The sequence below is a fragment of the Oryza glaberrima genome, chromosome 12, assembly GCF_000147395.1.
Source record: "Oryza glaberrima chromosome 12, OglaRS2, whole genome shotgun sequence".
Lineage (NCBI taxonomy): Eukaryota > Viridiplantae > Streptophyta > Magnoliopsida > Poales > Poaceae > Oryza > Oryza glaberrima.
Genome location: NC_068337.1, coordinates 7243250 through 7315338, shown reverse-complemented (window position 1 = coordinate 7315338; position 72089 = coordinate 7243250). Strand labels below are relative to the sequence as shown.

Sequence of the window (72089 nt, the reverse complement as noted above, 5' to 3'; positions counted from 1 at the left end):
CCAACTCGTTGAATCTGAGTTAATTGGTTGATAACTCCAAACTCCCGAACATGTAGATTAAATCGTGAACTTAATTCTTGAGAATCTTGGAGTAGATTGTGGCAACATCCAGATGCCAAAATTGTCGGTGAAATAATTCGAGTTGCTAAAGTAGAACGTCTGCTCCGAAGCAAATACGAAGATAATGACTCATTTGCTGGTTAATTGATTGCTTCAGCTCGTTGAATTTTGAGTCTTGTATTTATGTAGCCCCCAACTCTTTGGTTAGTTGGGAAACAACTGAACATAGAGTCGAGAACTGTAGCTTATTGTCGTCGAGTAGTCATTGCTTGAGTAAAGATACATGTTGAAGATGTCTGGGTAAAAATCTTGAGTATTGGAACACCACTTGCTGTAGTAAAATAGCACGGCGTCAAATCTAGAAGTGCATGCCGAGATGTTGAGGCTCTTGGAGACGTCGTGGTTGGTGAAGTAGCAAAGCTTGCGAAGTTGAGGCTATAGAGTTTGCCGGTGCCGAAGACAATGAAGTCGCTCCATCATGGTGACAAAGTTGCATAGCCGTGATGAAGTGAACACGTATCGGTGGCAACAGAGGCAAACCAGTAGCGAAGATCGTAGTCATGAAGATAGAAACACCAGTCGGCGGCGGAAGAAGTAGAATGATGACTAAAACAAAAACATCCTTTAACAGTGGCAAAATAGACCAACCATGAAAGCGAAGACACCATGGACGGCGGCGAAGGAAAATCGATGATGACGATGACGCCAGTCAATGATGACGAAGGCGCGCAGCCGTGGAGGTGAACAAGCCAGTCGGCGTCAGACAAAGCGGCCAGCAATGAAAACGATGACGTCCATCAATAGAGGTAGCAGTATAAACCAGCCGTAGAGGCGAGGGCACAGTCGGCAGCAGACGTAGACAGCTTGCGTTGAAGGTGATGACGCCTATTTGCGGTGGCTGCGACATGGCCAGCTGTGAAGACGATTGCACCAGTTGGCGTCATACGAGGTGGCCGGTCGGAGAAGATGTAGACGTCCTACAATGGCGGCATAATAAACCAGTCGTGCTGGCGGAGACACCAGTCGGCGGCGACGAAGGCGAGCCGGCGGTGAAGACGTAGACGCCCAATAACGGCGGCATAATAGGCCAGCCATGCAGGCGGAGACACCAGTCGGCGGCGGCGAAGGCGAGCCGGCGGTGAAGACGTAGACGCCCAACAAACGGCGGCATAATAGGCCAACCGTGCAGGCGGAGACACCAGTCGGCGGCGGCGAAGGCAAGCTGGTCGGTGAAGACGTAGACGCCCAACAAACGGCGGCATAATAGGCCAGCCGTGCAGGCGGAGACACCAGTCGGCGGCGGCGAAGGCGAGCCGGTCGGTGAAGACGTAGACGCCCAACAATGGCGGCATAATATGCCAACCATTTAGGCGAGACACCAGTCGGCGGCGGTGAAGGCAAGCCGGCGGCGAAGACGTAGACGGCCAACAACGGTGGTGTGACCAACCAACCGTATAGGCGAAAACAACAGTCGACGGCGGACGAGGCGGCCGGTCGGTGAAGAAAACAACGCCCAACAACGGCGGTGTGACCACCCAACCGTATAGGTGAGGACACCAGTCGGCGGCGACGATGGCAAGCCGGTGGTGATGTTCTGACTGATCCATTCCTGTAACATAGGAGATAAGCTTAAAGCCATGAATCCCTTCGATGCATATCTGGATCTGGATCCTGCAGAACAAACATATAGGATGAGTAGTATCTGATGTAAATACAGTAGTTGAGAAAGATTCAAGTATTAAAAGTGTTTATAAATATGTATTTCTCCTCTCGTCAATTTTGATTACCCGAGCAGATGACTCATTACATTTAAACACTCTGCCCGACTAGTCATAGCCATCAAGTACTAGAAGTCGGCCTAGGCACTTCCCAAACATGCATATGAGTGACATGAGTTCTTCATTAATGGAACAAAGTTTCACGGATCAGAATTTACTACTCGGATACTTTTGCAATTATTAAAAGCAAAAAATAAATTATCTTATCTCTATGCTTTTGACTTTTTCCATGTAATACTTAGCACCTTGCGTTACTCGGTCTATCCAACGAGCCCCCGGGTGTTAGGAATCGGCCCAAAGGCAACTATCCATTGACATACCAAACGGAAAGTATAGGAAGATAGAACTCTATAACTCGATAGGCACTTTTGTATTCAGATTATATCGCAAGCAATCAAGATAAATATTATGAAAATTGTTGAAAATATGATATAACATCTGTATTCCCCGACTCACTCGTCAACGGCGAACCAGTTGATGTAGTGAGGCAGAGGAAAAGGAAAATATCATATAAAGAAAATTAATGATGACTTAGCTTTTTCATATTCCCTCGGTGACAGCAGAAGTAGCCGATGTGGGAATGAAGTAGTTCATCAACGGTGATGAAAACACCAACCGTGTAAGCAGCGGCGGTGAAAATGTGAATGCCATAAACGGTGGTGTGACCAACCAACCGTATAGACGAGGACACCAGTCGGCGGCGACAGAGGCAGGCCGGCGGTGAAGTCGTGGACGCCCAACAACGGCGGCATAATAGGCCAGCCGTGCAGGCGGAAACACCAGTCGGCGGCAGCGAAGGCCAGCCGGTCGGTGAAGACGTAGACGCCCATGTACGGTGGTGTGACCAACCAACCGTATAGGCGAGGACACCAGTCGGCGGACGCCCAACAACGGCAGCATATAATAGGTCAGCCGTGCAGGCGGAAACACCAGTCGGCGGCGGCGAAGGTCAGCCGGTCGGTGAAGACGTAGACGCCCATGAACGGTGGTGTGACCAACCAACCGTATAGGCGAGGACACCAGTCGACGGCGACGGAGGCAGGCCGGCGGTGAAGTCGTGGACGCCCAACAACGGCGGCATAATAGGCCAGCCGTGCAGGCGGAAACACCAGTCGGCGGCGGCGAAGGCCAGTCGGTCGGTGAAGATGTGGACGCCCATGAACGGTGGTGTGACCAACCAACCGTATAGGCGAGGACACCAGTCGGCGGCGATAGAGGCAAGCTGGCGACGATGAGGTATGGATGATGATACATGCAAAAGCAAGAGATTGCACATCAACCTGTGGTTAGATATTTGCAAAAAGAAAATAACTGATATAATAATCAATAGATCCAAACACATGGTTTGATTTGTGCTTGACGAAGAGGCTTGCATGACCATAAACATTAAAGCATCTGCTTGGTTGCAATTAGCAAGGCGGCGCAAGCTAATCATGAGGACGAAGAGACCAGTCGATGGCGATAGCGTCGTCCGACGTGGCCTATAGAGACCATGGCCAATTCGGCGGTAGCTCCTACAGTACATGCAAAGAGACAAAAACAATCTCTAATTAGCATCAAGAAGATTAATCTTGTGGATGTGCATTTGCAAATATCATTGCATATACGAAGCATGCATATATTATTTGGTTGGCCGATTGATCTCCTGTAGCATGAACATTAGACCGATCCGCCATGCGTGCATATAGAGACCGTAGGTCCGAGTCCGGATCAAATCAGAGAAAATCAGACTCGGGTAACCAGGGTAGATGCAAAATAGTAAACCATAGGAGAAACTCATCAAGCCCCGCAGATGCTGGCGTAGATCAACAGAGCGCCTCGCCTTGCAGTCTTGCACGGTGATGAATTGTCAGATGTGGCGTCTCGAGCCATCGGCAAAAAACGAAAGCACCATTAATCTGTGATTAGAAATCTAATAGTCAAGATTAGTATCTGAAATTAATTCTATAGATGCATGGTGCGTGCTTGTGCATATTGATCGGTCAGATCAACTCAAACACGCCATCTCTCCGGCAGGCCGAGGGCGACTGTTCCCATGTGTGACCAGTGGTGGCCATAGGCCATAGCACGCCCGTGGCTCTGCTCCGTTGTTTGGATCGCGTGAAGAAAATCTCGACGCCGGCGACAGTTTCGTCTTGATCTCCGACCAACACACAAACACCGAAAGATACCAGGAGGTTAATCTAGAATTAGAAATCAATCGAATAGCAATAACAGATTGAGGCAACAAACCCGAACGGCATTGAAAATTTGTTCCATCGCACTTGTCGATGGGAAACTCGACGCCACCCCTACCTGGCGCGTCAACTGTCGAAACATAAATTCAGCAATAATAAAAGGGGTAGCGGACGAGACCTAAAAGTGGATGGATGCGGAGACAAAGGATTTAGACAGGTTCAGGCCCTCTCATTCAGCAATAATAAAAGGGGTAGCGGACGAGACCTAAAAGTGGATGGATGTGGAGACAAAGGATTTAGACAGGTTCAGGCCCTCTCGATGAGAGGTAATACCCTACTCATGTTTGGGAATTTGAATCCGCAGAGTGTATTATAGATCTGACGATCTAGTTATCTCATGCCCCCTAGAAGACCTCCTGCTAGTTGTCTCATGCCCCCTAGAAGACCTCCTACCCACCTTATACAAAATGGAGGTAGGATTACAAGATAGAAACCTTAACCAATACAGTATTGGTTTCCTAAATCTACTTTACAATATTATCAAACCAGGACTCTAGGCCGTTCCATAATATACAAGGAAACGTAATACCCAAATCATGATCTGTTACATATTTCATAGATATAAGTTATCCCCTATAACTAGTCGGATAACCATACTGTGTGGGTATGGGCTACCCATAATTTCCACACTAATCACTGTCATAGCAATGGCAGTTTTTAACTAGCAGTGCTAGGTTTTGCATTGAGTCATGGAGATAACACAACTAGTGCCTCATATCGTGAAGGTCTGAACAGGTGGTATACAAAATCTATTATACAACGATTTCAAGGGAACTACCTGTTACGAACCTCCATCATGGTCTCAGTTAACACAATGCTTTGGCAAATCCACACTGGATACAAGTGCTACAGATACAATACAGAGAAATGGAATTAGGGATTGCGAAGATGAAAGAGGATCAGGCAGAAGAGGCAGGGTTTGAGGCAAGGGCAGCAGGAGGAAGAAGAGAGCCAAGGCAGCCTGATCTATTCTATGCCTTCTCCAGTTCACCAAACCTCCTTTTGTAGCGGCCGAAATTGCTGTCCCGATGCAGCCGATTGGCTAGGACGCCACAGCCCAAACAGAACTTCAGGCCCAGCCCAGTACATAACATCCCAACACCTCACCTGCCCCGTTGTGCAGAGAAGCAACAAATTTGCTTACCGTCCCTCATCTTTACGTCGAGTTCAATTGACGTCCCTAAACCGTAAAACCAAAAATCTGCATCTCTCTTCTTGGTAAATCCATCCAAGTTAGGTCTTAGTAGTACGAACCTTTAGTTTCACTGATGTGGCATCCTAGTCAGTAAAAAGAAAATAAAAAATACGTGGGAGGCACATCTAAGTGAGCAAAAAATGTGGGGTCCACATGTCAGCACCCACTTCTTCCTCTTCTGATTTTGCCACCATGCACGCCATGCCTTGCGCCACCCATTGCAGCACCATCTAAGCTCAAGCTCCCCAAGATTCCATGCAAGGGAGGTGCCCGATGAGCCCCTCCGAGCTCGAGCTCGCCGGCATTCGTGCAAGGAAGCAGGAGACAGGAGAGGGATAGGGAGGCAGTCGGAGAGCCCCTTTGAGCTCGAGCTTGCCCGACACCAATGCGAGGAAAGCAGATGCGAGAGAGTGAGGGAGTGGTTGATGATGAGCCCCTCCGAGCTCGAGCTCGCCCGACCTTCATGCGGGGGAGGCAGAGACAATCGGAGAGGATGGGGCCACGACTGTATGTGAGCGGCGCCAGATCCCTCATCTGAGGTGGAAGCTGGAGAAGCAGGTGGTGATGCGCCGGCTCCACGGGAGCTTCTCATGCAACGACTCATGATTGCTAGCTTCAGCGATGGTCGCCTTCCACCAGCACGAGCTCCCCATCCACGCATAGATGCAGTAACTACCTTACCACCAGCAAGGTGGGCCTAGGACATGGTAGCGTGAACGCGGTGGCCTACCCACCGCAAGTGAATTGGTTAGACTCTTGTCACGGCCAGTGGAGCAACAAGGCAAGGAGATGCCACCGCCCATCCCTTGCCGACGCTGGCCACCGCCCCTCCCCCAGCGATGCCGGCCCTCCGCTGCCCTGGACAAAATGGAGAAAGAAGGGAGAGGTGGAGAGAGATTGGAATAATAAAGAGAGGGCATGGGAGGTAGAAGAAAGCCCCTGATATGTGGGCCTTATTTTTTTTCCTAACTAGGGTGCCACATCAGCTGAAACAGGCATCCATACCACTGATGGACCTGACTTAAACAGTTTTGCTACGAATGGTGTGGGGATAAAGATTTCTAGTATTGTGGTATATAAGGATGTTAATTAGACTCGACGTAAAGATAAGGGATGCTTAGTGAACTTATTCCTGCAGATAATGGCAACCCTAACAGGCAGATGACAACATTGTAATGTTGGTAGGATTGTTGCATCACAAGCACACCCTCCATTTCGGACATAACAATCCCAGGATCACAAGCTATGGCAAGTGTAGGGTATTGAAGCCACTCGCACCTCCACCTCTCCAAAAGGATAATGAAGCAATTGAATCTCAAGTGTTGGGTCTCCGGGATTGCACAGTTCGTTTCTAGGGAGTGTTGGCCTATCTTGCTAGAATTTGGCAAGCTAGAAAATCCTATAATCCCATCGATTATAGTAACCAAATTGAAAATATCAGTATCACAAGATCTTATTCTTGTCATCTCAAGAATCTTGACATAGACAAACATCATTGCCAATTGCACAGTCCCAACTTCTAAGAAATGCATCAGGGCAAAAGCCGATATATAGTAGCCCTATCCTCCCAATTGCTACACCATGGATCCACTTGCTTAGCATCACAGGAGTCTATGTAACATTGTACAGTACATCTTTAGAAACACTGCAGAATACAATGCTGATTTGATGATAGTATAGAATCGTCTTATCAACGCCATCAATTTGCTGCTTTATCATTCCTTGAAAATGAAATCCTTTGTCAGCTGGAGCATGCACTATACCAGCTCATAGCTTGTTGAATCAGAGTATTTTGATTCTTATATTGAGCTGGCCTCTAGCTGGTAACTATCTGTCCCAATTACTCACGCTTTAGTTCCTCTCGCTGTACCACTCGTTCATCCAACAATTGCAGCCTTGGGGACTGAACTTAAATGTTACCATAATCTGAATGACCAGTTCTCTATAGATGGCAAGGTACTTTATGACTTTATGTTGAGAATATTTCAGGAACTTTGTATCACTGATTTTATGCTTTTTGTAATTTTACATAGACTATATACATTATCATCTCAATGATAACATTTGCTCAGGTGCACTGGTTTTATTGTTTAACTTTTGGCTTACGTTTTTCAGGGTGTGTTACGTGATGGTCTCGAGGTTGCCATCAGGAAACAAGCAAACGCACGTCCTAATCGATATGACGAGATGCCTGAAATGCGTCGTTTGATTCATCTCTGCTCAATGCTTGAACACAAAAATATAGTTAAGCTACTGGGATATTGCCATGAAAACAGGGGATTTGATACGTCCAATGAATTTCTGTTGCTGGTAGAAGAATATATGGCCAATGGAAACTTAAGCAACTTTATCTATGGCACGTAGTTTCACCTATAAATGCTGATTATACGTCAATTCTCAACAAACTCTCTTCATAACATTCTTGCCTCTAATGGTTTTTAATTTTCTGTTCAAATTGTATCGTTATTGCAGGGGAGCAGCTTGATTGCTCCTCCCGGTTCCGAATAATTCAAGGGATAACTCAGGGAATTATTTACCTTCACACACACTCTGGGAAACCTACTATAGTCCATCTGGACCTGAAACCAGACAACATCCTCCTGGATTCAGACATGAACCCTAAAATTGGTGATTTTGGACTAGCTAAAGTATTAAAAGATGATGAGGTCAATGCAAGCGTTCGTGGAACATTGTAAGATACAGGGCATTCCAATAATTCCATGTGAATTTATTTTCTTTCTGTTTTCTCTACTGAATTTTCTGAGTATTTAAATTTGTATCGGGTTATATTTAGGGGCTATATGCCACCAGAATATATTGTTGAAGGTGTTATCTCAGTAAAGAATGATGTCTACGGTTTTGGCGTAACACTGCTTGAGACCATTAGTGGAATGAGCGATTCTGGAAGAGATGCTCGTCATCAAGCTTCCATTGAGTGGGTAAGTAAATAGGCATTTCTTCAGAATTTTTCTTTTACTGTCGAATATATTCTCATACAGTAAATTGTTACGACTTAAAATCTAACTAAACTTCATCAGATGATAGTAATTCGGAATACGAAAATATCTGGTGCAATTTGTTAACAGCAAAGATACATGTTGCTCGTATAAATTTTGCTTACTAATATTCTTTCACGCCCTAATTAATTCCTAGTATCAATGCACAAAGGATGGTTTATGAATGAAAACCAGGTGACAATTTCTGTAACTAAACTTGTAATGTCGATGTGGTTTTTTGTCTCTCTCCAGGCATGGAACGTACGTCTATCTGGAGGTATACACAAGCTATTCTATCCATCACTGTGTGACGAGTCTCAACTGAAGGAGATCAAAAGATGCATGGAGATTGGACTGCTCTGTACCCAGAACAAACCGTCAGACAGGCCAACAATGCCTGATGTTCTTGAAATGCTACACGGCAAGAAGAAGGTACCGACCCCCAAGCAACCAGGCTACATCAAAAGAGTACGGGCTGCAGGACGTCACAAACAAGTGTAGGCAGAAACCGTCATGGCGTCTCCAATCACCATGTACTCAATGCTTGGTTTTTGTTTTTAATTTTCAACAATGGAAAACTGTTTTACATCTTGCAAATTAATCTGGATCTGCTTGATTTTGTTACAACATCAAACACTTGGAACTGTGATTTTTGTGAGCTCGGTTATATATATATGGGCATGATATATAACTGCCTTGGTGCAAACGTACAGTATTATGTTGAAACAAGATCTGCTTCAGTATGGTTAGTTTTCTTCTTCGCAAACCATGACCGCAGCACTTGAGTTTCGCGTTCTTGGATGTTTTTCAGTCATCGCAGCGTAACTGGACTGAAAACTCTGAACCAACATATCGAGGTTGCGTAGCCTTCTGAAAAGAAGAGAAAAGAAAGGCTCCGGTATTCTGCAGATCACTACGCTAAGAAGCAGGGACGCATCTGTGTTACTATCATTCCGATATTCACTAGCTCAGAGCCATATATGGAAGCCAAACTGAGATCCTCCTATCCTATCAAGTTGGCTGGCCTTCGTACCTCTGGAGTTGCAGTGGTGTATTCAAGATATGGCACCCTCCATCCCCTGATGCAGCTCGTTCCTAATGAGAAGGTGTCATGCACGCAGCTATTTAATGTCTTGGAATACCCATCAGCTTAGACATCTGGACTGAAATTGTTGGTGTACGCAACTCATTATGGTACTAGAGCCAGAGGTATTGAGTTTAAATTTCAGCTGACATGCAATTACATAAAAGATGTGTTTCCATGCTTTTAAAAGAAAAAACTGCACGTATATTAAAGAAAATGAGAGACCCAAATTAAAAAGTTAGTTAATAGCCTAAACTTCATTTGTAAAGGGTAATTTCGTCCACGAGGGAGTTAATTAATCTGTGATCCTATCGGTCCGGTTCTCACATCAAAGTCCGCCGGCAAATGTTCCTGCTCGCCACCATCACAATGATGAACGTGTGGCGTCTGGCCGTGGCATTTGCATCGCGCTAAAAATCTTGGCCGTTTTGCACTTCGTTTTTACAAACAAACAAAAAACGAAAGGTGCATACCAAACCTCAAATTTACAATCATTCTCGTGTACAATCATTCAGCTATTTATTGTTGGCACTGCACCATGATCTTTTTGTTTTGCCAAACCGAGCTAAGTTCTGGATGTCGAAATGTTACATTTTATAGTTCTTACACCATAGTTATATTGTAATTCTTAAATGGGTTAGATTTTGCCATTTCTGTGTTTGGCTTCTTTATTTTGTATTTCTGGCAACATAGTTGTGCTGTTATTCTTGAGGTCCCAAGAATAAAAAAGAAGCAGCTCAATGTAGAACTGCTCCCATCAACTATGAGATTAGATAGATACTGGTACTAAAATAATGAACCACTGCCACAGAACTTAAAATAGAATAGGTGCCGGAGTAGGTAAAACTGATACCTACAGCACCTTTCCCACCCACGCGCCCACCCACGCGTCCGTCCACGCGCCAAAATCCAAAATCCAAAGAATCGGCACCTTTATCCTTAAATAGAGCACCAATTATTGGTCTCAAAGAAATATGCCGGTTTTTATTAAAAATCCAGCACCTTTTAGGACCCGTCCCATCGGAGTAGTTGGCGCGGGGCCCACCCAAGAACAAGCTTCTTTGTGGTAAAAGGAATAGGTGCCATTTTTTTTTAAAAAAAACATACCTATAATATATTATAGGTGCCGGGTTTTTAGAAAACCGACGCACTGTAAAACCGAGCCAAGCCGCACGGGGGAGGGAGATATTTTCAAGCCGTTCTTATCCATCTGGCCCCGACCGCACCCACCTCTCTCTCTCTCCATCCTCCTCTTCTCCTCCTCCTTCATCTCTCGCGCACCCTCCCATGGCTCTCTTGCGTACCCAGCGTCAACGGCGGCCCGGTGGTGGACGCGGCGGTGGCGCCTTCCCTCCGCCAGATCCGCCCGATAAGGGAGGCATCAGTCCAGAGCGAGGTGTGGTGGCGGAGGCGCCCTCCGCCATATCCCGCCGGGAGGGGAGGTGTCGGCCTAGTGCGAGGTGCGGCGGTGCCCTCCGCCAGATCCGGTCGGGAGGAGTCCGCGACGGCCCGGCAGCGCCCTCCCCTATGCTAGATTCGGCGGGAGTGGGGGTAGCGGCGGCAGTGTCTCCCCTCCGCCAGATCTGGTTGGGAGGGGAGGCGGTAGTGCGGTGCAAGGTGCGGCGGCAACCCGGTGGGAGTTGTGTTCTTGCTGTTCATATTGTTCTTCCTGTTCATGTATGTTCTTGCATGTCTATAAATTAAATTGTTGTATGCAATATGCTTGGGGTGAAGGGGATTTGCTCGATACATTGGCTCAAATTCTTATAATTTTTTTTCATGTTCTTGGATAGTTTTCAATCTCGGGGTTTGACGAATATGTTCTTAGATGGGGGTTGCTAATGTGGATTTGTTGAATGTGTTTTTGGATGGGGGAGCTGCTGATGTGGGAATACGCTCGATTCGAGCCGATGCATCAAGCCTTTTTTTTTTTTGCTCGCGTAGGCCTCAAAGGTGTCGGTTTTGAAATCAGCACCAATCACCCGGAGTCATCAGTCCCACCTCTGTGGTGCCGGTTAGGAAATCTGGCACCTAAGGGTGTTTCCCTACCGGCACCAATAGCCCTTTCTGTAGTAGTGAACACAATAATCATGAACAAAAATCATCAAAAACAAACGTCGTCCTGCCGGATCCACCGAGGGAATGGCGGCCGATGCCGGGTTCACCGTGGGAACGGCCGCCGATGCCGTCTCGTCTACCGCCAACGCCACCGATGCCGTCTCGCACGGAGAGGGGAGCAGAAGGGAAGGGTTGGAACAGGGGAGAGAAAAAAGACGGGCGAGAGGGGGCGAAGCGAGTGGATAAGCTCCATCTCGCCCCCCTTTGTGCTAAAAAAAAGGAAAACCCATCTACTGACTTGGCTCGATTTTGAAAGGTGTTGCGTTTTTTTTTAGAAAACCAGCATCTAAAATATATTATAGGTGTTGATTTTAATTAACTGACACCTATAATATATTAAAAGTTATATTTTTATTAAAAATCGTTATCTATAGTGTACGCGTCGGTTTTTCTTTAAAGCCCGCACCTACATTTGGTGTCAGTTTTTTTTATGTTTTCATCCTGCGGAGGTGAGAAAATATCTATAGATGCCGCTTTAGCACTTTCGGCACTACGTGTCTATTCGTAGTAGTAGGGTTACGAGTTACACGACGGCACGTGGTATATGCAATAGTTCAAAATTTGGCTGAGAACCAAATTAAAAAAAGCAGGATTACACATAAAAACAGTCCGATAAATTAAATACGTGTATAACACGGTGTACAGTAGCGGGAGTACTTTCCCAATGACCGAGACTGTTAAGAATTAATCCATGGCCAAAATTAGTACCAAAACACAAAACCAACGACGTGTAATGTTGGCGAACGCGCGATCGAGTCGCCGCAATCGTCTAATAAATTAAGCGTCTCCCCTCTCGTTTAAATAAGCTAGGTTTTATAAACAAATTCTAATCGATCTCCTGCTATGGCATCCATCACGTCCAAGCTCCTGCGCTTCGCCCGCGAGGCCGCCGCCTCCTGCCGCGCGGCGTGGACCGGCCGCCGGCGACCATCCTCCGCCGCCGCGGCGGCGGCAAAGAAGAAGACGAAAACCTAGCAGGACGGCAGAGGGTATTTGGAAACGCACAACTGTCGACGAAACAGATCGACCTCTCTCTGCGACGATGTGACGGATGTACACTGGCGTATTTGGAAACACACAACTGTCGTCGACGAGGTAGGGATCTGCATACAATCTGCATGGCTTCTTCCTTAACCCTATTTGGGGCGAAGCCAGAATTTATGGTTAGGGGGTGTGGGTAGAGCGAACAAGTCATAAGTCAGAGTAAACAATACCGATGATAAAACAAGACATCATGCGTTCTGCCATAAAAAAGCTTGAATTTAGCTCTTTAGTTGTATCATTGGATGTTTGACAGTTTGAGACTTGAGACACCATGCTCGACAATGAGACACAATGGGAGGACGGAGAGACATATGAAACCGAATCAATGAAGACGAGTAGTTGATTTGCATTGTCTCTTTCTTATTGATTAATTTTCTATATCATGTTTATTGATAATGGACTAATTAATATGCTAATACGCTAGTTAGTACAGTAGGGAGGGGGTCGGATAGGTTGGCCCCCTCTGGCACCCCCTATAGCTGCGCCCCTGACCCTATATATGCCCTCTCTGTCTTATATAGAATAATTTTATGATCCTACTGAGATGTGCTATTTGTTAATTTATTATATTAGTACATCAATTCCGCAAAATTGATACATATCCTAGGGCCAAATATGCATGATTACATACCAAACATGTATAAACAGTGAAGTTCATCAAAAAGATGTTAGTACCTTTTATGATGGATTAATAAAAAAAAGCGTACCCTAGATTAGGCCAGTAATGTATTTTCAGTTAGTATCGTATCTTAGCTATTAGGAGTAAACTTTCGTTGCGATGGGATGTAATATCCCAATATTAATATTTTTTATATTCCAAATAGTAAAATTTAAAATGCTATTTTTTTATTGAGATAATCTCTTCGTGTTGTCTATCTGAAAGTGAAGCATTAATTAATCACATAAAAGGAGGAAGTGCCCAAAATAGGAGTTTTGTTGCAGTGTTCTTTTGTGGAATTATGAGGTTTTTACAATTGAAGTTTTCGACCCAAGTTCTCATGCATTTCTTTCAATTGTAAAAACCTCATCACCCCTTACTGAACAATCATTTTCATAATATTTTAACATATATCTTTATTATTTTTATAATACTTAACATATAGTTATGAATATATTCCGCATCAAAGCGCGCATATCATTTGTTTCCTTCATGATTAGTACTGATAAAACCTGAAATTTCATTATTGTTTTCCTTTTTACAAAAGTTACTTAGTAATTTCCGCAGCAAAGTGTGGAGAATCACCTAGTTGGAATGATGGTTATACTCCTTAAAAGACTTTTTCCCCTCCCTGTGTAAATAGCACACAGCAATCCTTCCCCATCCTGGGAGATGAAATGTGAAGTTTGTATCACAGATTTCTAATTAATCACTTAAAAAAATATATATGGGGTCGGCTATTAGAGGCATCTGGATTTGTTCGGCAGTTAAGAAGTAAACATAAGTGTCAAAAACATAGACTCTGTTGGTACTTAGAGATGCTTAAACATTGGTGTTGGCAGATGGAACCAACTTCGTGTACATCCTTAATTTCTCTAACTGGGTTAATTTGTCATCTTTTTTGTTGATGAAACTGATAGTTGCCTTGTACTGTCTTCGTACGAAATAACTTTACTACTTATATGCTATATTTCGACAAACCTATCTTGTGTATATATAACATGTGCATTAAGGGGATTACATGGTTTTGCTAAGTATCAGTTACTAACATTGAATCAGCAGATGTTGGAGGGGGTGGTGGCTACTTTGGTTCAAGCTCAGCTGGTGATGGATGGGGTGGGGGTGACTCCGGTGGAAGCTCATGCGGCGGTGGATGTGGTGGTGGCGGATGTGGTGGTGGTGGTGATTGATAGGTGGTTAAGGTTGTGTTTGGTCATGTGTTTTTTTGGTTTTTAGGGTCTGGCAGCATCAAGTTGGTTGTATTTGGTACAGTCATGCCGTGGTCATTGTACCAGCTATTTTGGCCTTATTCTTAAATGCAGCTCTCCTGCGTATTCGAGAAAAATATTGCTAGCAACACACATGCCTCATCAATATTGATCACATAGCATATCAGCATCACATGAGACTGATGAGAGATAATAAACAGTGAGGAACATGAGTTTCTTATAAATCCATGTCCCCCAAGGGTCATAAGCTAGGAAGTTATATGTTAGTATTTTTGTTTACCAAGCGATCGCTTGGCGACTTAAGTCAGCTTGTAAAGGCATGCTACATTGGGTAATATTGAAATTTCTTGTATGCGCATACGTAGCTGGCACATGCACAGGCCCACGCCATCCCCAGTGCCGTGCAGGAGCAGACACGTGTACGTTGCCGTCGCTGTATCGAAAAAATCATGATTAGTGTAACTAACGTAGTTATTAGATAATGACGATAATTATGACAAGCTTTTTTTCGAAGGTTGTTTTATATTTTACTAAAATTTTGAAAAATCCATACGTAATATTTGAAACATTCAAATTAAATATGAAACTCTCTATTAAAAATTAAAATTCATACCCCAAATTTAAAACTTTCAACTCAAAATTTGAACTTTTCAAGTCGAATCAAAACTTTCAAATCGAAATACGAACTTTCAAGTCTAAATTTGAAAACTTTCAACTCAAAATTTAAAAACTTTCAACTCAAATTTGTAAAACTTTTAACTCAATATTTGATACTAGAACTTAAATTTTCAAACTTTCAACTCGAAGTTTGAACTTTCAAGTCAAAACTTGAAAACTTTTAACTCAGATTTAAACACTTTCAAGTAAAGATTTATTCAAGTTTAATATGAAAGATACAATATATTTGCAAATACTTGATATTGCTGAAATATTTTATATCATATATCAAATATTAAGTTGCAACTTTAAAAATATTATAAAACACTAGCTGAAACATGCAACATTCACAAAATAATTAGTGAAACATGCTATAAATACTTGAAACATTTAAATAAAACTAGGTGCAACATTTAAAAACATCCATTCAAAAGCTAAATTTTTTCTTTCATTGTAATATAACCATGTGTGTCTCGTACTAAAGATTTAACTACAACCATTTAATGGTGCAATCGAATTGTAAATTAGATAAGTAATTTAAGAGAAAAATAGCTTAAAATTGCTAAAGAGGACTTGAACCAACCTAACAAACTATGCTTTGTTTTTATAATAGATGCATGTATGCATGTAGATTTGTTTTTAGTTGTGTCTGATGTGTGCACCCGCGCACCTGCACCTACGAATGCTGGTGCGACGCCTGATTTTTAGCTAAAGAATGGGGCCTCCGGTCCATAGTAGCATCAGGGTGGTTTAGCACCACCTAAGAATTTTAGGTGGTTTGAGAACATAAACTTATTCTATATATATACAACGTATCCATCGACTGAACTTGTGGTGAGCTACCAGGACGTCAGCATTATGGAGGTGTTACCTCTTTGTAAGTTGTAATAACTCAATAAAAGGTGTAGCACATAGCATGATCTATTAAATCATGCTTCTATTGGAGGTGTAATATTAAAACCCTCTACTTCTAACAGGCAATACCTTGTAAAAATAGAAGGAAATTATGATATCTTATATGTTTATGTACTTACATGATGTGAAAAAACAAATGTAAAACATCAAATTGAAACATGGCACTCATATGTTTTTTAATACAACTTAACATTGCAAGTAGCTATATAGCTAAAATGGAGCTCTGTGCGGCAAAATTAATTTGAAGTAAAATTTGTGGCTTTATTTTATTGTGAAGTAATCATAGCTATGGAATTAACATTGGGTTTATATATGAATCCTCGTAATTATTTCATCATGGTTCATATTACATTTCAGTTGCTAGATACTACCACATTTTCATATAGTTTGTCCTACTTGATACATCTTGCTTGATCGTTTCTCTTGATTGTTTACAATTGATTCTGATTGCATGGAACATCCCTTACCATAAGAAAGGGATATGATATAGAGATTTGCTGGGTATTTTGCTTTTGCTAGCCCACTAAAGAACAAGGATAAAATTTCTTATCCTGTTACCACCCATTCCAACAGGGAAGAGTAATGCAAGCAAATTCGGGAGATTCATGAGGATAACAACTTACTACATATCTAGTGGAAGATGTGGATACCATTGTAATCCCTACAGGAAACTTGTGTTTTATCATACAAATATGAACTATATATAGATTGGAAGAAAAATATGGGACAAGTTAAATGTCCAGAGGAGCGGAAGTGAATAACTTATAAAGTGACATAAATAATGCTTACCGTATGAAGAAAAGGATGCACCCATGCATTAGTGAATGCTCATAAGATGCAATCAATGTGTAGCACTGTAAACTGAATGGGTAGGAGAATTGCCAATTATATTTGTATATAAATAGTAGTATAATAAACCCATGCATGCAGGTCACATGGAAAGAAAATTAACAACTCAACGAGGAGAGCCTCGCCAAACTTGCGGCCGAGTAGAGCAACGCATTTGCAAAGCACATGAACCAACACCCCACACCAGCCCACCAAACAAATAACAATGACAGAGTCCACACGCGGGGCAACGTTGCCGAGTTCCCCACCTAAGCAACACAATACCTCCAACATCTCAAAAAAGTATGATCGTTGATAAGGGCTTGCCACCAACAGCAACATAGCAGCTCTGGCTTCACAACAAAAGGGCATCATTGTCAAGCCCATCGCAAAGGATCAAGTAACTTCAACTTCCCACGACGAACAATAACCAAAGCCACAGAGATGCCAATTCATGCACACGGCTAGCAACATGCCATTATTGCCTAGCATCATTGCACCCTAACAACAAAGCAACTCCAACTCCACCTAGGCACCTACAAGAGTCCAACGGAACCACCTGCTTCAAGTAAGAAACTGGTACTAATAAGGAGAACGTCTCCTAAAACAACCTAAGCTTGAATAGCTTTAGTGGGAAAGCTGAAGGCCTTGAGCCAATGCAAAAGTATGTAAATGACCACTGCTGCGTGAGGAAAGATTCTCCATATCTGCGCCCCCATGGAAGATAAGACATGAACTGCTGTCGCCCTAGAGTTTCCACCTAGAGTTTGATGTAGGGGGAGGGGCAACACAGCATAATGACACCTTCGATGAGGAGAGTGGCGTCATAGGGCATTCCTGTCATTAGACGAGGCAACACCCATTAAGGCTTTATAGTCAGGAAAGAGAAAACAAAACCACGCACTGACATCGCCTACCCACACATCCGAGGAAAGATCAGCACCGAACCGACGGCTGCTGAGCAAGGCTAGCCACCGCTAGACCAAACAAGTAGCTACAGTTGTACCCTCAACACCGACTCTAAACAACTGGGTACATACCCAAAGACATCACCGGAGTGGAAGGTCGTGGAGGGAGACATTGAGAGAAAAATCTATCTCCCTAGCATAGACCCACCATCCGCTGCTATCTAAGGACTTCACCTATCTAGATGATCTAAGAGTGGTTTTTCGCGATAAAGGGCCCCTCCAGATGACGTCCCCAGGGAGAAATACGATGAAGAACACCGCCTCCGTTCATCGAGGTCTCAAGGAGATCCAGGACAAGGTTTTCACCCAATGGCCATAGCAGGAAAGGAGAGGGACACCTCGGCAAATGCCCCTAGGAGAGAAAAGTATGCCCAATGCGTCGACCAGGCTAGGCTTTCGCCTGCCTCCCACCTGGTAAGCTGCTCCATTGTTCCACCAGCAGCCATCCACTGTCAGCACGTCAACACTTTTGGTATTTCTTATGTTCACAGATAAAATCCGCAAGCGTATGGATAGACCGTTGTAGCACTTCACCCAAAATAGAAACTAACTAAGAAGTATACCATACAAAATAAATCTCAATTACTTAATTAAAGTAAAGTATTCTCTAGAGCAAAGTTATCATTCAGGTACGAAAGAAATAGAGAAAGATACCGACAACTCCGGAACTCCTACAACTCTTTCTTCCTCACTCTCTCCCTTATTCTAAGTATACATAAAAGAATACAAAGACCCTATTATAATTCAGCTCGTATCTTGGTGTGTATTGAAATGGCGGAGGAGAGGGCCTTTTATAGCTTCATGAAGGTGGTTGGAGCGTGGAAACTGGCCACAACCACCATAGGAAGGTCAGTAGTAACTGCCAAAGTCGGTTATGGTTGGGCTGGGCTGAGCCTACTCCTTCCTCTTGGGCCATGGCATGTGGGTCTTTATTCCATTGGCATGGTGGTTGGGCCCAGTTGCAAGTATTTCGTTGGGTTTATGGGCCGAAGACTCCATGGGCTTGGTTATGATGTGATTCTTCCCCTCCTTTATGTATGTTTCATCTCAACTTTGGTAGTTTGTCATCGGTATCCAAATATACACCAACACTTTTTGAATTTGTTAGAATGAAAGCTACCACTATGTTGTATGTTTTATATTTTTAGATTTATACATGCATTAACTGTGTAAATTTGGTATTTAACTGTCGTCAACAGACACCGCTGCTCCGATGCCCCTCGCCAGCCAACCTCTACCTGCCTCAGGGGTCATCATCTCCGGCCACCCTCGAGCATCCTCCATTGTGTTGCCACCCGAGGAAGGGCGTAGCAGCTCCCCACCACACCAAACCGGTTGCACGCTGCATTGTCTCCACGATGGCGCGCCGCCAAGCCTTCATGGTCACGCTCCGCGCTGCTCGCTCCATGGCAATGCACCGCCTCCAAGGTCTATTCCCTCTGCAGCACCTCGACGCTCCGCCATTCATCCCCTCACGTCATCAACCCAGCTGCCTCATGAGTCGAGTCCCTACAATTGCCACCGGCTGCGCCACCACCTGTGGGCATCCACTGCACTGCACACACACCGCCGCCATGGGCATGGCCTATCCGGATTCACACCACACTACCTCCTCTACGCCTCATGTGGCCTCACTACTGCCATCACCGAGAGTCGCTAGAGAGGCCAGATCCAATTGCCGGGGTGCCAGATCTGGCCAAATCGGCACAAGATTTAGTGGCTCCTCCCATGGCACGACCTACCTCCCACTGTCCATCATTGGTCGGTACCCCAGCACTATCACCTCCTCCTCTACCTCACCATCTGGATTTTCCGATGGCTGCTCGGGCAGTAGCGAGGCAGAGGTGGTGGTGGTTGTTTCGCAATCCGGGCCGCCCACCTGTGGGCATCCACTGCACTGCACACACACCGCCGCCATGGGCATGGCCTATCCGGATTCGCACCACACTACCTCCTCTACGCCTCATGTGGCCTCACTACTGCCATCACCGAGAGTCGCTAGAGAGGCCAGATCCAATTGCCGGGGTGCCAGATCTGGCCAAATCGGCACAAGATTTAGTGGCTCCTCCCATGGCACGACCTACCTCCCACTGTCCATCATTGGTCGGTACCAAAGGTGGGAGCGATGCGGATGGGAGCTCACCTTCCAGAGTTGCGGTTCTATCAATCTTATTTTAAGAGAATTCAAACACATAAGAAAGAAGTGGCTTATTATGAAAGCTGGGTCCTCACGGCACCTCTCCTAAAAACACATGTAAAAACACGAAAATGGAACTATATATGTTGGTCCACTTAGTGATCCAACTACAAAACTATATGCCATTTGTCCCTCGACTCACAAAAAGAAACTCAAGTTTTATACCTCGGTCCGAACCACGGTTCACTATTTATGATGTGGCATCAATTTTTTGGTTATATTTTATTTGAAGAAAATCCCAGCTAGAATAATAAATTGCTCAACAACTGTGCAAATTCTATTATTTGGTTATATTATATTTGAAGCTTTCGTTAATTTGGAAAAAGCCTGGCACCTGTTGAGTCAGCTAGACTTGTATCCAGTGTTTTGGTTTAGTAGTCACACATTGGGTGTGATATGATTATTATGATATGGAATTTTCCTTAAGTGTTGATTTGCATAAAAAAAATGAATCATGTTGTTGATTAACAAACTGAATGACAGTGGCATCTCGAGATTAAATAGTAAACAATTTTATCTATAGTATAATGTTATGAGAAATGTATCTTTCCAAACAATCAACACAATGGTCGGAAGAAGGGTCACAACTTCACTATTCTATAATTTTGTTAGGTTACCACCAGGGTATGTCATACTATAGCAATGTTCAGTTTCAATCTGAGCTGTGGTTCCTCGCCATAGTGAACTATTTTATGTTTGAGACATGCAATACTATTAGAATGCTTCAGCTATTTTTGTTGTAGTTGCATAAGCCAATTGGTTTCTGGCGTACATTATCTGGCATCAACAAATGAATTAAGTACTACTGCAAAAGTTTATAAAAAAAATTGCATGACGTTTTAGGGGCATGGAAATAATAAAGCGTGCAGACAAAAATCTGGAATGCTTCATCGCCCATGTTTAAACGGTTCTATTGGAAAATTGTCCTCTGAAAGTTCTACACGTTCTGAAAGTGCTACAGACATGAAGTAGCTTCATTTTTGGACAACCTAGAGATCCAGCACCAGTTCATCACCTTGATGTACTGGTCCGATAAGACTGCACCTTGATCTTGAGGACAGATGACCTATCTGGGACTTTACTTGATCTCCATAAAGTGCACCATTTCATCAACCGGTCCATCATTCCATCGGTACTGACTGTTGCACCTTCCAGGATCAGCCTGATGCCGCGCATTCCAAATAAAAACACAAAATAAAAGATCATCGGGCGCAACCAATAAAAAAAATCGCCGCTTCGTTGATTTCAATATACCAGGTACTAAATATATTCACATAGCAAAGAACGTTGCAGTTATGTTAGGACTGTAAAAAAGTGTCAGAAGAATGGGAGCATAAATTAAGTGGATCACGTTGTATATGGAGTTATCGTCCGATGAACATGGTTTGCTGGATGATGGCCTTTTATATTGAATTTTTATGTTATAATTTACTACACTACTATATAAATAATCTAATCCCCTTTCTTAACGATGCCTTAACACAAGGCTTCCCTACTAAACCAGTACAGGATCACTACTCATGACTCCTTGGTCTTCATAGTCCTCGAGAACACGATCAACAATGTCTCCCATACATTGTATGACGAAATGCCTCCTCACTATCCAAGGCAAGTGCATGGTCTATCACCCATCACTTAAACCACTGTCATATATAGGTATCCTATCTCATCTTAGAGTTCCCTTGCCTTCAACAAGCACCCTTGTCTATCGACCAGGTTTCCAGACTACAAATCCCCACACTCAGATAGCATCCAAGTATAAGGCCCTCTCAACTGAGCATATCATCTAGGATCCACTCCCATATGCACAGTCTACTCAACTGAACAACACGTCCAGTCTACAAATGACTCCAAGATCCCTCTTATCCTGGATCCCTGCGCGACAACCGACTTGCCCGCAAGACTTGTCCATTTAGGTTAGGTGGACCAGACCTTCGTCGCTTTGCACATGTCATCCTTTACGCTCCACTACAATGTACAAGGTAGGTTAAGCAACGACATACCAGCGAACCCCTGGCTAACCTATTAGCCCCGTAGAGCCTAGACCAAAGGTGCCTAATAGCCTAGCCAGACTCATTCGGGTAGGGAATCCCATCGTCAGCGAAGCCAGTATGCAAGCCCAAGTCCATGCAAGAAGGCCCGCTGGATATATCCAAATTCAAAGCCCATCAAAGACTCAATTGTAAATGAGTTGGATTCGATATTTGCAGGTCAGCATCATTATTATTGTTATTTTATTAATCACTGGTGAATATTGGATTTTCTGCAATATGCATTTCATACGCAGAAATAGATGAGGCAGTGAAGTTGGATAACCCCGTTGCTAGTCAGCCAACAACATTCGATCTTGGTTTCGACAGTGAGCTTCATGGTATCAATACTGTTAGAGTATCAACGAACATATAGATGAATTGTTGATTAGTGTAGATGAATTCTTGATTGATGTTTGCAGGTGCTGTTCGTGATATTTGACCTGACGGAGAAGCGATGCCTTTTTATGTTATGGATCTAGTCCTTTTGACCAAGTTCAGCTCGTTGTGCCAGGGCATCACTTTGAGCTTGCTTTTGAAGATTCTGATTAATGCGACGATGGTTATTCTGAATTCACGTTGCTTTGCCATGATAATGTTCCGTTTTTCATGAAACAACTGTTTGGCAGTTGGTTGTTAGGCAAGATAAAGCCTACTAAACGCGAGGATCTCTGCGTGCACAACTCTGATATTTCGAACAGTGATATATGTGATATCCTGAGGGGATATGCCATAACAGCCGAGGTAAACTGCTTGAATTGTCACTTTGAGATTAGCACATTTTTCCTTATTTAGTACTGGTTTGTGAACTGCCTCTTCTCCCAAGGAAACTACTTTCTGGGTATCGACCGTAATAGGCAGAGGGCGCGGTATAGGAAAGGAGTGGATCAAAAGTATCTGCGCAGAAGGAAGAGGAACAAAGGAAGGCGACAAGAAGGCCAAGCATGCCCGACGAGTCAACTCTTTAAAAAGCTAAAATAGATGCCAACCGCACATGAATTGCAAGAATGCGGTTAGTGATTGATTGTGAAAGCAACAATTGAATAGAAAAATAAGTCGAAGGAGCTGTCAGCGAGAAAATGTTGGAATAAAGGGTCTTGGCATGTAGTCTGGTCCAACCACAACGATAGGGATTGGAATGAAAAGTGTTTGCGCCCACCTCACCAACCATCTTGTCCCGATACATACCTTCCCCTAGCAAGAGATCATGGTCAGTTCTTTGTACAGCCCATGGTATGATATTTGTCGAGAAGAAAAGAATGGCAGCCGTGTTATCACAGTAGATCACGGTTGTCTCATATGCATGCTTAGTCACATCAAGACAGAGAAGATAATTTCTCAGCCATATTGCTTCTTGAACTGCAGCCGTGCATGCTATATATTCTGATTTCATGGTAGACAAAGAGAAACAATCTTCTTTCTTACTGCACCAAGATATTGAGCCTCCTTCAAGGATAAACATATACCCTTGCCTTTTTTCGTCCATCTTTATCAGCAGATCCCTCGGCATCGCTGTATCCAACTAAATGAAAACTACCACCTTGGTAGCATAAGGCGAGATTCATCGTACCACGTAGGTAACGAAGGAGACTCTTTACTGCCATCCAATGAAAAATTCCGGGATTGCTTTAGTATCGACTCACCATACACATCTTCTACCTCATCACTGTCATCATTTGCCGGTGCAGATAATGACACATGCTCCTCAAGGATATCAACAGAACCAACCTTTTGTAGGTAGCAAAACATCTCACTCAGTAACTAAATTAGAGTTCGATCTTTTACGTTTGTGTTGTCTTTTTGCATTTATGTTTCGATCCGACATCAGATCTGAGTTATTGTTCACTGACTATATCTTAGACCATTGCGATCTCTTTCTTTCACTTGGTTTTTCTGCCTTCCCTTCGGTACTCCTTAACTCGGAGATACTCCTTCGGTACTACTTGGCTACTACTTGAACAGATGGGTTTAGTCCCTTCCTTCGGGCAACGTTTTCTCCGGGTTGAAAGAAATCCCTTACTATTAGGACATAGTGTTCGGTACGACTTAAGGCTACTGGATTTACTTTCTTTAATGTTGCATCTGCTTTCAACTATTTCATAGCCTCCCGTCCCGAGCAAACGTCGAGAGCAGGGTGTTGAGCCAAAAAGTAAAATCCATAGAGTTGGGGACTAAAGAGACTCTTTTTTGACAGCCAACCATGAAGAGAAGAGAGTCTCAGAGTAGATTCGGTAATGTTGAGTCGATCTAGTATGGAAAATTCCTCGCTGTGCGCTCGCCTTTTGCCTGCTTCTGCTTCATCTGCGGATTCCTTCCCCAGAGTTCTTACTTATAGGCTTTATAGCCAAGCAGTCCAATAGAATAGCTGCTTCTTCTAAAGCGGATTAGAGTGCGACGACCAAAGCTACGGAGCAGCCTCTACCGCTTTCCCCACTGTTCTGGTTGAACTAGGGCTTTGGCTGAGCGACCACCTTCTTCCAGTATTCTTAGCTTACTGTCTGCTTCCTGCCTGATCGGTGCTGACTGACTGTTCTTGCTTGTCTTGGGCCTGCTCTAGTTTTGGTGCAGCTAACTAAGGGTCGAATTTCGTGACTTGATGAAGAGGAAGCCGAGTATCTTTGGTCTTGAAGAGTCAGGCCAATCCAACCCGCTTGCTCCTGCCCAACTCAGTCTCAGTCGTACCATAATGCGCCTGGACTCAACACTTTTCTTGCTCCAAGACCACCCTCTAGCCCTCATGTCAAATAGATGAAAGAATTGTAAACAATCATAGAATGATTTAAGCTGAGGAACATAGAGGTCTCTCCCACCATTTTTGTCATATACCTCTTGAATAGTGTTGAAATCACACGCCACTAAGCAGGGGCCTAAACCAAGTGGTTTATCTTAGCGTGCTAGCCGCTGCTTCATTTCGTATAGCGATAACGCTTTCTCTTTCTTAGCGCTCCACCCCGCGGAGAACTCTGGTTGCGCTTTGGTTGGCTTTCTCTTTTTTTCTATTTTCTCTGACTTGACTCAGCTTGACCTACTTGACTCAGCGGTTAGAGTATCGCTTTCATACGGCGAGAGTCATTGGTTCAAATCCAATAGTAGGTAAAACCGGCCGAAACCCCCGCTTTTGCCAGCATGACAGCAAGCACAGACTGGCATCAAGGAGTCCAAAGCATCGGTTGCTTCCACTTGTTTGTTGCCTTCTTCGACCGACAGACAAGGAACCCCCCTCTTTTTCTCTTCATGTATGTGGGCTGCCTGCCCCGTCCCGAATGGACGAACAGGAAGAAGCAAGCTGAAGAAAGGCGCGAGAGACCCTCTTCCACAATTAGGTGAAGACCAGGAGGGCCGTCCACCTCACGTCAACCTTCCACTTCCCTCACCCGAGAATTGCATTTCCGCTTCAGCTTCCTTACATCCTTCTTTATTCAGGAACCTTTTGTTTGAGGGTCCTTTCTCTTCAGGGTTCCTATAGAAAGAATCTCAGACGGCTTTCATTAGATTATGCTTCCTTGCCCGTGTGGAACATGTGTGAGCATTATTTTTTTCCAACAAGTGATCCGACTGGAAGAAGTGTTATATGAGGACTTCGAGATCAAATAGAGAATCTGTCTCTCCATTCCTCGTGAGCCACTTATTTCTCCGAAATCTGAGATCAGAGTGATTTTCCTCCTTTTTCCCAAATAGTCGACGGTCTTACACCATTGGGATACTTCGGATAAACTGGAGTACATATATGAGAGACCGGTGCTAAAACCTTTTCTCGAGATATCTTCCAAATTCTTAGGGTCCTTGAAACGGATCTTGTTCCCCCGGTGCGAAAGCAGTTGGTTCCGTAGTTTGAGAATTCTGCTAATTCCAAGTATTCCATTATTATTATTTAATAAGAGAATATAAAAACTAAAGAGGAAAAGGCATAACCAGAAGAATTGTGAGAAATAAGTCAATTTATCAAGTTGAGGCATTTCGATTTGGATTTAAAATAAAACCCTCAAGACAGAAAAAGACTCCCCCCCTATATTATGAAATCATAGATTTCCTTCTAATAAATAGGAATAGGAAAAAAAAGACTCCCTTTTCTTCCTATTGATCTTGACGTCGGCGTGCTCCCCTGTCCTTCCACCCTTCTCGGCAGGAGGGATCATAGCAGGGAGCGACTACTACAGTATCGGCCTCGTTACTATGTGGTGGATTCCATTCCGTCTCTATCTATGTCATTTCGAGAGCGTTGAAGACGACTTTGCTCGACCCTCAAACTTCTTTCACTTTTATTGACTTTAGGCACTTCAAAGAATAAAGCCTCTCAAAGACACCAAAAACTAGAATGCCTTCTTTTCTTGAAAGACCGAAGTGCTTTCACTTTCTTGCCTTTCCGAAAAGGGCTGAGCTTCCTTATCCTTTTCTAGGCTGAGGCTAGGCAGAGGGTGAATTGAAAGCCAAAAGAGACAGCGCGTTCTACTAAACTCCGGATTGACTGGTTGTCTTACGCAGTGCTAGCAGGGGTTCGAATCTTCTTGATGCGGATTATCCAAGCTTAGAGTATGAAAATAGGAGCTCTTCTTACCAGCTTTGCTTTCCTCTAGAAGAGACAGGCTTACTGAAACTAGCACTAGCAGCGCGTCTTGTCCTCAGTCAAATCCAATTCAATAAAGAACAAGAAAATGTAGGTGAACAAAGAAAGAAGGCAACTGCACTGCTCTAAGCCGTATGTCATGTGCAGGTACTGTCCAGTTGAGTCTGCTTTATTTCAGAGCTTCTAATGTCCGTATGCTGTCGCGGTTTGGTCAAGTCTAAATGCTCATTATGGTGGCTCATGCGACCTACAATTTAAATAGAGCTAGTTTGGCTGCCAAGAGGCACCTGCCAAGAAGACTCAAGCTGTTGATTTCAGCTTTCATAGGGGTCTTTTGGGGGTTGTTTAAGCATAGGGATGGGCGAGTGTGGGCTACAATGCCACCGGACTTGCTGTGGGTAGCTCAAGAGGTCTGCCTATGGTTCAATTGACAGGTGGTTGTTTTTTCGGGTTGTAGTTTTTTTTTAAAGTTTTTTATGTTTCATGTACATGATGATAGAGATCTGTCAATTTGGGATTTTGACACCCACTAGTTTTATAAAACTTAGATGCGAGGAGGTTTCTTTTAGAGCACTCTTCATTGAGTCCTCTGTGAGCCTTATGAGTTCATTGAGTCCCCTTTTTCGTTGCCTAGGTTACACCTTCAGAATACCCCAGACGGGGATTGAGCTCTATTCCCCCCAATCTTCACTTTACGCCACGCCGACTCTCCGTCGTGGAATTAGACCAAGGGTCGAAGACCCATACCATAGGACCCCGTCCCCCGTATCTTATCTTTCGCGCGTAGGAGATCGAGACACAGCCTTAGGGCTATCGGGAAAGTAGATCGATTGCCCTAGAATTACAACTACGTACAAGTCTATAAAGAAGTTTAAAAAAATTGATTGGTAGTAGTCCGGTCGCACCCGAACAATAATATTCCAGAGGGAAATGCACCTAAGATCAAATATTTTGAGCTGGCTTCCGTGGAAAATTCAGACTTTCTTTTTGATGCTGCGATCACATAAAAACATAAACTTTGAAGCTCAATAGCTAAATACATGGCAATTAAATCATGAGCCGGGATCATTAAGAGCACACTGCGAGTAGGAAGTGGAATTAATACAATGAATTCAGAAGCATCAAACCTCTCTTTTTCGAAAGAATCGAAACACATAGAAGGATTTGGCAGAAATATGTAAAATTGTCCCTCCTAAAAAATTATTCCAGAATAAATGGGCAATAGTTAGGAGAGGTGCGCCAGCGCGAGCAGAAGCAAGGTTATTAGATACCGAAGGAAAGCCCGGCCAGAACCACACGTGCAAGTTTCCCTGCATGTGGCTCGTCCGTGATAACTTCATCGGATTTGCGTGAACTAGCGGACCGATCAAAGTCTTTCTCTTCCCGTCCCGGGTCATAGTGAGGCGAAGGTGCGTCCACAGAAGAGGAAATCACAATGCATCTTGCTCAGCAGGCGTAGCTTGGAGTGGGAGTGTTGCGGGAGTAAGGTAAGGAAAGTGTGGCCTAAGAGAGGAACCAACCAGGGCCTTTTGAGCGCTGCTAAGCTAATATGCGCCAGAGAAAGAAAAGGAGGTAACTATTCGGTCCGGAGCATTGATTCCCCCTAACAAATAGGCTAACTCTATCTCTCAATTGCCTATCCTGTACTCGAGAAGGTCCCCCAGTTCCTCGGCTGCACCTTGAAGTGCATTTAGTTGTCTAACTTTAGACTCGGGATATTCCCCACTCCATGGCATCTTTCGCTTATCCATTCAACCCGCCCGCCCAGACGCGGCGCCCTTTCGTATTATCATCTACCGCCCTTTCTTTCCTCCCGTCCCTTCATGCATGAAGATCGTCGTATGTATGTTCGACTTCGGTTGCCGGTGCAATAGAATTGGCGGGAGTATATTATGGCAGGATCAGTCACCTTGGCAAACCAACCCTCCTCCAAGAAGAATTGTGCTATGCCCCCCCGATATCCCTATAGAGCGAAAGAGCTGCCTAGTGATCCCTAGGTTGCAGCACGTCCGGTCGTTAACTTCTAGGTAGCTGCCGCCATTTTTAGGACCGACCGACGCCTCACCTGCATGCACAAGTACCTACGTAGTGTAGTGTTGGTCGCACATTCATAATAGCGTTCGGACTCATGTGCCTTCCTGAACCAGGAGAGTTCCCTTGCTCCTGCTGCGTACGATTAGCCAGCCTTGCGGTGGCAAAAGGATTAGGACGTCCCCCCATGCTAAGGTTCCCTGCGGTCCGGCTGCATTAGGTTAGGGAGCTGGGCGATAATAGCTCCTCCGCACCCCAAGCGTGCTGCTCTCCTAGGTGCGCAACACTAAGTAATCCAAGCCAACCAACATTACTAACTAACGGTGGATAATCATCTTTCCTAGATGTACTAAATACAACTCCATGAATGAGCAAAATGAAGGTTGCGTTAATGATAAAGATCTCTGGGGAAACCGCTAAAAAAAGATTGAACATGTGGTTCCGAGTTTCGATAACTTCTTCAGCTTTCATTTTCAATACTGATCGTGAAACACCATGAGCAGCAGGATGTTGAGGTCCGGAATTCGAAGTGAAATTCTTGATTTGCCCGTTCCTAGTCGTCATGGGAAAGAAATAAGAAAGATATTATTATTCCTTTTTCTCTTCAGCTATGTCGAAGATATTTACTTATTTGCTGCTCCTTGGCTGTCAAACCTTCCAATTCGAATTTCAAATTCCACCCCCTCTCTCGAACTGAGCTATTCCGATGATTAATCACTAGGACGACATAAGACAGACACATAACCTACGTACCACAATTTCTCCTTAGGCGCATGTCTCGGGCAGATCTGGAGTGACTGGATTGAACAGAAAGTACTCTCACACTATAGAAAAAGTCAAGTCCACTAAAAGTACATACACTCTTTTCTTACACTTATAGAGTTTCGAAGAAAAGTACTCTCACACTATAGGTAGATGGCTAACATCCCGGGCTACACTATCTACGACTACTGCCACAGATTGAATGAATTGTGACTGAGCTAGAAGAGAGAGTTTATTGCTTTACCCGCGAGACAGTTTGAACCTCGATAAGTCAGTGTAGTTTAGGCGGTGACTCACATCTGATATGAGAGATAATATATACGTTCGAACTTGCTTAGTAGTGAATTGGGAACAAGAAGAAAAAGAGGGGGCCATGGAATACACTATTGTAGTAGCTGAAATGGCGGATTCCCCTGCTACATTACAATACCTCGCTCCTTATAAGGCCCTGCCTGAGTATTTTATGTACTGGCATACTTTAATAATTTATGATCATCTCTCCAAACAGGCACAAGCTTATCGCCAAATGTCCCTTCTATTAAGAAGACCCCCCGGCTGCGAAACTTTCCCAGGGGATGTTTTTTATTTGCATTCACGCCTTTTAGAAAGAGCCGCTAAATTAAATTCTCTTTTAGGGGAAGAAAGTATGACCGCTTTACCAATAGTTGAGACTCAATCTGGAGACATTTCCGCCTATATTCCAACTAATGTAATCTGCATTACAGTTGGGCAAATATTCTTATCCGCAGATCTATTCAAGGCCGGAATTCGACCTGCAATTAATGTGGGTATTTCTGTTTCCAGAGTAGGATCCGCGGCTCAAATTAAAGCCATGAAACAAGTAGCTGGCAAATCTAAATTGGAATTAGCTCAATTCGCAGAGTTACAAGCCTTTGCACAATTCGCCTCTGCTCTCGATAAAATAAGTTAGAATCAATTGGCAAGGGGTCGAAGATTACGAGAATTGCTTAAACAATCCCAATCAAACCCTCTCCCAGTGGAAGAGCAGATAGCTACTATTTATACCGGAACGGGAGGATATCTTGATTCCTTAGAAATTGGACAGGTAATGAAATTTAGGGTTTTATATTGAATTTTTACGTTATTATAAATAATCTAATGGTGCATTAGTTTCCTACACTACTATATAAATGATTTTTCAGTACGAAACCCTCTTTAGATTGCAGACGGACTGTATCTGGTCGTGTCTGAAAAAAATCATCCTCCATTTTCCCGTACGGCTCCTCAAGGGCTACAATATAAACTTATTTTTGCAGGCGGACCTCTTAAAGGGGCCGCAAAAGAAAATATATTTTCGCAAGCGGGCCTCTTAAGGATCCGCCTAAAGTCTGAGTTCCCTCCTCATTTTCCGCATAAATAGTGTCGGCATTAGTTTTTGGGTTGTGAGAGGATTTTAAATAGGAAAAAGAAGAGGATTGAATCTGTAAATTTGCTAGGCAGCCATAATTAATAGTTAGCGTCCAAAAATATAGATTTGACCCGAAAGTTGTGATGGTGCAAATATTTTTTTATTGCATTATTTAAATCAGGTTTAATCCTAAATTTAGCCTAGATAATTTGGGGGCGTTGATATATCTTAGGAGTTTATTAAAATATTCTAAGTAGGCATAGTGATGTTGTGTTTCTCCATTACTTTACATGCCCGTTCATTTCATATCAATGAATTTCATGCCATGAGACACTTGATGAAAGATGTAAATATCAATTTAATTATTCCAGTGGATCACTCCTTTATATATAGGGTCGTGGTAGTGGCGACTATTTCAAGGTTGCTAAGATGTCATGACACTTGTCAACATGGTCCATGTATTTAACATTCAATTCGTAATTTATATTATAGAAATTAATAATTGACTCGTACTTTCTTTGGTTTGTTATCATGTGCACAAGTATTTATAGGATTATCAATAGATATCGTATCATGTAAATTGTAATTATTGCTCAGGTGTATATCTTTAATATAATTCCTTGTTGTGACAATTCATGATTTGGCAAGCAATAGCAATCATAACAACCAGCACGATATAAAAGTTTTAAAAAATTTGAAATTTTAGTGATTTTTATTATCAGGAATTTTCAGGATGTTATACTCCTCAACAATAATATAAAACCAACCTTTAAATGGTACTGCAAATATTTCAGCTCAGATGATCGATACACTCATTCAGTGACAACTTGATTCACACAACCAACCTTCAATGAAGATCTTTATTGATGCATGCAGCACACTACAGACAGAAACAACTGTAAATTCAGAAGGACTCCAGCGACCAAGCATCACTCATCACAACAGGAATGATAGGGAGGACCCCCATCTTATTTGTTTACTGCAGAAAACACACGTGAAACTCAAACACGGAAAGCTTATTTTGACAAGTTAGATCGGCTGCACGTAGACACCAACTGCATTTATGTATTTCCCACTGCGCCCAAAGAAACCCACTACACTGGAGTTATTCTGCGCTGGGACACTGAAAGGGGTTCCCTCCTGTCGTCCAAATGGGCCATATGTTTGCTTATTGGTGATAAAATTAATAGATCTTATAACGGTGCTGCCCTCATATGGGCCAAACGTTCCAGAAACTTCCTTGAGAAACTCTGAACTGCCAAATTCAATCTACATACAAAGGAAAATGACAACTATTGTAAGTATTTTACAACCGAATATATATATTATACTATTTTCTTGTTGGTTAAATAAAATTTGCAGTGGAAGTTCACTAACCATTATGGGATCCCCGCCAGGACCACCCCATGGACCTGCCTTGTGCTTCTCTCCGGCATGGTCAAGGTAAGTAAACGAGATTGAGTCAACAGACCAGCCGAGGTATAATGTGATGCTTTCGAGACGCTTTGGAGACTCAGTGATGTCTTGAACTGTCCCTTCATGAGATGAACCCCATGGCCCAATCTTGGTGACAAGGCACTGCATAGATAGGATGTACATCGTACATTCAATTATGATATAGTATCTCAAGTGCTTCATAACATACAACAAAGCTAAATATAGATTAATATTGTTTTTACCTGTGACCCTTTTAAGAGAGGACAAAACCCATGGATAGTGAGCTCTATTATGTTTCCGTCTTGTTTTTGTTCTTGCATTTTCTTCAAGATAACACCAGTTGCCATAGCAAACTGTCCTGTGCCCCCAACAATAGCCCAATCACCTTCTTCGACAATTAGCCCCATCACCTGAAGCGTGGACCCCTTAAGCCTGTAGCACATGTAAATAAGAAAACTATAGTTACTTTGATCAAATTATTGCAAAACTACATATTTAAGGCGTCCCATCACAATGCAAAATTATAGTTTTAACACATGACTTGTAAAAAATATATATATATAGATTTAATATTAGAGTTATCACAAGACTATAGATTTCATACCAATTTGTTATGTTAAAGTCATAAATGTTGTAATCTTATACTTAACATGGTGCAAAACATTTAGTTTTGCGATAGTTTTATTAGAAAATATACTAGTGAATTTTACTACTAATTTATTATGTGTACCTTTCATCCTCGAACACTAGGCTGAAGGAGTTGTGCCAGGCACCCGCATAAACGTGGAGGCCTTTTGCATAGGCAACAAGCTTGGCGTCGCTGCCGATTCCGTCATATACTGGCCAGTTGTTAACGACAATGGAACCTAACCCGGTTTTTTTGTCATTGCTTGTGACCGTCGACTGGTTTGGTTTTGGACCAGCCGGCGTGTGGTGCAGGTAGAGTTTGGTGAAGTTGATCTGGTTGCCCTGAACAAGCATGCCACAGGGTGTGATTTGCAGCTTGCTGGGATCAGCCATAGCTGAGAGCTACTGCTGGCAGAGATTGGTTTAGTACTTGTGGATGTAGCTGTGAGTGATGCGCTGCGAGTAGTAGAAGAAGCTGGCATGCATGAGGTATATTTATAGATGGATATATGCATGGATTCTTAATAGCCAGCATGTGGCTAGACCTGCTGATCGATGAGACAAATTAATGTGTGAATTAATCACTCGGAAAGAGTACATGCTGCATGTATCAGTACTGTATAGTACATATTAATTGGATCGTTTTCAATCTCATGCATGCATGCATCTCACAACTAACGTGGCGCCATGCGGCATCCAATTTGGTTGCTAGTGCTGCTGATCGAAATTTGGTAGCTAGTGCTGCTTATCGATAAAAACGTGTGAATACAGTGGTCCACGTGTGAATACAATGGACTGTCACGCAATTGTGCATCTATCTGTGTACATTTGATCGTTTCTTCCAATCCCGTGCATCACGACTCTAGGTGTTTCTCTCCTAGGGATGAAATTAAATGGTCGAAACTATATTATTATTTTTATTGTTTTTATGTAAATAGTAGCGGTAGCGATACTACTGTATATCAAAAGATACCTCTATACTTTTATAACCAATTTTAATGAATACCCACTTGTATAAATTACATGAGAGGCCAGATCCAGTCGCCGGGTGCCAGAACTGGCCAAATGGGCACAAGATTTGGTGGCTCCTCCCAAGGCACGACCTGCCTCCCACTGTCCATCATTAGTCGCTTCCCCAGCACTATCGCCTCCTCCTCTACCTCACCATCTGAATTTTCCGATGGCTACTCGGGCAGTGGCGAGGCAGAGGCGGTGGTGGTTGTTTCGCAATCCTAGTCGCCCCTGAGGTGGGAGCGATGCGGACGGAGCTCACCTTCTAGAGTTGCGGTTCTATCAATCTTATTTCAAGAGAATTCAAACACATAAGAAAGAAGCGGCTTATTATGAAAGCTGCGTCCTCACGGCACCTCTCCTATAAACACACGTAAAAACACGAAAAATGGAACCATAGACTATGGCGTTGTTAGTCCACTTAGTGATCCAATTACAAAACTATATGTTATTTGTCCCTCGACTCACAAAAAGAAACTCAAGTTTTATACCTAGGTCCGACCCACGGTTCACTATTTATGATGTGGCATCATTTTTTTTCTTATATTTTATTTGAAGAAAATCCGAGCTAGAATAATCAATCTCTCAACCACTGTGAAAATTCTATTATTTGGTTATATTATATTTGAAGCTTTCGTCAATTTGGAAAAAGCCTGGCAACTGTTGAGTTAGCTGGACTTGTATCCAGTGTTTTGGTTTAGTAGACACACATTGGGTCTGATATGACGATTATGATATGGAATTTTCCTTTAGTGTTGATTTGCATCAAACAAAAATGAATCATCACTACCGAAGAAACCATCTTTGATGGGTTGCCCAAAAACCACAATATTCTCGGTTGCTAAAAAAAACCAGGGCTAAAAACATTTTTAGTCCTGGTTAAAGCAGGTAGCGGTCTTTTTTCTATCTTTAGTCCCGATTGGTAACAAACTTTAATCCCGATTAGTGTTATCAACCGGTATTAAAAATAGATTTTTGTTCCTAGTTGGTACTATCAACCGGGATAAATATCTCCTCCCTAACGCGTAGATCAACAAAAATCAAACAGAGCAAGAGCAAGCGTGTCGATGAATTCTCAAAAAAAATAATAATAAAGAACAAAAAAAAATCAGAGGCGCCCAGCTCCCTTATGTGTTTTCCTCCTCCACTCCTCCCCATCCATCTCTTCTTTTCTCCTTCTCCTCCTTCTCAACTCCTCCTCCAAATCCACTTCTCATTTAGTTTTCTCCTCCTTCTCCTCCTTCTCCCCTCCTCCCCTCCCATTATCTTCGACCTAGCCGGCGGGCGGGAGGGCCGCGGCGGCTGCGTCGGGGGCGGCCGGCGCTGGGCTGGAGGCCACGGCCGGTGCCGGTCAGGAGGCGGCGGCGGACGGACAACATGTTTTTTTTTTCTTCTCTTCTCTGTTCTCTATGATGAATGCTGAAGATGTTGTAGATGTGAACTTTTTTTTCTTCTCTCTTGTCTGTGATGAATGCCTGTTGTCCTCAAGATGTTGTAGATGTGAATAAATGTAAAGAATATTGATGCTTTGTTGTTGATGTTATTCATTTGATTTGTGATGATTTAGCATTTTTTTTATTTTATTCATTTGATCTGTGATGATTTGGGTGATATGCAAAGAGTAAAAGAACAATGAAAAAGAAAAAAGACTAACCGGATGAAAGGAAAAGAAAAAAAAACTTATTAGTCCTGGTTGGTAACACCAACTAGAACTACATCTTTAGTCCCAGTTGGTAACCCGGATGAAAGGAAAAGAAAAAAAACTTATTAGTCCTGGTTGGTAACACCAACTAGAACTACATCTTTAGTCCCGGTTGGTGTTACCAACCGGGACTAAAAATCTATTTTTAGTCCCGGTTATTTCAACCACGATTTTTAGTCCCGGATTCTTAATCCCGGTTTGTTTCCAGGGAGTACGCGGGGTTACAAACTGGGATTATAAACGGGTTGTCCACCGGTGCATGTTGTTGATTAACAAACTGAATGGCAGTGGTATCTCGAGATTAAATAGTAAACCATTTTATCTATAGTATAATGTTATGAGAAATGTATCTTTCCAAACAATCAACACAATGATCGGAAGAAGGGTCACAACTTCACTATTCTATAATTTTGTTAGGCTACCACCAGGGTATGTCATACTTCACGATTTTTTGTCTTTTTTCCAAGGAAAATAGAAAATTCCCATAAGTGATCAAAATGGAGCAATCAAGTGAGTAATATTAATCATTAATTGAACAATTTCATCACGTCTTACTTTAGCAATAGTAATGTTATAAGATGTGCCTCTAATTTGTTTTTTTTTAATTTTGTAGCAATTGATCGAAGTTGGATGTATGCGAAAATGAGAAACGTCATTTTCCGGAGTACAGAAATGGCGTAATAAATTTTATGAACGCCGCGGAGAAGGATAGGAAAAGAAGAAACAACGATTACATGTGTTGTTCATGTGCAGATTGCAAGAATGAGAATATGTTTGATAGCAGAGAGGATGCGCGGTCATCTGATACAACGAGGATTCATGAAGGGCTATACATGTTGGGTGAAGCATGGAGAGCAAGAATCAGGAAGAGGAGCAGCAGCAGACAGAAGTGGTGCGCATAATCAGGAAGGTGAAGATGAGCATGACATGTTTATACCTTCTCCATTGGGCGGTAAAATGGTTGATGTGGATCACGATCTGCTGCAAGACATGTTACGTGATGTTGAGGACCCAGCCCAGAATGAGAGAGATTCATGAAGTTTAGCAGGTTGGTCAGTGATTCTGAGACGCCTCTGTACGCTGGTTGCAAAGCAAAACACACTAAGTTGTCAGTTACCTTGGACCTAACAAAGTTGAAGGCAAGTAGTGGATGGACAGACAAGAGTTTCACATATCTTTTAAGAATTTTGAAGGCTATGCTTCCTGATGAGAAGACATTGCCCGAGACGACATACGAAGTAAAGCAGGTTCTGTATCCACTGGGGTTAGAGGTCCGTAGAATTCACGCTTGTCCAAACGACTGCATATTGTACCACAAGCAATATGCGGACTTGGATGCTTGTCCTGTATGCAAGGCTTCTCGATACAAGCGAAAGAAAAGTGTTGACGAAGGAAAGAAGTCAAAGAGGGGTGGTCCGGCAAAGGTTGTGTGGTATCTACCTATCATTGATCGTTTCAAGAGAATCTTTGCCAACCCGAACGAAGCGATGTTAGTACGTTGGCACGCCACGGAGAGAAGGAACGATGGTATACTTAGACACCCAATGAATTCGATTGAATGGAGGAATATCGATCGAAAACACAAAGATTTTGCTGCCGACCCTAGAAACATGAGGATATGTCTGTGTACGGATGGCATGAATCCTGTCGGTGACATGAGTAGTATTCACAGCACTTGGCCAGTTCTTATTGCAAACTATAACCTCCCGCCATGGTTATGCTTAAATATATTATGTTGTGCTTGTTAATCCAAGATCTGAGGCAACCCGGCAACGATATCAATGTATTGCTGGAGCCTGTTATCGATGATCTTGAGATTCTTTGGAAAGAATTTGTGGAAACTTAGGATGCATATGGTCAGGAGAACTTCAAGCTAAGAGTTCTATTGTTCTGCACCATTAATGACTATACCCGAAGGTGAGTTTTGGACCTACACTGGAGTTAAGCGGATCTCCCAGGCCTCGTGTTTTTCATCAACACGGTCATGTCCCGCGAACAACCGGAATCCATGATCCACACGTTCTCCTTCCTTGCCACCAAAGCCTACATACAAACAGAAGTCGAAGCCTCAGTACTAGGGTTAGATGATAATAAAAATTAGGAATCTAGTATTGAGACACACGACCAGAAGATCCAATAGGCATATATGCACGTGTAAAAACAGTTTGAGAATTTTCAGAAAAATTCCTCCGAGGCCGGTCTGAACGAGGTACAGTGGCCGGTCTGACCGCGGGACCCAATGCGGTCTGACCGGTTTCCTCGAGGAAAAACCACATTTTTGCCATTTTGATTTTGCAAAAGCAATCTCTCTCTCCTTTTTCTGTTTATGAGCATAATCTGAAACAAAAACCAATAATATGTCCATCTTTGCCGCAAAAAGAACAAGTATATTTTTCACAATGATTAGACACATTGGTAGAATTAGAAGACATAGCAACACAAGCAACAACAGGAGGTTTTGCATGCATAACATTGGATTTTGAAGAAGATGCATTCAAAGTAGACATGATACTAGCAGATTTAAACACAATTTTATTAGTATCAGGTTTAACCAAAATCTCACTACTTCTAGCACCAACACCTAACACAACAGGAGGATGTCTAGAATAAGGATTAAAACCTAAACCACGATTATTTGTGCTAACCTTAGATTGATCTAAAATCATGTTGAGGTTCCTTTTACCATCAGAAAATCTAAGCAAAGTATTTTTCAAATAAGAAACCTCTTTTTCCAAATTAGCACAATTTTCACAATCTACCATGACACCTTTGCTTTTACGACATTTGGGGCAAGAAAGCACTTCATTATTTTTACAACATCTTCCATGTACTCAACACAACCTAAAGCATCTTTCGATTTCAACTTATTCAAATTACATGTTGAACAATCCAAAACATCATGAGGTTATTTTAACTTTTTAGCAGAAATTATGTTAAACATCAAACTAGAATGAAAAGCAATTTGATATTTTGCAACAACTTTTTAGTTAAAAACAACTCATCCAAAGTGCGTGTGTGCAAAGCAAAACTAAGAGCAAGAGAAGATTTATTTTTTAAATCATGTGCAGCATTAACATCTCTAAATTTTGAGATCTCATTCATTGAAACCTCACAACTTTTGCAATCATCATCATTAGGAATAAGAGATTTTAATCTAGCAATTTCAGAGTTAAGAGATTCAAATGATAAATTCCTATTTTCTATACATCTTCTCACACTTCTTATTTTTTGCACTTAAAATATTAATAACTTCCTCAAAAGCTCTTACCTCATCGTTCTCACACTCTGAATCAGATTCACCATGTGCCATGAAGCAAACACCGGAGATGTTCTCTTCCTTAGCTTCATCTCCACTATCACCATCTACGTCGCTTAGTGTCTCGAAGCGGCGCAGACTTGATCAAAAGCCTTCTTGAGATTCTCCTTGATCTTCCTTTGTATATACCCTTTGACTTGATTCAGTGATCTTCTCACCATCTTTGTCTTCTCTTTTGCCTCTCCCAAGCTTAGGACAATGCGAACGAAGATGATCAATTGAACCACATTCAAAGCAACAATTTGGACCACCTCTTTTCCTGTTCCTAGTATTATTCAAAGCTCGAGCAATTCTGTTAGAAACCAAAGCCAAATCATTCTCCTCGATCTGTTCGAGTTGATCATCGGATGTGGCATTAAAAATAGCAAGAAAAGAAGACTTAGATGAAGAAGCATCAACATCCAAAGAAGAAGAAGAAGAAACCAAAGCACTCGACTTAGAATCAACTTTACGAGAAAGAACGTTCATCTCATGTGTTTTCAATTTTGTGTAAAGCGAATCCAAAGTCAAAGTAGACATGTTAACAGACTCCAGAATAGATGTAACTTTCATCTCCAAAATAGACATGTCAAGACCATTCAAAAAGTGACTAGAAATCTCAGAATGTGGATAATTAGCATCATAAGAAGAATCAACAGATCTAAGATCACTCAAAATTTTATTAAACTTAGAAAGATAGTCATCCAAAGCTTCTCCAGGTTTCATCTCAAATTTAATGTACTCCTTTTTGAAAATATCACGACGAAGTTCTTTAATGTTATTTGTTCCTTGATGAAAGTTACTCAAAGCATTCCAAATCTCATGAGCAGTTTGAAAATGCGCAACATGATCATAATCCGAATGAGAAATCCCACGCAAAAGAATATTGTGAGCTTTGCAATTTTGTTCAAACTTAGTTTTTGCAGCAGCAGTATTAATAACTTCAGGAATCACACAAGGATGAGAAACTTTTCTCCAAATATCATAATCTTCAACCATAATGTAAGATTGCATCCTACTACACCAATGAGAAAAATCCGTTCCATCGAAAACATGAGGCTTAGTTGAAAACCTAACAGGAGTAGCCATGGCAAAAACTCTAGATCGATAAAAATCCAAAGAAGAAAACAAGGCTCTGGTACCTCTTATAGGATCGAATCACAATAACTAAGCCAACCAGAGGGCGGTGAATGGTTGGTATACCCAAAAACCGAAAACTTTTAGCGGAAATAAAATTTACCCTCGAATTCAATAGAGATCGGTCTGATCGGAGTAGATTAGCCGGTCTGACCGAAACATAGCCGCCGGTCTGACCGGTGTTGATCTACCGGTCTAACCGCCAATACTCGTCGCCGCCTCCTGTTGCCGAAGCTGTCTGACCGCCACGATGCCGCCTGTCTGACCGCCGATGCGCCGCCGATTAGACCGTCGAAACCCGGTGAAACACAAATCGAAGAACTCTTAAAGTAGATGACGACTTTATTGATTCTCTCTATGTTTACAAAGTGCACCAAGAGCACTCGTTACAAAAATTTCGACTAAACTCGAAACCTTAACTCAAAAGTCAACTCAATTACTCTCAAAAGCGATACCGGGAACCCTCACGCTCCCCCTCTATTTATACCCGTGGTAGGCAGCCTAAAGCCACGAACCAAACTCATACTAGGACTCCTAAACACCTTAGGAAACCCTCTAGTACAAGACACAAACTTTACATAACCAATCATATCAAATTTGTACTCCTTCCAAATTCGACTCCGCATCCCACACACACACAATACCTCCATCGTATGCCATATGGAATCTCTATCAACCACGTGTATCAACTCTAGCCTAAGTATCCCGCATGATCTTTGACCACCATGGACATCGTCTTATCCCCAAGCCGACTCCCGGTCCATCACCGCAAATACTCTCCCGAGACATCGAGTCACCTACACAAGAAATAAACAAAGAAACCATATTCCGAGACCAAGCTATCTCCAACTTGACTCATTAGTAGCAAACAACAGTATTACGTATGTGTAGTATCCATCTAGAAGCCATAATCATGAAATAATCACAGATATCCAAATAAACAACCCGAAACAGAAACCGACACAGACACTACTACAGAAAGGGTAAAAGGTGCCGGTTCGGAAACCCTAATAGGTGCCAGTTTTCCCTACCGGCACAAAGGCGGCGGCACTGATGATACTTGTCATCGGTGCCGGTTCTAGAACCGACACTTATTAGGAAATAGGTGTCGGTTTTGAACTCAAAACAAGATGAACAATCAAATGCACCATGATATCGAAGAAAGAGAGAGGGAACAACATCTCCAGCTGGCAAAGGTTGAGAATCGCGTCCTCCTGAAGCTTGCCCAATGAAGCCGGATCGATAACTTTTTGGTTTATCGCTTTGAAGAACTGGCACAACTTGATGATTGGGTCTCGGACCTTTTCTGGAAGGATATCCCTAATTGCGACCGGTAGCAGCTGCGTCATAAGAACATGGCAATCATGTGACTTCATTCCAACCAACCTCTTATCTTTCATGCTAACCAGTCTCTTAATGTTCGCACAGTAACCGGATGGGACTTTGACACCCCACAGGCATTCCAACATACTCGTTTTTTCTGCAGCACTAAGAGTGTAGCATGCCGGAGGTAGGTAGTAGCGGCCATTTCCTCTGTCCTGAGGATGCAGCTCTTTCCTGATGCCCATGTCTTCGAGATCTTTCCATGCTTGCAAAGTGTCTTTCATCTTGCCAGGTGTGTTCAACAATACCCCGAGCACGCCTTCTCACACATTCTTCTCCACGTGCATCACATCAATCGCATGACGAATATCTAGGTCTTCCCAATATGGCAAATCCCAAAAGACAGACTTCTTTTTGAATAGAGGGGTCTCACCGCTCGATGTGGATGCACATGTGCTTCCGCTCCCTTTACCGAATACAACTCTGAGATCCTTCACCTCCGCAAAGATCTCACTTTCGGTTCTGAAAATTGGACGTCCATCCATTTCCACCGTCCCATCAAAAGCATTTTTATTTCGGCGGTACAGGTGATCCCGCCTGACGAACCTCCGATGGCGCATGTACACGGGCTTCCGACAGTGATTCAGCCACTTGCCACCTGTTTGGGCCATGCACCTTACACATGCTTTCATGCCCTTCACCGTTTGGCCCGACGTGTTTCCAAGTGTTGGGTAGTCTGTTATTGTCCCTAACAAAATAGCCCGACATGTGAAGTGTTCTCGCTTGTACGCATCCCACATCCGCACGCCATCCGTCCATAGTGTATGAAGATCCTCTAACAGCGGCTTGAAGTACACATCAATATCGTTGCCAGGTTGTTTAGGCCCTTGAATCAGAAGTGGCATCATGATGTACTTACGCTTCAAACAGAGCCAGGAAGGGAGATTGTAGATAACAACAGCCACTGGCCATGTGCTATGACGACTGCTCATGTTACCAAACGGGTTCATGCCATCAGTGCTTAGTGCAATCCTCACATTTCTGATGTCGTGAGAAAGCTCTTTTTGGTACTTCCTGTCTATCTTTCTCCACTGAGACCCATCAGCTGGGTGTCGTATCATTCCATCTTTTTTACGCTCTTCGTGGTGCCAACGCATCAACTTGGCATGCTTTTTGTTCGCATACATACGTTCCAAACGGGGGATGATTGGAAAATACCAAACGACCTTCACCAGCACTCTTTTCTTATTTCCACCCTCATCATCCCCGTCTCCACACTTATAGCGGGAAGCCTTGCATACCGGGCATTGCTCCAAATCTGCAAATTCACCACGATACAGAATGCAATCATTTAGACAAGCGTGAATTTTCTGTATGTCAAGACCAAGGGGACATATAACTTTTTTGGCTTGGTACGTCGATTCTGGCAAGACATTGTCCGTAGGAAGAATTTCTTTCAAGAGCTCTAGCAACTCAGTGAAGCTCATATCGAACCATCCGTTGCTCGCCTTCAGGTGAAGCAGCGATAGGACCACTTGGAGCTTGCTGTGCTCCGCCTTACATCCATTGTAAATTGGAGTTTTGGAGTCCTTCACCATGGTTGTGAACTTGTGATATTCCCTATCATTAGTGTCAAATCTCTCCCCGTCACGCAGCATCTGATCTAGATTTGCTTCACCGTGATCAACACATGTTTGGTCCTCCTCCTCCTCGTAGCCGACATCCGCATCATGCCCGTGACAGTTGCCGGCACTTCCCTCCCCTTGCTCCTCCTCGCCAAGTGTCACGCCCGGAATTTCTATCCAAAATTCCAAACGCTTAATTGTGTGAACCCTCGTCCAGGAATCAGCCGAGGCACACAATAACAAATTGATAATAGAGTACAATTATTACTCTAATTAATAAGCGAATAAAATGTCATTACAGAGGTAGATAGTTCCTCTCAATCAATAAAGATCTAAGCAGCGAAAAATAAGATAAACGGCGCAGACGACTCCACTCCACAGGCATCTTGACCAGGGCTATACCTAATCCTCCACACCATCAGCATCACTGTAGAACTCCTCCTCTGATGAATGATTGCAAGGTGAGTATATGACATACTCAGCAAGCCACGCAGCAAATATGCAAGTGCACAGGATAACAAAGGATGGCATAGTAGGGTTTCATTTGCATAAACAGCATTAAATAAACATTTCAGAATTTAATAAAACAGTTAAGTAATAACTAAATAATATTAATCCAACGCTATACAACATACCCTGTTGCATAGGCCCAACCATTCTGAACAACCAATCCCGGCTGCACAGTTCTATCTCCAAACCAGGAATATACCATTCCAAACCAGGAGTTAATCAAATTATTACCAGTTATAGCATCTTTTATTATGATGAGAGGTGTGAGACTAATCACGAAAGACATTGTTAGACCCGCCCATAACCGCGGGCACGGCTATTCGAATAGTTTTACTCTGGCCAGAGGTGTACCACTGTACCCACAAGACACAGCCCCACAACATGTCACCATGTGCCTCAATACCACCACGGTACCTCGGAAAGGAGCTGTGACAGTACCCCTCGCACAACACAATCCACCATAGTGCACCGTTCCTGGATCATAATCACACCCTTATAAACAAGGCATGGACTCCCCAGCGACCCCCGTGGGCTTATCTCCGCCACTTCTCAGTCTGGTGCTCCGCAATGAACCATGCTATATAAAAGGTAAAGCCGTTGCCCACACTAGCTTGTGGTTGGCACGGTTAATGTTTCACAACCAAAACTCGTGAACCGGTCCTTAATTGTCATGAGCACGACCATCAAAACCATGTGCTCACAATCTACCATTAGCAAGTTTTAGTTGGCAGTTTAATTAATTAACCAATCACGATTGACCATCATGAGTTATCATCAAACCATCATTAAATAATAGTGAATTATAAGTTATCCCAAAAGTGTGCTAAAGTTTCTAAGCATGGCTAAGCAATCACATCTAATATCTAGCTGAACCAATATATAAAGCTCAACTAGTCAATTTATAATAACCCAAGGTATCAAGGAATAAAGTAATCAAGAACAAAAGGGCCATAACAAATAATAGGTTAATTCCACCCAATGACATTCGAAAATAGATGCAATAGTTGAATAGAAACAATAGCTTTAAACAGAATCAACATGCTCAAAGGGTTGTTTGGGATCTGTGTGACTTGCCTTGCTAGCCTTGGAACTCTTCAAATTCTTCTCCTGCGAAAACGAACTCTCCGGAAACGTCGGAATCTAAATAGAAAAGAGCAAAAACACCAAAACAACACATAAACAAGCATGAACAGTACATGTGGCTATTCTTAACATGTAGATCTCAATTTTAGAAAAATTTAGAGACTTGAACCAACTAAATCCGAGCTAAGATGAATTAGTTATGAATTTTCAAAGATTAAATTAGATTAAATCATTTATTTAGATTTTAATTGAATTATGACGCAATAATGAATTATTTTTGAAAAGGAAAAGGGAATTATTGCGTCAGCGGCTAGGGTTCGCGGTGGACCGGGCGCACGGCGACGGTTCACGGGAACGGACGGCCGAGATCTATCCAACCAAAACGAACGGTCGAGATCGATCGGGTCTACCGCGGCTCACGGGAAACGACGACGATGACACCTACGGGTTGCGGGTATCGCGGCGAACTCACCGGTGACCAAAACGACGGCGGACGATGATCAGACAACGTCGGCGACGAAGAAGAAGCGGCGGCAACCTTCGGCTTGACGACGACGGCGGTGCTCCGGCGGTCTACAACAACGATGGAGGGTGGATGAGGACGGTGACGCGACGGCGACCACGACGGCGGTCTTCCCAAGCGACGGCGACGACTGAAGCGACGGCGGCGCACGGCTGGAGCGACGGTGACGACGGCGTTGCGAGGGCTCACGGCGCTAGGGCTCTACGGGCGACGAGAGGCGAAGGCGAGGGTGGCGACGGGTAGCGGCGGGCTTGGGGATCCTTTTATAGGGGTTGGAAGGCGGCGGTGAAGGCCCACGGCGACCGGCGACGAGAAGGAAAGGTTAGGGTTCGGGAGAGAGAGACGAATCCGATTCGAGATCGAATCCACGAATTTCCAAACGAAATTAGCCGATGATTCCATAAGAGAAAAGGTAGAGTGGATCACGAAGATCATTTCCCCTCAATTGATTTCACCGGAAATGGAAAGGGGCGGTCGGATTTGGAAGGAGATGGCGGTGGCGCGGCGCTAGGGTTCGGGCGGCGGCGGCGGCGCGAGAAAGACGAAGCGGCGGCGGTGGCGGCGCGCGGGCGGACGCGCGCGTGGGCGACTGCTGCCGGACTGGGCCGACTGGGCCGAGGGAGAGAGAGAGAGAAAAGGTTTTGGGCCGACTTTCGGCCCAAAGCCAAAAGAGACTTTTAAAAACCTTTTTCTAATTTAAATTATTCATGAAATACAATTCCATTTATTAAAAATACTTCCTTAGCTCAATTAAATCCCAGAAAAATCTAGGAATTATAGAATTAAGCAAAGTATTTAATGAAATTTTATCTGGCCCCATTTTATATTGGAATTTATTATTTAAAATTAGATCTTCTTTTCAAGGCTTTTAAAATCAATTCTAATAATTCCAATTAAACAACAATTTACATATTTAGGTTTTTTTAGGGTGTGACAAACCTACCCCCCTTAAACAGAATCTCGTCCTCGAGATTCAGAAGAACTGGCGAACAGATGCGGATGAGCTGACTTTAATTCATCTTCTCGTTTCCAAGTTGATTCTTCTTCCGAGTGATTACTCCACTGAACTTTACAAAAATGGATAACTCGATTTCTGTTTCTTCTCTCATCTGTTTCCAAGATACGGATTGGTTTCTCAACATAGGTCAGATCCTCTTGGATTTCTATCTGTTCAAGACTAGCTTCCTCAGTAGGTACCCTTAAACACTTTTTCAATTGCGACACATGGAACACATTATGGACTCCTACTAAAGATTGAGGTAACTCCAACTGATAAGCGACCTCTCCTCTTCTACTGACAATCATGTAAGGTCCCACGAAACGCGGTGCCAATTTTCCTTTAGTGTGGAAGCGATGAACTCCTCGAAGAGGCGTGACACGAAGGTACACATAATCTCCTTCTTCAAAACTCAAATCTCTGCGGCGATTGTCGGCATAACTCTTATGACGAGACTGAGCCACACGCAATCTTTCTTGAATGATTTTCACCTTTTCTTCTGCTTCCCTCAGGATATCAGTCCCGAAAACCTGACGTTCTCCCGTTTGATCCCACAAAAGCGGAGTGCGGCACTTTCGACCATACAGTGCTTCGTAAGGGGCCATTTGGAGACTAGCTTGATAACTGTTGTTGTACGAGAATTCCGCATAAGGTAGATTCTTATCCCAACTTCCACCAAAGTCTAAAGCACAAGCTCTCAACATGTCTTCCAAAATCTGATTTACCCTTTCGGTTTGTCCGTCTGTCTGCGGATGATAAGCAGTACTAAAGTTCAGCTTAGAACCCATCTCTTCCTGAAGCTTCTTCCAAAACTGTGAAGTAAACTGACTACCTCGATCAGACACTATTTTCTTAGGGACGCCATGCAAGCACACAATCCTTGCCATATACAATTCCGCCAACCGACTTCCGGAATATGTTGTCTTTACTGGGACGAAATGAGCCACTTTAGTAAGTTTGTCGACTATCACCCAAATAGAGTCGTGTCCTTATGACGTTCTGGGTAGACCAGTGATGAAATCCATACCGATTTCCTCCCACTTCCATTCTGGTATCTTCAAAGGCTGCAACAAACCGGCGGGTTTCTGATGTTCTGCCTTGACTCGCTGACAAACATCACATACTGCTACGTATTCTGCGATTTCACGCTTCATACTTGCCCACCAAAATCTTTCCTTGATATCCTGGTACATCTTGGTACTACTAGGGTGAATGGAGTATAAAGTATCATGAGCTTCTTTCAGAATTGCATCTTTTAAATCTTTGTTGTCGGGGACACAGATTCTCTCGCCCAACCATACAGCTCCTTGCTCATCTTCCAAGAAACCGATAGCTTTTCCTCTTCTCATATTCTTCTTGATTTCTTGAATATCGGGATCATTAATTTGGGCTTCTCTAACCTGATCGATTAGAGTGGGCTTTGCTTCTAAGGCTGCAACGAAACCTCTACTGACAATTCCCAAATTTAATCTTTCAAATTCCTTGCATAACTCAAATGGCAACTGTCGTCCTTCCGTAGCATTGCAATAGCCTTTCCTGCTAAGAGCGTCTGCTACAACATTAGCCTTTCCCGGGTGATAATGAATTCCCATGTCATAATCCTTAATTAATTCCAACCATCTCCGTTGTCTCATGTTCAGATCTGGCTGAGTAAAGATATACTTTAAACTCTTGTGATCGGTGTACACCTCTGTACGAGTACCGAAAAGATAATGACGCCAAATCTTCAATGCATGAACCACTGCAGCTAACTCAAGATCATGAGTAGGGTAGTTCTTCTCATGCGGACGTAACTGACGAGATGCATAGGCAACCACCTTCCCATCTTGCATCAGAACACAACCTAAGCCAAGCTTAGATGCATCGCAATACACTTGGAAACCCTTCTTTGGATCAGGTAAAATCAAAATAGGAGCTGATATTAAGCGATTCTTCAACTCTTGAAAACTCTGCTCACATTCTTCTGACCACTTATACTTTAAATCTTTTTGAAGCAGTCGTGTCATGGGCTTGGCAATCTTGGAGAAATTCTCTATGAATCGCCGGTAATATCCTGCGAGACCTAGGAAACTGCGAATCTCTGAAACTGTCTTGGGTTGTTTCCAGTTGGTTACGGATTCCACATTACTAGGATCAACGGCAACTCCTCCGGCTGAGATGACGTGACCAAGGAACTTCACTTCAGACAACCAAAATTCACACTTGCTAAACTTGGCATACAGTTGATGTTCTCGTAGCTTCTCTACTGCAAGGCGAAGATGTTCTTCATGCTCTTCTTTTGTTCGAGAGTAGATAAGAATGTCATCAATAAAGACCACCACGAACTTGTCTAGGTATTCCATAAACACCTTATTCATCAAGTTCATGAAGAAAGCGAGGGCATTGGTAAGTCCAAAAGACATAACAGTACATTCGAACAATCCATACCTAGTGGTAAAAGCCGTCTTAGGTATATCTTCTTCTTTAATCCTCAACTGGTGATACCCTGATCGAAGATCTATCTTGGAGAAAACGGTGGCACCTTTAAGCTGATCAAACAAATCATCAATTCTGGGCAGCGGGTACTTATTCTTGATAGTCACATCATTTAGTGCACGATAGTCCACACACATCCTCTAGGTATGATCTTTCTTTTCCACAAAAATAACTGGAGCTCCTCATGGAGACGAACTTGGTCCGATGTATCCTTTCTAAAGCAAATCATCTACTTGCCTCTTGACTTCTGCTAATTCATTGGCTGCCATTCTATAAGGTCTCTTATGGATCGGAGTTGTTCCGGGTATCAGATCTATTCTGAATTCAATATCTCTCTTAGGCGGCATACCAGGTAAATCGTCTGGGAACACATCGAGGTATTCCTGTACTATGGGAATCTCTTCCAAAGCTATTTGGTTCAGACTTGACCTTAAAGACTCAGAAGACAATGCATGAACAGTTACAACTCGACCATCATTGCTGGTGAGAGTTACTTTTCTATTGGCACAGTCTATCACACCTTTATATCTGGCTAACCAGTCCATCCCTAGGATGACATCAAGGTCTTTGGATTCTAACAGGATAAGATTGGCCAGAAATGGTACTCCTTGAATTTCTATTCTGACAGAGGGGCTACGTTGCAAAGAGAGTGCTTGATTACTCGGGGTACTAACCATCAAAGGACGTCTAAGATCTTCTACTTCCATCCCATGATTTCCCGCAAAACTCATAGATAAAAATGAATGTGTAGCGCCAGAATCGAAAAGCACTGTTGCAGGAATTGAGTTAACAAGGAACGTACCCAAAATCACATCTGGAGCACCTTGAGCTTCTGCAGCAATAACATGGTTGACACGAGCCTTTGATGCTGGTGCGGTAGAGTTGCTCTGGGCAGGAACAACCTTCACGCGTCGGGGCTTCAGACACTTGTCAGAGTAATGGCCTGGTTCACCACAGTTGAAGCATACTCCGGGCTTGCTGCCTTGCTCCCTCTTGGCAGGCTGTTGTTGTGTTGGAGCTGCAACAGGACGTGGAGCTTGATTGCGGATGTTGTTGCCAGCATTGTTGTTGAAGAACTGACGCTGCGGACGAACAACAGACGAAGAACCTCCCTGTGGCATGGACTGGGGTCCTAAAGTAAAACGCGGCCTCTGATTATTCCCCTATTGTGCCTTGAAGTGAGCAATCCGGCGTTTCTTCTGCTCCATGCGGTTGTACTTGTCCTCCTGGCGAATAGCCTTATCCACTAACTTCTGGAAATCATGACAATCCCCAGTCATGAGTGGGTAAGAAAGCTCATCATTAAGTCCTTCCAAGAACCTCTCCTGGCGCTCTTCATCAGTGCACACATCTTCCGGAGCATAACGAGCCAGACGATTGAACTCGTGTAGATACTCGGTGACCGTGCGAGATCCCTGGGTGAGCGACCTGAATTCCTTCTTCTTGAGAGACACCACTCCCGATGCTATATGCGTCTTCCGGAAAGCAGCGGTGAATTCAAGCCAAGAGATAGGTTCAGCGGTAGTCCTGTTAAGGCGGAAGTGATCCCACCACTCAGAGGAAGGGCCATGCAGTTGGTGTGATGCAAATAAGACCTTCTCCTGATCAGTGCACTGAAGCAAATCCAACTTCTTCTCTATGGCGTGCAGCCAATCACCAGCTTCAACAGGATTAGTGGTGCTAGAGAAAGTGGGTGGCCACACACGAAGAAATTCTGCTAGCTTGTTCTGGGGAGGTGCATGGTTATTTCCCTGGTTCTGATGGTTCTGAAGTTGCTGCATCATCATGTTCATAAGCTGTGCCTGTTGAGCCAGGACTTGGGCAAGTGTGGGATTCTCTCCATTGTTGTTGTTGTTGTTGTTGGGGCCATTCCCGTTGCTGCGAGTGAGCACCATCTGGCATGGGCAGGAGCACAAGAAGAGAAACCGGCGAAAACTACTTAGGACAGAGAATTAATTTTTCCACTAATCTTAACTTTTATTGATCTTAACTGAGTTTCATTATTACAAAACTGAAGACTCTCACACCACTAAACTCACCAACAACCTAACACTCGAAAGCAAACAAACGCCTGCACTTACATCCCACCACTGATGTAAACCACATGCAGGACCCACACACACAACCAAACTTAAAACAAGCAAACTAACACAACGATCTAGGACAACGGTTTGACAAGGCATTCTAGGTCTTCCGGGCATCGGAGTTGATTGAAGGCTCGTTCGGCTCATCTCCATCATCCTGAGTAGCTCCCCATTCGACCTTTGAATGGGTGCGCTTCGATTCTTCTCCTTCATCATCACTTACATTGGCGACCGGAGGATCCGCTAGGGCTGGGGTAACTTCCTTCTCCACCACACGGACCTTTGGCGCCAATTGGTAGCGAGGGACGAATAGAGCTCTCTTCCTTGCGGTAAGACGAACCCTGGCCTTCTGCGGCGGTGCTTCTCCCTTCAATGTGGCTAGTTCCTTCTCCAAACGATCCACCTTGTCCTCTAGCTTGCAAATCTTTCCACGATTCCGGTCTTCACGATCTTGATCTGCTAGCACAACCTCCGCGCGGGTCTCATCCATAGCCCATAGCATCTCAACCAAATGCCTTATGGTAGCATCATTCTCAATCCCCTCAGTCTCAAGGTAGCTGCCACGGTCACTTCCCTGTGGTTGGCGAGGATGATAGCGATACTCAGTGTCGGCCAACTGATCTCTGTAGCGATCGCGGAGCTCTCCTATGGCGATCCTTGCCACCTCCTGACATGCATGAATGTAGTTTCCTCCTCCAGCTTCGAACATCACTGATGGGATATCTTCACTATTACTGTTCAAGGTGACTTTGACTCGGTACTTCTCTTCATCACGATCATGAGGAATCTGGGCATACAAAGGGGCAGTCCCAAATCCTATGGCAAAGGACATCGTATGCAACTCCTGGACAAATCCCTCAACACCAAACAAGTACTCAGGCTTGTAGCGCGACATCTAAAGACAAGTGAAAGGAGGGAGTTAAGACATTTATCCAATTAATAGCACAAGTTTTTGGATTAATTTGAATAAAGTTAGAAAATCCAAGTAAAAGGTAAATAAAGTAAACCAAGCTTGCAAGATAAGTTGAAACAGTTGGAAACAGGATCACAAATTTTGCACTTTTGAACAACATGTTTCAGAAGAAATAAAATAAAAGAAAGTTATAAAATCAACATGCTAAATTTATTTCATTGCAGCAAGATTAAATAAAACAGTGTTGTAAAACTTTTGCTGGTAAATGGGCCATTAGTACAGTAATAGATGTACGGTACTAATAACACAGGAATAATAAATAAATTTCTAAATGAGAACAATTAGAGGAATTATAAACTGCATGTGCCATTAGTTTGGTTTAATTTAAAGAGAAAGGGAGGAGAACAGTTCTATTTTTCCAATATTTTTAGAGGGCTTCTATGGGTAACCATTTGGCATAACCTAGGGTCAAGGAGGCTCTGATACCAACTTGTCACGCCCGGAATTTCTATCCAAAATTCCAAACGCTTACATGTGTGTGAACCCTCGTCCAGGAATCAGCCGAGGCACACAATAACAAATTGATAATAGAGTACAATTATTACTCTAATTAATAAGCGAATAAAATGTCATTACAGAGGTAGATAGTTCCTCTCAATCAATAAAGATCTATGCAGCGGAAAATAAGATAAACGGCACAGACGACTCCACTCCACAGGCATCTTGACCAGGGCTATACCTAATCCTCCACACCATCAGCATCACTGTAGAACTCCTCCTCTGATGAATGATTGCAAGGTGAGTATATGACATACTCAGCAAGCCACGCAGCAAATATGCAAGTGCACAGGATAACAAAGGATGGCATAGTAGGGTTTCATTTGCATAAACAGCATTAAATAAACATTTCAGAATTTAATAAAACAGTTAAGTAATAACTAAATAATATTAATCCAACGCTATACAACATACCCTGTTGCATAGGCCCAACCATTCTGAACAACCAATCCCGGCTGCACAGTTCTATCTCCAAACCAGGAATATACCATTCCAAACCAGGAGTTAATCAAATTATTACCAGTTATAGCATCTTTTATTATGATGAGAGATGTGAGACTAATCACGAAAGACATTGTTAGACCCGCCCATAACCGCGGGCACGGCTATTCGAATAGTTTTACTCTGGCCAGAGGTATACCACTGTACCCATAAGACACAGCCCCACAACATGTCACCATGTGCCTTAATACCACCACGGTACCTCGGAAAGAAGCTGTGACAGTACCCCTCGCACAACACAATCCACACAGCGCACCGTTCCTGGATCATAATCACCCCCTTATAAACAAGGCATGGACTCCCCAGCGACCCCCGTGGGCTTATCTCCGCCACTTCTCAGTCTGGTGCTCCGCAATGAACCATGCTATACAAAAGGTAAAGCCGTTTCCCACACTGGCTTGTGGTTGGCACGGTTAATGTTTCACAACCGAAACTCGTGAACCGGTCCTTAATTGTCATGAGCACGACCATCAAAACCATGTGCTCACAACCCACCATTAGCAAGTTTTAGTTGGCAGTTTAATTAATTAACCAATCACGATTGACCATCGTGAGTTATCATCAAACCATCATTAAATAATAGTGAATTATAAGTTATCCCAAAAGTGTGCTAAAGTTTCTAAGCATGGCTAAGCAATCACATCTAATATCTAGCTGAACCAATATATAAAGCTCAACTAGTCAATTTATAGTAACCCAAAGTACCAAGGAATAAAGTAATCAAGAACAAAAGGGCCATAACAAATAATAGGTTAATTCCACCCAATGACATTCGAAAATAGATGCAATAGTTGAATAGAAACAATAGCTTTAAACGGAATCAACATGCTCAAAGGGTTGTTTGGGATCTGTGTGACTTGCCTTGCTGGCCTTGGAACTCTTCAAATTCTTCTCCTGCGAAAACGAACTCTCCGGAAACGTCGGAATCTAAACAGAAAAGAGCAAAAACACCAAAACAGCACATAAACAAGCATGAACAGTACATGTGGCTATTTTTAACATGTAGATCTCAATTTTAGAAAAATTTGGAGACTTGAACCAACTAAATCCGAGCTAAGATGAATTAGTTATGAATTTTCAAAGATTAAATCGGATTAAATCATTTATTTAGATTTTAATTGAATTATGACTCAATAATGAATTATTTTTGAAAAGGAAAAGGGAATTATTGCGTCAGCGGCTAGGGTTCGCGGTGGACCGGGCGCACGGTGACGGTTCACGGCAACGGACGGCCGAGATCTATCCAACCAAAACGAACGGTCAAGATCGATCGGGTCTACCGCGGCTCACGGGAAACGACGACGATGACGTCAGCGGTGACGTCACCACCGGCGGTGGCTCGGCCTCGCGTGCTCGCCGGCAAACGACTGCACGGCGGCAGAAACAGATGGCACCTACGGGTTGCGGGCATCGCGGCGAACTCACCGGTGACCAAAACGACGGCGAACGATGATCGGACAACGTCGGCGACGAAGAAGAAGCGGCGGCGACCTTCGGCTTGACGACGACGGCGGTGCTCCGGCGGTCTACAACAACGATGGAGGGGCGGACGAGGACAGCGACGCGACGGCGACCACGACGGAGGTCTTCCCGAGCGACGGCGACGACTGGAGCAACGGCGGCGCACGGCTGGAGCGACGGCGACGACGGCGGCGCGAGGGCTCACGGCGCTAGGGCTCTACGGGCGACGAGAGGCGAAGGCGAGGGTGGCGACGGGTAACGGCGGGCTTGGGGATCCTTTTATAGGGGTTGGAAGGCGGCGGCGAAGGCCCACGGCGACCGGCGACGAGAAGGAAAGGTTAGGGTTCGGGAGAGAGAGACGAATCCGATTCGAGATCGAATCCACGAATTTCCAAACGAAATTAGCCGATGATTCCATAAGAGAAAAGGTAGAGTGGATCACGAAGATCATTTCCCCTCAATTGATTTCACCGGAAACGGAAAGGGGCGGCCGGATTTGGAAGGAGACGGCGGCGGCGCGGCGCTAGGGTTTGGGCAGCGGCGGCGGCGAGAGGAAGACGAAGACTGACAGGTGGGCCCCACCTGTCAGGGGGCGGACGCGCGCGCGGGCGGCTACTACCGGACTGGGCCGACTGGGCCGAGGGAGAGAGAGAGAGAAAAGGTTTAGGGCCGACTTTCGGCCCAAAGCCAAAAGAGACTTTTAAAAACCTTTTTCTAATTTAAATTATTCATGAAATACAATTCCATTTATTAAAAATACTTCCTTAGCTCAATTAAATCCCAGAAAAATCTAGGAATTATAGAATTAAGCAAAGTATTTAATGAAATTTTATCTGGCCCCATTTTATATTGGAATTTATTATTTAAAATTAGATCTTCTTTTCAAGGCTTTTAAAATCAATTCTAATAATTCCAATTAAACAACAATTTATATGTCTTGTGGGTGGAATTAACCTATTATTTGTTATGGCCCTTTTGTTCTTGATTACTTTATTCCTTGATACCTTGGGTTATTATAAATTGACTAGTTGAGCTTTATATATTGGTTCAGCTAGATATTAGATGTGATTGCCTAGCCATGCTTAGAAACTTTAGCACACTTTTGGGATAACTTATAATTCACTATTATTTAATGATGGTTTGATGATAACTCACGATGGTCAATCGTGATTGGTTAATTAATTAAACTGCCAACTAAAACTTGCTAATGGTGGGTTGTGAGCACATGGTTTTGATGGTCGTGCTCATGACAATTAAGGACCGGTTCACGAGTTTCGGTTGTGAAACATTAACCGTGCCAACCACAAGCCAGTGTGGGCAACGGCTTTACCTTTTGTATAGCATGGTTCATTGCGGAGCACCAGACTGAGAAGTGGCGGAGATAAGACCACGGGGGTCGCTGGGGAGTCCATGCCTTGTTTATAAGGGAGTGATTATGATCCAGGAACGGTGCGCTGTGGTGGATTGTGTTGTGCGAGGGGTACTGTCACAGCTCCTTTCCGAGGTACCGTGGTGGTATTAAGGCACATGGTGACATGTTGTGGGGCTGTGTCTTATGGGTACAGTGGTACACCTCTGGCCAGAGTAAAACTATTCGAATAGCCGTGCCCGCGGTTATGGGCAGGTCTAACAATGTCTTTCGTGATTAGTCTCACACCTCTCATCATAATAAAAGATGCTATAACTGGTAATAATTTGATTAACTCCTGGTTCGGAATGGTATATTCCTGGTTTGGAGATAGAACTGTGCAGCGGGGATTGGTTGTTCAGAATGGTTGGGCCTATGCAACAGGGTATGTTGTATAGCGTTGGATTAATATTATTTAGTTATTACTTAACTGTTTTATTAAATTCTGAAATGTTTATTTAATGCTGTTTATGCAAATGAAACCCTACTATGCCATCCTTTGTTATCCTGTGCACTTGCATATTTGCTGTGTGGCTTGCTGAGTATGTCATATACTCACCTTGTAATCATTCATCAGAGGAGGAGTTCTACAGTGATGCTGATGGTGTGGAGGATTAGGTGTAGCCCTGGTCAAGATGCCTGTGGAGTGGAGTCGTCTGCGCCGTTTATCTTATTTTCCGCTGCTTAGATCTTTATTGATTGAGAGGAACTATCTACCTCTGTAATGACATTTTATTCGCTTATTAATTAGAGTAATAATTGTACTCTATTATCAATTTGTTATTGTGTGCCTCGGTTGATTCCTGGACGAGGGTTCACACACATGTAAGCGTTTGGAATTTTGGATAGAAATTCCGGGCGTGACAGATGGAGTATAAGTTCTGCTGTCGGAACAAAGGTGCCGGTTCTAGACCCAAAACCGGCACCTTTGTCTTCCCAACTGGCACCTTTGTGTAGGGCATGAAAAGCACTATTGGAAGAAAGGTGCCGGTTATAGACCAAAAACCGGCATCTTTATGTGGGGCATGAAAAGCACTATTGGAACAAAGGTGCCGGTTCTAGACCCAAAACCGGCACCTTTGAATTCCCAACCGGCACCTTTGTGTAGGGCATGAAAAGTGCTATTAGAAGAAAGGTGCCGGTTCTAGACCAAAAACCGGCACCTTTGTCTTGTCATACAAAAAAACCGGCACCTATGTGTGGGGCCCACCAACGGCTAGTGTGGGAGGGAGAATATTAAAGGTGCCGGTTTTGGATCGAGAACCGGCACCTTTGACTTGTAATACCAAGAACCGGCACCTTTGTCTTAAAACCGGCACCTATGTGTGGGGCCCGCCAACGGCTAGTGTGGGAGGGAGAAAATTAAAGGTGCCGGTTTTGGGTCTAGAACCGGCACCTTTCTCGGACACAGGTTTTAGGTGTCGGTTTTATTAAAAACCGGCACCTATTTAGAGATAAAGGTGCCGGTTTTTGAATATGTGGTGCGTAGGGATGGGCTCATGGGCAGGGAAGGCATTATAGGTGTCGGTTTTTGGTGTGCCGGCATCTATAGTGGCGACACCTATTTGCCTTTTTGTAGTAGTGAGAGTCGGCCGGTCAATCCACGGGCTGCGCCGGTCTGACCGCACGATACACGCCGGTCTGACCGGCACACACTGCCCGGTCTGACCGGTCCACATAAAATAATAGAACCTGCGATTCGCCTGTAAATCCATTCATCTCCAAAACCACTTCGTGAATAAATTCTAAATAAAAAAAATCAATAATCTCTAATACCAATTGTTCATCACAAAATAATAATCAAAAACACCTTTGATTTTACAGTTGTGTCTAATAATCTGGCCTTCCACTTAGCTAATCCCATTTGTCCTTTTTTTTTCTATGAGCTAATCTACACGTTTTAATGGTGTAATATGGGCTTTGGAAATTTTCCGTTAATTATATCAGCATATATATTTTTTATACAAAGTAATTTACATCCAAATGCTAGGCAAGCTGATATACCAGAAAAAACTTGCTATATATATAAGCTGATCTATCGTCTATGGTCAGATGATTATAAGTGGTGTAATTGTGCACTGAACCTACCTGCAGGGTTCAATTCAAATACTATATCAGAGGCAAATTATGCCTGTAAAATTTGAAGACCGATACTAATTAACATTTTATGGACGATTGAATGATCCTGCCAGGACAACAAATAATTTAATTACACATATACGGTTGACAGTACCATGTCATGGAGGAAAATTCACCAAAGAAAATTTGGGACAAGTTGACAACCCTATATATGTGCGACGTCGCAGACTATAGTCAAATCCAACTTGCTTAGATCCATAACAAACTAATTGAAAACATCCATGTGCTTCCTAAGATCTGACTTCTCGCATCACAAATCATACAATTGTTGTTTGAGATACAACTTATTAGCTATCTAAGCAAGTTGGATGTGCAAATGGATGACGAAAACAATGCCATAATTCTTTTGAGCTCACATCCACCGTCTTATAAGCATGTGGTGAGTACTTTGACGTACGACAAGGATACAGTCAAGACTGAGGAAACTGTTTCGGCGTTGCTTGCACAATATTTGAGGAGATCAAAGAAAGGCAAGGCAACGGAAACTTTCCAGGTTGAGGGTTTGCTAGTCAAGGCAGGGCATGATCATGAAGTGGATACATTCAAGAGCAAGGAGAAGGGGCACGTTGCTATACGTGTCATGACTTTGCGGCTGCCGGTGAAGACAGACTGTGAGTCGTTGTAACTCTGAGATACTGTAATATGCTGGATCGGGGAGGATCGCCCGTAATTAGTGCCCTATAGATATACGCTATGGCTGAACTCCGTTATCAAATACCGTGTCTCGGTGTCGTTGTCGTGTTTGGATCTCATATAACGTTTCTTCCGCGTTTAGCTACCGATGTTGATTCCGGGCTGGTTTTCTAACTGTCTTAATGGATGATTCATTCCTCGGGAACATATCCTATGCACAAGAGCTTCCCGTGCACACCAACTAGCAAATGTCACGAAAAATTATACAAAAAATTGTACGCACACTTCGAATAGTATTACACATACATGTAAAATTTTATCTTCAAATTCATTATATTTTAGCCGTAAAAAAAAGATAAAATTCTGACAGATTTTTACCCTAAAAACTGTAGATTTTTCACACTTTTGTTACGGCTAAAACATAATGAATTTGAATATGATATTTTGTAGTTATGTGTAATACTAATAGGAATAAATGTCCAATTTTTTGTATTATTTTTCGTGACATTTGTTAATTGGTGCGCACGGAAAGCTTGTGTGCTTAGTATATGTTCCCTCATTCCTCAACGCATAATATATGACCATGGCTAGTCTTGCTTCTTTGTGTAATCAGATTCTCCCTGGTTCCCATTTATTGATTCTCCTTTTCTATCAAGAACCATTTAGTTGCAAGCAAAACTATCTTAGGCAAAGCATAGTAAGATGCATGGAGATGGGCACTTATACTGTACTGCAATTAAAAGTTCCAAAAAAGATTTGGATTATCATAGCATGAGTGATGTCAGCTATGAAACTCGTGAAAATGAAGAACGCCAAAATACACCGCAGAAAGAAAATAAAAATGCCTAATTTCGTAACAACACAAGCAAGAGAGGAAAAAAAAAACCCATTTGATGGGTTTGTGGGTGCGCTGGTTTGCATGTTAGAAAATGGACACGTTGATGACAATGCAGGGAGTTGACAGTTGACTCTCTGCTGGTTGGTACAGATCACTGAACACATGAAAATTTCAGCATATCCTACGAGCCTATGAAATCATCGTATGAGCCCAGGTAACTGAGGGGACAGTTTCTTGGGATAGCTATGGCCATTGTTGAGACAAAATAAGGCTGTGTTTAGATCCAAAGTTTGGATCCAAACTTCAGTCCTTTTCCATCACATCAACCTGTCATACACACACAGCTTTTCAGTCACATCATCTCTAATTTTAACCAAAATTCAAACTTTGCGCTGAACTAAACACAGCCTAAGAGAGCCATGTTCCTCTTCTCGATGCCCCTCATTCCAGAGTCACTGACGGACGACAGATATATACATGCACACCATGCTAGTCGGAATTAACTATCGTGTCCTTCTCAAAGATAGCATAGCACCTCCACGAGGTAGAGTCTATAAGAGCTCAAGTGTACAGCTGGTTGGTGAAATATGAATATGCATGGCTGCAATACTGCACGAACATAATGTTTTCCTGACCCCAGTCCTCTAGGATGTATTGACCTATGTATTTTTGGGGTAGTGTTACCTTTTGTACCAATTAGCAACCGAATAAACATTAATTGATGAAAGAATTAGCAACACAATGTTGAGGAAAACCCAACTTAATTATGGCGGATCACACTTTTGAAGCCGCGCCATCGCACCATCCTGGGTGAAGCTAAACAACAACTAAAACGCAAAACACAAGGCCAGGTTCTTGACAACCACCAGCAGCCTCAGGTTTTCTTGCATCAACATCTCCTCACAGCAGACACACTCTTGATCTTCATTAGCCACAGCTTCTTGTCTTCCGTCTTCAGCTTCAGCTTGCCTTGAATCACGTTCCCAGCTGATTTGGCCCCAGCCGCCATCCATGGCTTGAGGAAGACATCATTTGCTTCCTGCTTTAACGGGTGGATGCCGATGCTTCTCTTCTCTATGCCTCTCATTCCTTAGTCATGCCCAGATGTAGGCCAAGCCAACGAGATTGTCTAACAAAGAGCATCAATGTCCTTTGAGGTGTCTGTGCAGTTCTTATGTACAGCAGAAAAGGTGAATATGAATAGGACGATTGGTTGAAGCAATTCAATGGTACTACTGCATGCGTGATCACTGGTATTTACTGGACAATAACTGCATCTGCAACCCTTAATATACTACATCTATCTTCCACGAAACATTGACTGCAACTGTAGAGGGTTGAACGTTGAATGCAATATGAAAGTTTATTAATGTAATTTTAGTGCTACAATTGGACTCACTCCATTTCATATTATAAATCGTTTGACTTTTTTCTTAGTCAAACTTATTTAAGTACATTCTTCTAAAACCACCCATGATCGACTAGGATTTTGATCATGTACATATTGATAAACAAAATAGCTTTCGATACATATATCTAGGTTTTTACATAAAATATTACATATAAGTAAATTAGAACAGGTTTTAGGAGCCGATAGACCAAACTTACTATGACACTCTCTACAAATTGAAAAACCATACACAAGATAAAATAAAACAACAAAACAATATAGGCGTTGCCTGAGAGTAGATCGACCTAGAATGAGGACTCGTCAGCGCCGAATAAATCTTTTCCTTCCTACGCCTCCTCAAGGAAAGAATCGATCATTTGAAATCCATAGTTTTGTGATACTTTACCTTAAATATATAGTTTTGTGGTAATTTTGGTGTTAAATTTATAGTTTTGTAATACATCATCTTAAATATGTATTTTTATGTTAACTAGGAAGGTAGCCCGCGCATATGCGCGGGCATGTGCGTAAAATTTTTTTTATGAATGTCCATGTGTGGATGGTTTTCTATCAAAAATACTCTTTCACTTTATCATAAACTAAAATTAAACTTATTCGATGTGCTTTGAACGCTGGTTACTTGCAACATATAAATTGAACTATAATTACTTTAAACCGTGTTGCTTGTAATTCATGAGAAAATTTTGTGTCGAAACAATAGATGTGTTCCCTATGAATGTCTAATTTTTTTTTGTTAGATTCTGTTTGAAATTTTAAATATATTTATTTTATTAGTCTTGCTAAAATGTTTGAATATTTCTATTTAGAATGGGTTATAAAGCCAACAAAAACAAAGTTTAAATTAGATAAATTTTATTCAATTTTCATTTATTTTTATCTCCATTTTTTTGGATAAATCCACATGAAGCATCTTTGAAATGCTTTGATCTCTGTAAGTCGGAATGAAAATATATGTGGGTTGATCCTACAACCTTCCATGGGGTAAAGGAATCAATTCTAAATTATCTCGCTCCAATTAAGTAAGAAAAATTAAAATAGATGTCGTAATATTTTCTTAGCAAATTACCACTAAACTGAAGTGTCATGTAATAATTGCATGTTTCTAGATTGTTTTATGCTACATGTCACAAATTCACGATGTACTGTAGCAAGTTTTACCCAAAAAAAGGATATGGTCTTTTAATTCCTATCTCTAATTGGCTTATATATTGCTGAGGCCACATCATGGTTGTTTCACTCTTAAGATTCCTTGGTGCAACCAACGTGCCTAGTACAATCAGTATGTTGTTCAACTGGCCACGTGACTTCATAGATCATATATATAATTTAGAAGCTATGATCATTTTATGATTATTATTTATCTCCTAAAGTGATCATTTATTGATAAAAGCATCAATATCAAAATGTATGGGTAAATAGCTCCTATATACAAGCTGAGAAAAAGTTGCTACGGGACATTAAAAACATGTAATTGGCCGGGGACACCACAAGAACGCTTATCTGTTGTGGCACACCAAAAAAACTGGTAGTTAGCTACTGGAGGCCCGCGATATTATTTTATAATATCCAAAGGAAATGCAGAGAGAAACAATAACAAAAGTATGACTTTTCCCCTGCCTACCAAGTCTGGCTTGCAAACACCTTTGACGCAGCAACCGCACCCGTCGCCGGTGAGGTGGCTCCCTAGAGAGGGTGGGAGGGGGTCAAGGAGGGCCCGTGCGCCTGGGCTTGTGGCCGCATGTCATTTCCACACTTGTCGCTACTACAGTGTGAGGGCTATGCCGACGCCGATGCTCTGCCACACACCACGCTTGGGGTGAGCACAACGTGGACCACCTCTTGATTCATGTCGAGCAGGGCGCCGCAGAGCGCAGGCTATTGTTGTCGATCTCGGAGTCGTGCCACACCACGCTGCCATACCCTCCATCGCCCATGTCGTGACTACCATGGCATCAGAGCGATATGCGAGCCGCACATGGCAGGAAGGAGCAAAATCATACTTTCGCGATTGTTTCTCTCCCCTTTTCCTTTGGATATAACAAAATAATGCCACGGGTATCTAGCAGCCAATTACCAGTTTTTACGGCATCCCATAGCATATATACGTTCTTGTAGTGTCTCTTAGCTAATTATACTTTTTTTGGATGTCCTGTTGCCAATTTTACCCTTTATTGAGAAGAGGGTTCAATATAGATGTGGGTTCATAATGTAATTTGTTGTTAGCAGTTAAATATAGTCAATATGGGCATTAAGTTATTGTTTTCACTTAGAAAAATAATAGCTGGTTACACCTAATAGGTGGAGATTCGTTTGTGGTCTTTTCTTTGCCCATAAAAATAATTTTAATTTTAATTATCATAGAGATATAAAAAGCTGAGAAAAGTAATATCGCACACCGCATGGCAACGAGGATGGAGGTAGGGTTGAGATGCTTGTTTTTTTTAGAAAAAAATTGATTGATTTGACGATCTAAAATAATGTGTTGATGTTTAAGTAAAAAACCGATGGTTGGATGTTATTTTTTTCTTAGATTTATTAGGTTTTTTTTCTAAATTAAGTGAGACAAATAGCAGCTTAGCAAAATACCCATAGGGAAGGAGAGGAAGGAGAGGAAGGGAAGATGGTTTGGGATGTTTTTTATTAAAAAAAATTAGATACAATAACGATGTAAAATAATGTGTGAATCGATTTAAGTGGAAAACAATGGATGGATGTTTCTCTAATTTAAGAATGTCATACAACTATTTAGAAATATTTATAAGATGTTTAATGCACTTTAACACCTATTTTTGAGATTATTTTCTATAAAGTTAATTTTAATTTTAACTGTGATAGGCATAAAAAACAGATAGGAAGAGGGAGCCTACAAATTGATCCCTCTAGCGTGGTGGACTGTATGGGGGACGTGGGTGGTTTTGGTTTTCTAAGATAGATCGTCTAACAATAATGGATCCACCGATTGAAATAAAAATCGACGGTTAGATTTATCTATTTTATTAGGGTGCCACGTGACGACTTGAGAGTAGGGTACCATGCCACGGTTTGGGACTGTTTGTAGCATGTTTAATGAACTTTTATGTAATAGATAGATAGATAGTATTACGTACATATGGTTTTTCTCTTTATCTTTTATGGCAGAAAATTATACTTTATATTTTTCTCCCGATTATAGTATGTTCCTTTTTTTACTTTATTACACAGACATTTTTTGTTCCGGTGAAGGGAAGGTAAGCTTTTTTTTTTCCGAATCATCATACTGTACTTATGATTTTTTGTTTTGCCGACGGTACTTATTTTCCCTTTTATACAGGGAAGGTATTATATATACACCTAACGATTCGTAATGAGTCCGCCAATTTAAATGAAAATCAACTATAGATATAGATATAATCTAATGGTCTAAAATGGCGCATCCACCAATTAAACCCTAAGCCTCTTTTGCAGCTTAGGGTATATATATGTTGTAGCCAAATTGAAGTGAACTGAAAAATGATTGGGAGGGGTTCATATATATAGCTGAGACAGTGAGACCAGAGCCGATGAACAATACAGAGATGAAAGAGTAATGACCCACCCTGTACCATTGCAGGATCGATGAAGTAATGAATGGAGCTAATATGTCAATATGCTTTTCACTGAAAAATAATTATGGGTCTTGATCCCACTAGGCACTAGCTATATATATTTAGGTAGTAATTAACATGTTGTTTGCTTTCGGTCATATAATGCTGTAATCAGATTGCACCAAAATGTGTAACTTTTAGCAACTACTACCTCCGTTTTTCAATATATAATACCGTTGACTTTTTACAAACATTTGATCATTCAACTTATTCAAATTTTTTGTTCATATATAAAATATTTTTAGTCCTGCTTATTTAATATTTGACGATATATAAATCAAGTCACAATAAATTAAATAATAATTATATTAACTTTTTAATAAAACGAATGATTAAACGTATCTTAAAAAGTCAACAGCATCATATATTGAAAAATAGAGGGAATAGTTTGTTCGATTGCTTAGTTATCAGAACCCACTATCTGGACTCACAACTTCTGTCATCAGGTGACAATGCCGAATTTGGCCACAATCGCATAATATTGTAGATTTATAGTGGCCATTGTACATGCATCCTGCCTTAGTTTCCCTATTTTCTGGAGTAATTGCAATCTGTGAACGTTTCACCACTAGAGAAACGATCTTTTATCTTAAGCCTCAAAACACAGATATCCCGACTAGATTAAGAATCGGTACTAAAAATGCTTTAGTACCGGTTCTAAAAGTCATAGTCCCTAGGAACATCTTTATTTTCGGTTGGTGTTACCAACCGATACAAAAAATAAATATACCTTTAATACCGGTTGGTAACATCAATCGCGGCTAATGCTGGAGGACTTTTAGTCCCGATTGATATTATCAACCGGTACTAAAGATGCCTCTATTGTTAGTTAAAAAAGAAGACATCTCTATCCTTTATATAGTAGGTGGGATAGTAACACGTGTGAGGGCTGAGGTGAGAGGTCTTGAGTTCGAATGGGAGATCTCACATTTTTTTTTGGCTTAGTGTGCATCTTTAGTACCGATTCTTTAGTCTCGATTTACCGGTCTCGGTTGCTACAACTGGCACTAAAGGGGTGTTTCAATCAGTATTAAAGATTGTTTCTCAAGCGCATTACGATCCTGAACGTGGAACTTCATAGCAACAAATCTTGGAGTTCATCAGTGCCATCCTCTGGATTTTCCTTACCTCATTTCAATTGGTAGACTATTTTGCTTCCTTGATTCCTTCAATTTTAATTTCTTTGAACAAATCTTGTATTTTACTAACCAAAATATGAAAGTAATCATTTGTTTATATCATATTGTAATGGAAATTTTTAAATCAAATCTAACCAAGATAATATTAAGCATATATAGTGACAGTTGAAGTGAATTTATTTAAATTGAACATTGCATTGGATGAAGCTCACCATGTTTCTGTATCTGGTTTAGCATATAATTTCACTTTAAACTAGGTGCATAGAAGTTAAGTTTCACTTTAAGACCAATATAAATCATCAAACATATGAAAATTTCTCATAAATTCTGAATGAAACTTCATGAAACAAGTTTCCCTTGATTCACTTTGGATTTAAAAAATTTCCCTTGACTGGTATACCAAAACCTTAAGTTTAATTGATAGGATCAATTAAACCATAGATTGTTCAGTTCCGCATATTTTTGTACTTCAATGCAGATACCTCCAATGTTGGTTAATCTACTCTACAGAAGTTATTTCTATCATGAAGTACCTACTATAAAACTTAACAAATAACTAATACTCCCTCCGTATTTTTTTATTTGACGTTTTGAACAGCTTCGACAGAATTAAGGAACCCGTGAATTGACCGTTGTCTCCTTCCCCCTTCAACCAATGGTTGGCTGGCTGACAGCATTTCATATGGCAAGGAAGTAAATTTGCATACGGCGATGGAGGAGAGCTAAACTGTGAGCGTCAGATAAAAAAAAATGTTTCTGAATTGAGCTAGAGCGTCAAATAAAAAAAAATGGAGGGAGTATCTTAGAAGGAAAACAACCCTCAGAGCCTTCTTGGAACACAAGCTTGGAGCGAAAATCAGTGTAAAACTATAGGGCTGAAAAGTTATTCAAGTTGGGCTTGGAAAGCGTTGTTGTTCAGGTGGATACGTTGCTTGTCGCATTATAATCTCCGATTGAGCCCAATCCACCCAGAAAAGAAATATCTCCTCCTGGTAATTAACACAAAGAAAGAACGGGGTAGGAGTACTAATCTGGTGTGGTTGCAGGCGAGCCTGCGGCCTCATGGTGAACCAGCAGCTGCATCAGCAAGAAACGGAGTGTACCCGACCTCACTGGAGAGGACATGGCGGACCATCGCCTATGGCGACACGGGCTCCTTGTTGTCGCCATGTGTATTCCACAGTACATTCAACGTGGCAGGTTACTTGAAGCTCTCTCTTGCAGGATTCACCAGGCAATGGCAAGATTCTGAATTCCTGATGCCACCCATTCCAAAGCAGGAATAGTTTATGCTATCCTATGGGGATGATCAGCAAAAGATTGCGATTAATTAAAAAAAATATCATCTCAAGACTTTTGTGTTCTCCAACCCCCTGTCTCTTTTTTTCTTCCAATTTAAGGGAAGTGAATAATGATCGGGAGGTGTTCATATATATAGCTGAGACAGTGAGACAAGAGAAAATCAACATGACAAGGATGAGAGAGTAATGAGCCACCTACAACATTGCAGGATCGATGAAGTGGATGAATCTATCTACCCTATAATGCACCAACTACTTTTACTCATACTCATTCATCATTGGACAAATCGGACAGCTTAAATCGCATACTGAACAACCAACGATCCAGATCACCCACCAACCACCCCTCACGCGGCCTCCCCTCCCCGTCGCTCCGTAACTCCCATTCCCCCTCCAATCTCGCCCATCACCACCACGCGCCGCACCACTCCTGATCAATCTCGCGATTCTCCCTGCCGTCCTCGCTCACACTAGGATCCCTCCCACCACCGCGTCGCTAGGTCGCCACCGAAGACAGCGACGCCCGCTTGTCGCCGCCTACCGCCTGCCGCTACCTCCAGGTCATTCGCCGCCCGCCACCTCCAGGTCCTGGCATACTGGCTGTCCTAGCGGCGTCCTGGTGGTCAGCTCCCATGGCGGCGGCATCCTGGCGGTCGGCTCCCATGGCGGCAGCGTCCTGGCTTGCGGCCCCACCCTCGGTAACTTGATTTTCCTTCAAAGCAGGCCCTAATTTTTACATGGCTTATTTTGTGCGATTTTTGGTACAAGGAAACTTTTGTCACAGGCCTTGGTGGCGGGTCCACTAACGGGAGTCCGATCAGTGTAAATCTCTTATTCGTGCTCGAAATCCCCTGATTGCGCTCATCCCCTAATATCGCTTTCCAATTACCACACTTTCTTTATATATACACGAATGGGGCCTCGGCAGTCTGCACCGCACTGATCTCTTCTGCGTCCACTGACGGGGTGAACGCGGAGACGTTGGTCCAGTGCTCGATCTAGGCTGCGGACCTAAGGTGTGAGCCCAATCCCCATCCTGGTACACTCATTTGATTACTCATTTGATTGGTTTTTCTTCCACGCACTGTATGAATTCCTTTGCTTAATTCCAAATCAGGTTTTAACGTAACTGACCACTATCAACATACTGTTTTTTCATTCTCTGTCTAATTTATCTTCTTGTAGGCTACAGCCATCCTGGTGTTTTTAGTGCTGCACCTCTCTATATATATCCTTTATAGGTAAATTTTAACCCCTAATGTTCACTTTCCCCTAGAAAATCCAATTTCGTTGCTTTAATTTCAGGTAGTATATAACCTGGTTTTACAGTTTATAAACTGATTCTTCTTGTTGGACGTCATATCTCTGATTAATTTATTTCTGAACATATGAACCAAATATACGCGTGTTACTGCCATACATGTTTGATATTGGATTCAGTAAATATCTCCTATTACTTTTCATTGCCATCACTCTAGGAATATTACAATCTCCAACGATATATATCTGAGTTGTGAAGTTACTGGTTTAAGTTGTGAAGTTACTAATGAAATCATCCAAACTCAATGAAGTTTGTTTTGCTATAAGTGTGATTACAGCATTTAGGCGGTCTGATGTGTTCTCGCTGCTTTTGAAATTGTTTTCGCATAGAAATGGCCCCATTGAATCTGAACAGGAAGAGAACATATGCACAACCTGTCCGTGCAAGACCCGTTGTGCGTGCAAGACCCGTTGTGCGTGCGTAAGTTAAGTTGATTGAATTGATTAAACTGAAAGTAAGAAACTTATACTTTTGTGTGATTGACTGCTTGTTTGTAGGTTCAAGTACTTTGACAATGTCGAGTACTTGAGTTTAAAGATTCCATGGTCAATAGAGCGTTTAGTGTAATTGTAATGGTAGATGCCAAGTTCCATTTAGAGGCTCATGGTGATAGGCAACGATTCATTTTGATGGATGCTCCTGTAAGTTCCTTTTTCGTTTTTCAATACGTCCGATTTAGAGGCTCCCCATTTTTTATGTGTATGCTGGGCATAATATTACCTTGCTTTTTTGTGGCCCTTGCTTTTCAGGCATCTTGGGTGTTAGTAAAGAGTCAAGTGACTGAAATGGTGGCCATGGCTGTTATTATCGGTGGCATTTTAGCTTCAATTTTGGTATGGTGGTATTGTTGACATGGTTGCCAGCAGGAAAGAGTAGCAAATGGCGCGCACATGGTGCACAGGAGAGGCTGAATTGATTAGATATAATCGTTCATGACTATGAATAAATAATTTTAAGTTATATCATAATATTTTTTTATATATAACCATGGACTGAAAGCTTCAATGGACAGATTTTAGGAAAATTATTTTCATTGCAGTCGAATTTTAATAACTTATTAAGAAAAATGTTATGACACCGTAACGTTAGTACGGACATATTACTAGTTCGACACAAACTCTAACATCAAATACAATGCTATTGTATACACATTGCATTTGAGTGGGGGTGTTAAGAGTATTATGTGTTTAGGGGTATATTAGTAATTTCTCATATCTATTGTACTCATATAGCCATATAGTCATTTTTCTCGTGTATTAGTGGATTTAGGACATGATCCTCACTTATGTTACTATTAAACACTAGAAGACCTCCCTGATTGACAGTGGCGACTCATAGCGACGTGAGAAGCAGGCCACGGCGGCTAGTCGTCAACGCGTGCAGAGTAGGCTGTATGGATGAGTTCCATAGTTTACCACAAAATATTTAGCAAAATGTGGAATGCCACACATTGTGTGGCTAAGAATTTGTTGACCACAATTGTAACAAGTTATAGAAAAAAATCACTCAATGACAAGTGGGCCAACTTGCTAAAAAATTATGACATAACTTACTTGTGGCATGAACCAAACACTAGGTTTATTTGGTCAAACCTAGTTGCCACAACTTTGGCAAATGTTCAAACATACTATTTCTTCAAGTCCAAATGTTGGTCAAGCCTCCTATTTCTTCAGTCTTCCAGATGCTATTGATTCTCTTTTTCTTTCGAACATATTTTCTTTTGTGTACATCTTGATTAATAACAAATATTATAGTTTATTTGTTCTTAAGATTAATTAAGAAAATGAGGGTAAAATCATAATTGGACTTCAAAGTAGGGCTAAGAATGCAATAGCTCCTAAGAAAATAGGGAGTTGGTGGAAGGAGTGACGATAGATTCACCACTCATCCTCATCACTAGTATCTTTTAAGTAGTATATATAATTGTTAAGCTAAAAGGTAAAGATATATGGAGTTTACAGCGAAAATATTTATTGAAAAATCTGAAAACCTCAAACTTTTCCATGTAATAACAACATAATTTTAGCGGTATATTTTTCAAAAATATTCTAAAAACCAAAATGAAATGTTTAAAGAAACATTTTCACACAGCCACATATTAGTATTGCTTAGCTTCCAAACATCCTCAAACTTTTCCATGTAATAGAAACAAAATTTTAACGGTATAATTTTCAAAAATAAATTAAGAACCACATATATATTTTTTTGTGGAAGTTTAAGAACATTTCAATGATGATATCTAACCTTTTCCATATGTGTTGTGTTAATTTTGCACATGTACAAGAACAAATGGCCTTTGGAGGCAACAATGGAAGTCCACAATCATCGACCGAATGGAGGTGGCAAAAGGATACTAATGTAAGAGTGGCAAAATACATAGAAATATTTTTGGATGCCAATAGAGAGAACATAGTAGAAATGAGTGGGGAATAGGATAAGCTCGGAGTGCAGGTAATCCATCTTTTCTTTGCTTGTGTTTAATTTCAATTCTTGGTGCCTTCGTTTGCAAATTAAGAGAATCAATCATTGAAGCTCAAAAGAACGCATCAACTCTATGTTGGACAGGCTATGGACAGGTTTTTGACTCACCTTCGAAATAAAGTGGAGAAAGTCGATCCCACCTCCCTTTGGTTTGATCAAAGTAGTCAACTACAGGAATGTGTTTAATTTTTATATTTGAAGAACCTTGTACATGTTCCATGAATTTTTGGTGCATGCCCACCAAACTGAGCTCTTCAACTGACCCAAGGAATTCCATGCCCTCAGGCAAATCCTCTAAATTTGTCAAGCAGATGAGAGCAAAGTTATAGAGATTTGGCATGCTCTGCTTTTCAATCACTATTGAACTGACATTTTGCAGCTCAGCCAAAGTAAGTGTATGAAGCTTAGGAAACCACTCTGCCTGAAAGAGCAAGGTTTCTCCAATATAATGGTTGAACAGACCAAGAAGGGTCAGGTTACAGAAATTAGATAGTGATGGAAGTGGATCTATGCTCAGCCTGCTATTTTCAAGAGAACTCCATGAGGGTTAGCCTATTTGCCTCAAATAGGTCAGAGCATATAACCCTATCATGGAGTCTACCTTTCACAAAGAGTATTTCAAGGTTCTGAGGTGCAGGATCTAGGGCTTCTAGGCTGACATACTCATCACTATTGGCAGTTCCAATAAGAAGGTTCTTTAGAAGCTGCATCTTTCTGATGGATGCAAATAGCTTTGTATAGTGGATATTTTTTACGTCTGTCAACTTCAATGATCTCAGCTGTGTAAAGCTGGCCAATTGTTCCACCAAATTGCTGCTTGCAGAAATGCCTGTGAGGACATTTAGATCCAGTGATCGCCATAATCCATTGGGGACTTTGACACCTGTGAAGACATCTTCAAGGCCAAAATAAGAAGCAACAGCCTTTCCAGCAATCAAATGGCGTAGCATCCTTAGCCTGGTTACGCCACGTGGAAGACTTGCTATTTCAGTAAGGAAGATGTCCAAAGTTCGGAGATTTTGGAGCCTGTCAATCGATTCAGGAAGTTGCTTGATCTTGGTTCGTCTTAATCCTAAATAATGTAAATTGAACAAGTTCCCAATGTCTCTCGGCAGTTTTCTGATTGGAACACTACCTAGTTCCAGAACCTTCAGGTACCTAGCAGTCCTTGATACCCATTGCACTTTTGACACGGAGGAACAATCGATATCAAATTGATAGAAAGAACGAACACGTGAAGCATTTATACTTAGCTGGACTCTGACTGAATTCTCATGAATTGATAACCGACGAGGCTCGCACTCAACCACCGATCTCTGAGCTTTATTATGTATCATGCAGAATCCTTCCTTTTCGGATATTGAAATTGCCAGCTCCCTGATAATGTCATGCATCTGGAGTTCCCATACTCTTCCAAGCTTATTTCTCCGAGCAACTTGAAGCAGGCAGCGATCTACTAGCTTTTCTATGTACTCCATTGCAATCTCCTCCAGTGTCATGTTTTTTCTTGGTTCAACAAGACCTTCTACTACTAACAGTTTACATAGCCGCTTCCCGCGTATCATATAGTCCTCTGGGAAGGTACTGCATAAAAGGAAACAGTTCTTCAAGTGGACCGGTAGATGCTTGTAGCTTAAACCAAGGAGTCGAGTCACCATGCTGAGTCCTTGGTTATCCAAGCGATTGTGCAACTCCCAGTTCAGTTGATTATAGAATTTCTCCCACTCCATCAAATCCAGCCGTTTGAAGGATAGCAAGTTGCCTACTGCCGTTATAGCCAACGGTAGACCTTCACACCTGCCAACAATCTGTC

The 72089-nt window shown here is 42.4% G+C and overlaps 4 protein-coding genes and 2 pseudogenes across 4 annotated transcripts; 2 read left to right on the top strand and 4 right to left on the bottom strand.

Annotated features, from left to right (window-relative positions):
* Positions 1 to 7711: 7711 nt before the first annotated feature.
* On the top strand, positions 7712 to 9510 carry LOC127756440 (cysteine-rich receptor-like protein kinase 43). The gene is made up of 3 exons (XM_052281772.1): positions 7712 to 7962; positions 8065 to 8209; positions 8519 to 9510. The coding sequence occupies exons 1-3, from the start codon at positions 7883 to 7885 to the stop codon at positions 8765 to 8767; spliced, it is 474 nt and encodes a 157-aa protein (XP_052137732.1). The 5' UTR covers positions 7712 to 7882; the 3' UTR covers positions 8768 to 9510.
* A 15321-nt stretch (positions 9511 to 24831) lies between these two features.
* Positions 24832 to 26486, bottom strand: LOC127757064 (putative ATP synthase protein YMF19). The gene has a single exon (XM_052282486.1). It carries the CDS (start codon positions 25948 to 25950, stop codon positions 25483 to 25485), a length of 468 nt encoding a protein of 155 aa, XP_052138446.1. The 5' UTR covers positions 25951 to 26486; the 3' UTR covers positions 24832 to 25482.
* Positions 26487 to 28997: 2511 nt separating this feature from the next.
* Positions 28998 to 30444, top strand: LOC127756237 (ATP synthase subunit alpha, chloroplastic-like; annotated as a pseudogene).
* A 1107-nt stretch (positions 30445 to 31551) lies between these two features.
* On the bottom strand, positions 31552 to 33245 carry LOC127757679 (uncharacterized). The gene is made up of 4 exons (XM_052283244.1): positions 32888 to 33245; positions 32400 to 32589; positions 32098 to 32298; positions 31552 to 31989 (listed from the first exon to the last, which is right to left on the bottom strand). The coding sequence occupies exons 1-4, from the start codon at positions 33175 to 33177 to the stop codon at positions 31750 to 31752; spliced, it is 921 nt and encodes a 306-aa protein (XP_052139204.1). The 5' UTR covers positions 33178 to 33245; the 3' UTR covers positions 31552 to 31749.
* An 8330-nt stretch (positions 33246 to 41575) lies between these two features.
* LOC127756236 (uncharacterized) lies at positions 41576 to 60087 on the bottom strand. Its single transcript, XM_052281632.1, has 2 exons — positions 59916 to 60087; positions 41576 to 43050 (listed from the first exon to the last, which is right to left on the bottom strand). Exons 1-2 carry the CDS (start codon positions 60085 to 60087, stop codon positions 41576 to 41578), a joined length of 1647 nt encoding a protein of 548 aa, XP_052137592.1.
* Positions 60088 to 70138: 10051 nt separating this feature from the next.
* Positions 70139 to 72089, bottom strand: part of LOC127756839 (disease resistance protein RPM1-like) — a 3758-nt pseudogene continuing 1807 nt past the window's right edge.

Bases quoted from the DNA above. Each gene is read 5' to 3' on its own strand.
- LOC127756440 (XM_052281772.1), top strand. From the start codon at position 7,883: ATGAACCCTAAAATTGGTGATTTTGGACTAGCTAAAGTATTAAAAGAT. The intron at 7,963-8,064 runs GTAAGATACAGG...GGTTATATTTAG, and splicing joins GCAAGCGTTCGTGGAACATT to GGGCTATATGCCACCAGAAT. The intron at 8,210-8,518 runs GTAAGTAAATAG...GTCTCTCTCCAG, and splicing joins ATCAAGCTTCCATTGAGTGG to GCATGGAACGTACGTCTATC.
- LOC127757679 (XM_052283244.1), bottom strand. From the start codon at position 33,177: ATGGCTGATCCCAGCAAGCTGCAAATCACACCCTGTGGCATGCTTGTT. The intron at 32,590-32,887 runs GTACACATAATA...CATGTGCTACAG, and splicing joins CTAGTGTTCGAGGATGAAAG to GCTTAAGGGGTCCACGCTTC. The intron at 31,990-32,097 runs GTTAGTGAACTT...CTTTGTATGTAG, and splicing joins CTGGCGGGGATCCCATAATG to ATTGAATTTGGCAGTTCAGA.
- LOC127756236 (XM_052281632.1), bottom strand. From the start codon at position 60,087: ATGAGAGGCATAGAGAAGAGAAGCATCGGCATCCACCCGTTAAAGCAG. The intron at 43,051-59,915 runs GTGTGTCTGCTG...AATTTTGGATAG, and splicing joins GTGGCTAATGAAGATCAAGA to AAATTCCGGGCGTGACACTT.
- LOC127757064 (XM_052282486.1), bottom strand. From the start codon at position 25,950: ATGCCTCAACTTGATAAATTGACTTATTTCTCACAATTCTTCTGGTTA.